At 47.0% G+C, this 70,642-nt stretch overlaps 1 protein-coding gene and 1 non-coding gene across 4 annotated transcripts; one reads left to right on the forward strand and one right to left on the reverse strand.

Moving 5' to 3' along the window:
• Positions 1-11,834: 11,834 nt before the first annotated feature.
• On the forward strand, positions 11,835-46,667 carry Rabgef1 (RAB guanine nucleotide exchange factor 1). 3 transcript variants are annotated; one of them, XM_015491391.2, is made up of 8 exons: positions 11,835-12,031; positions 14,717-14,883; positions 28,056-28,222; positions 34,780-34,861; positions 35,530-35,662; positions 36,668-36,759; positions 43,535-43,791; positions 45,795-46,667. In XM_015491391.2, exons 1-8 carry the CDS (start codon positions 11,835-11,837, stop codon positions 46,191-46,193), a joined length of 1,494 nt encoding a protein of 497 aa, XP_015346877.1. In that variant the 3' UTR covers positions 46,194-46,667. The 3 variants fall into 3 exon arrangements, with proteins under 3 accessions (XP_015346877.1, XP_015346876.2, XP_048645831.1); XM_015491390.2 differs by having other exon boundaries at positions 11,846-12,031; positions 28,053-28,222; XM_048789874.1 differs by lacking the exons at positions 11,835-12,031; positions 14,717-14,883; positions 28,056-28,222 and adding an exon at positions 33,175-33,199.
• A 22,730-nt stretch (positions 46,668-69,397) lies between these two features.
• On the reverse strand, positions 69,398-69,504 carry LOC125612436. The gene has a single exon (XR_007342798.1). It is a non-coding gene; the product is annotated as a U6 spliceosomal RNA (small nuclear RNA).
• Positions 69,505-70,642: the final 1,138 nt, after the last annotated feature.

The following is a 70,642-nucleotide window of genomic DNA, read 5'->3' on the forward strand; positions in this document are numbered from 1 at the left end:
AACATGGAGTCATTTTGTCAAGTTCCAAAAAGTCTGTGGGATTTTCATTTTTATTGTCATTTGTAGTACTGTACATTTTGGATTTGTCATTTTTTTATAACAGTTTTTTCAGACTATTATGGTATATCTTACCATTTATTCAAGTCTTCTTTATATCAATATTTTTAATGTAGAGCACACAATTTCCTGGGGCTGCATGCAGTGGCACATGCCTTTAATCCCAGTAGCTCTGGAGACTGAGGCAGGAGGATCACAATTTCAAAGCCAGCCTCAGCAACTTAGCAAGGCCCTGTATCAAAATGGGGGGGGGGGGGAAGAGCTGGGAATGAGGCTCAGTGGTAAAAGCATAAGCATTCCTGGTTAAATCCCTGGTATTGAAAAATTAATTAATTAATTCTTGGGTGTTTATAGATGCTAGAGTGAATGAGATCTCTTTATATATTCTCACTTGCTATCCGACTATTTAAAAAATCCCATAGATTTCATGTACACATGTAGTATATTTCTCATAAACATGAATTCATGACATTTAGCAATTTTAAAATTAGCTCCTCTTTGCTAATTTTTAATAGTGTTTCTTTTTTCTGGCCTTTTAGAGTCATATCCCTAGTACTGGAAAGCAAGCTCACAAGGATTGAAACTTGTGTGTGTGTGTCCCAGCTGCTGCCATGTAGTAGTAAGTTAGTGCACGGACATTTGTAGAAGGATAAGCAAACACTGCAAGAACATGGGGGCCAGTGTTAACAGTGATTGTCTTTTCAACTTTTCTGTATTTCTCTCATTTTTTACTTATATAACTGGAAAAAAAATAAATTTAAGGAAAAAATTTTTTTTCATTTCTTAACTGAGATCAAAGGATGAGTTACTATATTGCTAGAGTTGATTGGATGTTTTCTGTAAAACCCAAATGAACTGCCCAGAGGAATGACTGTGACCATCTGGTAGTGAGCCCTGGAACAGGAAGCAGGACTCAACCTGGAAGGAAGGATGGTGGGAAGCTACAGAAACCCACTGCTTCTTTTGTTTTTGTTTTTGTTTTTTAATCAAAAGCCTGTCTATTGGAGAGTGTGCCAAACCGGAACTGGATGTGGCCTCTGTGGCCTCCTTTTTGGAAGCAGCAGTGTTGGTAATTTACTCTGGATTGTGATCCTCTGACTAGATCTACCTGCCCAGAAAATGAAGTTGACTCATCTGGTTGATCCCAGTGTTTTTTCTCTGACTTGACTTGGTCAAAGACAGAAGCAATACCATGTTTCTTTTTGAAGAAGTGGGTATGCTGTGTATCAGCTCTGAGCTGGGTGTCCTGACTGTCTGCTCTTCCCCACCACAGCTGAGCTGACACCACCACTGCACAGCCTTTCAAACGGTGGCATGCACTTTTGCTGGTAGCCTTGTTATCTTTGTTTTCCATACTTTGAAGCAACAGAGTGATTGAGTAGTATGATCACTGGTCCAAATATTGGTATCTACCATTTATTTATCTATCTATCTATTTATTGTGGTGCTGGGGATTGAATCCAGGTCCTTGTACATGTGAGGCAAGCACTGTACTAACTGAGCTATATCCCCAGCCCACTTTATTTAAAAAAAAAAAAAAAAAAAAAGTTTTCAGTGGGATTAAAAAAAAAAAAGTGTAAGTTTAGGATAATTGCAGATTCATTGGAAGTTGCAAAGATCAGAGAGAGTTCCTGTGTACTCTTTGACCTAGTTTCCCCCTAGGGATCAAATCTTACATAACTGTAATATAGTACCAAAACCTAGAAGTTGAACCTTGTGCAATGGATGTATAGTTTCTTGCACATTTTTTCACATGCAGATTCTGTAGCTACCACCATTGTCAAGATACAGAACTGTTTCAATACTGCAAAGACCCCTTTTGCCATCATACCCCATGGTGTTGTTGCCCCCAGACTGAAGTTCTCACAGATTCTTCCGTTCCTGGCTGTGGTTTGTTGCAGCGAGAGGATTCAAAGGACCGACAATGAGCAGTGTGCACTGAGCAGTCTGGAGGATGCCCATTACGAGATTCATAATCTCCCCCAGTGGAGGCACCCAGGGCTTGTGCACTTTCCACTGGGGAAGCTCAAGTCCACTTTTATTAGAGGTTATGCCTTTTAGTACAGATAATAGACTCTACTGGAACTAGCTTAAGAAAAAATGAAATGGTAAGGGTTTAGAATTAGGGACTGAAACCACTCAGGGCCTGTGAAGTCATTTCCTTCTGCCATTTTTTTCTGTTTCTTGGCATGTGTCTCTTCACTCTGCAGACCAGCTGTACTGTTTCTCAGTTGTTTAGTGGAAGATGGTCATACTACACAACACTCCCATCACTCAGGAGAATAGCTGCCACTTAGTCACACTCCTAAAACTCCAAGGGAATAACTACCCTAGTTTGACTCAAGTGTCCACTTCTGTTGTAATAAGCTGTGGCCCTGAAGTGCGGGCTGGGTGCCTCACACAGACATGCCTGCTGGTGGCTTATCTTTGTAGATAAGAGAACAGTTTCCTGGTAAAAGGGAGGTTGTTGGCACATGTGCTAAGCAGATTCCCCCAGATGTGTCCATTTTAGTGACATAGACCTGTGCCATGGTATATGTAGTTGTCAATGGACCTTTTTTAAAATGCAGTGCTGAAGATCGAATCCAGTGCCTCACACGTGCTAGGCAAGTGCTCTATCAGTGAGCTACAACCCCAGCCTAAATTTTAAAACTTAACGGTATAAGGGAAAAGTAGATACTACCTCTGCCCATTCTTCTTGGAAGGGAAAAATGGGACCACAGGATGACAGTGGTGAGATTTGCTCAGACTTTCAAAATGCTTTGATGGAACTGAAGACTTAGTATCCTAAGTTTAAGTTTTAGTGATATCTCTGCAACTTACTACTTTAGGGGTTGGATAAGCCATGACTTTTCAGTGTCAGTGTCTTCATCAGTTATCATATAGGATAAAGTGGATTTTTTTTGAGGGTCATGAATCCAGGGCCTTGTGCATGCTAGGCAAGAGCTCTAGCCTTGAGCTACATACCCATTCCTTTTAATTTATATTTACTGTGAGACAAGGGTCTCTCTAGGTTGCTCAGGCTGACCTCTAACTTGCCATTCTCCTCTCTCAGCCTCCAGAGTACCTGGGATTATAGACCTCCACCAACCACCATACTTGACAAAGTAAATGGTCTTTTAAGTTTCTTCAGCTTAACCTAGTTCTCTATTCCATTTTCTTTCTTTCTGCCTCAACTTAATCTATATGTGGCTTGTGTGTTAGGTCTAAATCCTGTCCTTGGAGAGCTTTAACCTCCCAAATATTTGTAAACTTGAATATTCCCCTTAATGAAAGGAAAAGAAAGGTGTGTGGGAGAATCTTGTGAAAATTGAAGGGAGATCAGTAGAACAGAGAGAAGGGAAGGAGAAATACTGGGGAATGTTATTGCCAAATTATATTATTAAATTGTGCATGTGTATGAATATGTAGCAACAAATCTCACCACTGTGTACATTTGTAATGCACCGATAAAAAGTGTGTGAGGGAAAAATCACTGGTGCATTGTGTAGAGCATGCATATATCAGTAGAACTGTTATCAATAAAACTGTTCAAATAAAATCTAGAAAAAGTTCTCCCTAAAGTTCTCTGTTGTGCCGGGCACATTGGCCCATGCCTGTCATCCCAGCGTCTTGGGAGGCTGAAGCAGGAGGATCGTGAGTTTAAAGCCAGCCTCAGCAAAAGTGAGGTGGTAAGCAACTCTTTGAGACCCTGTGAGTTCTATCCCCAGTACCAAAAAAACAAACAAACAAAAAAAAACTCCTTTGCTCTGCCATGTCTCATTAGCTAATTTACAGATCCTACCTCCAGAGTGGGTTACCATTCCTCCATTTCCACGCCTAATTGTATTACCTCTCTTGGTTACAGTTGCTTATTAATCAGCATCCCTGTTTCCTGTTCGATACATCTCCTCAATCCAGAAATAGCCAGCCAAGGTTTTTAAAAAATTATAGTATAAAATAGATTTGGGGGGACATATACAGTCTATCAAATTTTAAAGAATGTTCTTTTTTAAAATATTGTTTTAGTTGTGAGTGGACCTTTATTTTATTTACTTATACACGGTGCCAAGAATCGAACCTGGTGCCTCACACATACTAAGCAAGTGCTCTTCCACTGGGCTACCACCATAGTCCAGTCTCCTATCAATTTTAAAGTACAGATTTATGTAAACACCTCCACGATAGTTCCATCATCCCAAAAGACTTTTTGTACAGATTAGTCACATCTTCCTCCGATCTGAGTTCCTAAATGGAGTTGTAAAGTATGCAAACTATTTTTCTTTTTAGTAGAAGAGATTGAACCCAGGGGAGCTCTACCACTGAGTCACATCCTCAGTTCTTTTTTAATTAATTAATTAATTAATTTTTGAGACAGAGTCTCACTACATTGCTGAGGTTCTTGCTAACTTGCTGAGGTGGTCCTTGAACTTGTGATCCTCCTGCCTCAGCCTCCGAGTCTCTGGAATTACAAGCAGGTGCCACCAAGTCCATCAGTATATAAATTTTTAAAACTGGCTGCTATGGTCTGAATTTTTTTTCATTTTTAAAATTTTAATTGAAAACAATTTTTTTGTAGTTGTACACAATATCTTTCTTTCTTTCTTTTCTTTCTTTTCTTTCACTGAGGATTGAACCCAAGGTCTTGCAGGTGCGAGGTGAGCGCTCTACCGCTGAGCCATAACTCCAGCCCCTTAATTTGTTATATATGACAGCAGAATGCATTACAATTCACATTACACATATAGAGCACACTTTTTCATGTCTATGGTTGTACACAAAGTAGAGTCACACCGTTCGTGGCTTCTACATGTACTTCGGGTAATGATGTCCATCTCATTCCAGTGTCTCTCCTACCCCCAGGCCCCCTCCCTCCCTCCTCCTCCCTCCCCTTTTCCCCTTTGCCCTATCTAGAGTTGATCTAATCCTCCCATGCCCCACCATTATGAATCAGCATCCTTAAATCAGAGAAAACATTCAGAGTCCTAATCATCAAGGTGGTAGTAGGAGGTCTTTGAGAGAGAATTAGTTTTCAAGGGCCAAATCCTCAGAATTAGGTTACCTTTGTGAGACCCCTAAGAGGTAGCCCGTGTCCGTCTGCTATGCAGGGGCACAGCCAGAAGCTCCTTCAGTGAGCAGACAATGAATGTGCGGTGTAGCATCGTGACCTCGGCCTTCCTGGCTTCTACTGTAGAAGTAAGTTCAGTTAGTTATGAGCTCCCAGTTAGTGGTGTTTGTTATAGCAGTCCAAGTCTCAGTGTAAAGCCTTGAGATTCTTTCAAATTGTTGTTCTTCATTTTATGAGCAGCATTCTATTGTATGGATGTTCACAGTTTATCTATTGAAGGATATTTTGGTTTCTTCTATTTTTTGTGATCATAAATAATGCTACTATAAACATTTATGCACAAAATTTTACTTTTATTTATTTTCTTGAAGAAATAGTAATGGGATTGCTTAGTCTTATGATAAGTGCATGTTTTCCATAGTAGCTATAATATTTTACCTCCACTAGGAATGTGTGAAAGTTCTAGTAGCTCTTTATCTGTGTCACCACTTGGTATTGTCAGTATTTTTTGTTTTAGCTATTCTAATAGGTGTGAGCGAGACCTTGATTTTTACTTTTTAAATTATTTTTTGTGTTCTGTGTACCGGACCTAGGGCCTTACACTTGGCTGGGTGAGGGCTCTACCACTCCCCAGCCCCATGATAGGTTTAATTTATTTCTCTGATCACTCATAATGTTGAGTATCTGCCGCCCATATTGTAAAGAACAAGGAAGGGCTGGAGTTTATCCCTGCTTAGCAGGAAGGGGTTGGCCTGCCAGTGTCGAGATGCTGGGAGAGACTGCTGGTCAGGGACAGAGGGCTTTATCACCCACAGGACGTCAGAACCAGCTTCTGTGTACAGACCCTTGTGGGCAGTGTCACAGCTATGCAGCCTTAGGGAACCCCCATCTCATAATGCAGGGCAGACGGACCCTCAGACTCTGGCCTGAAGACCCTGCGCTTGCTGTGCTGCGAGCAAGCGCCCTCTGCCCTGGAAGGAGATGCCTGGGTCTTGTAGGGAGGCTGGAGGAGAAGCTCTGTATAAAGGCCTCTCTCACAGAAATGCAGCAGGAAGGACACCAACATGTGTATTTATTTGGTAAAGTGTCTATTTAAGTCTTTTTTGCTCATTTTTTAATTTAGTGGCTTGTTTTCTTTTAATTGGAATTTGAGGGTTTTTTTCCTTTTGGTGGTGCTGGGGATGGAATCCAGAGCCTCCACATGCTAGGCAAGCCCTACCAGTGACTTGTATCCTCAGCCTAGGTTTGTTGTTGTTGTTTAACATGTTCTGAATATGGAAGTTCTTTGTCAGATCTGTGACTTTTCTCCCAATTTGTACCCTATCTTCATTTTTCTTGGCAGCGTCATTCATATAGCAATAGAGTGTTGTTTTGCTGTCAGGTTTGGGAGGTAAACTCTGGATCGTTGCTCTAAAACCCTGCAGTACTGTTTCCATCTAGTTCATACATGTGCTGGTCTGAGACCTTTCTGCTTGGTCTTTGTGTGACTTCCAGTTTTGAAGTCTTGATATTGAATAGCATCAGATCCATAAAGTAGCTTAGGGCTGAGCCCAGAAATTGCTTTCTTGAATTCTTTGTCTCTGCAGTTTCTCATGTACTTTTTTTTTTTTAACTGTTTTTGTAGCTGTAGATGGACTTCATGCCTTCATTTTATTTGCTTATTTTTGTATGTGGTTCTGAGGATCCAGCCCAGTGACTCACATGTGCTGGCAAGCGCTCTGCCACTCAGCCCCAGCCCCAGCCCACTCGTGTACTTTTTAACTCCCTATGGGCTCATCTTTTTTCCCCACTCTGTCCATAAAACTGTGAATTTAATTATCCCACTCTTCCATGGACCTCTGCATCTGTCTGCACTTCTGGGCCTAAGCAGTGGAAAGACAGTATGTGAAAATCCATGTTCTCCTTCCCCAGGGCTAGGCTCCTGCAGCAGCCGCTCACCTGCGGAAGACATGCCACAGGACTGTGTGGCTCTGTGGCTCACGAGGGGGACTGACAATAAAATGGAAAGCTCTCCTTATTTTCTCTGAATGTTTGGCTTTCTCATGCTTTGAACGAGACTTGGAGGCTCTCTCCAACCCCACTCCCTATTTTTGAGTTGGTTCAGTGATTCTGGAGAGGAAATTGGTATCTTATCAAGGTCTGGTGAATCTTTTTTTTTTTTTTTTTTAATAGATGGATGCAATACCTTTATTTTTATGTGGTGCTGAGGATCGAACCCAGGGCCTCATACATGCTAGGCAAGCACTCTACCACTGAGCCACAACCCCAGCCACTGGTGAAACTTGGTCTTTATCCCCAATTCATCTCCTTTTTGCTTTTGAGCAAACCCTACAGGTTTTCTAGCTGGTCTAAGTCTGTGAAATCTCTCTCTCTCTCTCTCTCTCTCTCTCTCTCTCTCTCTCTCTGTCTCTGTAGGCACTGATGTCCATGTTCAGTTTTCTCCCCTATTCATTTGATGCCTGTTTCTTCTCGAGGTCACCCCTGAGTCTGCATACCTTAATGTGTAGCCAGTGTTTGTTGTTAGTGCAGACAAACATTGAGCTTGTGCTCAAACATCTCTAGCCAGGAAGGCTTCCAGTCTGACGAGCAGAGCTGTATGTACACAGAGGAGATGAGGAAGAGCCCAGGAAAAATGGGCCGAGGGCCTCAAGTTTGAGTACATTCCTGGGCTCACATACAAGTCATGAGCAGAGGGCGTTTTACTCCTCTTCACAGTTGTCTTTGATTAGAGGCTTCTTGGTCCTCACTTCATCGTGCTGGAAGATGAATTCCATGTGTAGTTAGCGTCCCATCACTGTGACAGAATGCCCCAGACAGACAGCTTGTAAGAAGGAAAGGCTTATTTGGGCTTACAGGTTTGGATGTTTCAGTTCAGGGTCAGCTGGCCTGTGGCAAGGTAGTACATCCTGGCAGAAGGGTGTGGCTGCCGGGAGCAACAAAGGGGGGCAGCCAGGGTCCCAGAGGCACACTTCAAAGGCACACTCCTAATGACCTCAGTCCTTCACCCAGTCTCTACCAACTGAAGGTTTTGCCACCTCTCAGTAGTGCCACAGGCACATGGGCCCTTGAGACATTCAAGATTTATATTTCAGCATCTGTCTTAAAATAGAGTGATCCTCATGCTTTCCTCTTTGCGGGAGACAGTAGGTCCAGGCTCTTCAGCCTGGGTTTGGAAGCCCGCGGTCTGGCTGCACTGCTGACCCTCTGTTCACCTCCTGCTTAGGCCACATCACTCGTGTCCCACTTGGCTTTCCTGTCTCTGAGCTCTGTGTGAAAGATGTCCTTCTGTCAGGATGTCCTGTCACTTACGTCACCTCTCCAAGACCTGCCAGGGTTCAGTTCAGGCTCTTCAAGGTCTGCCTCAGCCCCCAAGTGCTGTTCTCCTGAGGTCGAAGTGACCTCAGGGTCTTTTCTGCCTGCCTGTGACCTTGAGCTTGGGAGAGCAGGATCAGGGCCAGCAGGTGACTCTGCTGTGTGCAGGGTCGGTGCGAGGTGAGGGAGCCGGAGCGCTGGTGGAGCTGGGCTCTGGAGCTCCACTTGCACCTGTTAGTGCAGGGAAAGGGACGGCCACAGGGTCTCGGTGGGAACGGGAGTTGTCGGGGAGCAGTTTACCACGCAAGTGTGAGGCTCCGCACAAACAAGTCAGAACATGGTGTGGTAGGGAAAAGCACTGCGTTTGGAACTTCAGATTTCAAATTATAACCCCAGCACGAGTGATCCTAGATAAGCACCTGACCCCATAAGCTTTGTTTCCTCAACTTCAAAATGGGAATGCTGTTTCCTTCGTTTTTTTTGTTTTTTAAGTACATGACACAAGTAGGTTTTCTACAACTATTTCTCTTCTTTCTGAAGATCAGTTTTATTTCTTCCTGTGTGTCTGAGGAGGAAAAATGGCCCCCATCTTTAGGAATTCTTCAGTGGTCCCTGCTCACCCCCCGATACTGCTCACGTGGTAACAGCAAGAAAAAAATAGGGACTGATAAAATGAATCAATAAAACAGCATTGGTAAGATCCAGTTGATTTCCAAAGGAGAGTGCTATGTGTTATGTATTTGGGAAATAGTAGCTAGGCACATGGCACACGCCTGTAATCCCAGCTACTAGGGAGGCTGAGGCAGGAGGATTGTGAGTTCAAAGACTGCCTCAGCAACTTAGTGAGGCCATAAGCAACTCAGCAAGACTCTGTTTCAAAATAAAATGTAAAAAGGGCTGGGGACGTGGCTCAGTGGTTAAGCACCCTGAGTTCAATCCCTGGTACCAAAAAAAGAGAAGGGTGGAGTGGGGGATTATCTTTGCAAAACCCAGATTATTTTGTTGACAGTCTAATAAGGAAAATCATATCTGAAAATTTCATCATCAATTCAAGGTACATTTAAATTTTTTTTTTCTGTATCATCCAAACAACTTTCTACCTTTGTAATCATCAGTCCCAAGGTCTGTGTCAGATCCTAAAGGGAAGCTTGTTGGTCATCCATAGGAAGGCTGAGAGCGAAGCAGCTTGTTCCCACGTGCCATCCAGAGTGCACATCGGTGTTCCGCTCCATACCAGGCTGCGAGCGAGAGCCCCCCAGGGTGCCTTTCACCTAAGCCTGCGGAAGATAGAGGAAACAGTTTTTTCTAACAAACTGAAATGTGTTCTTGGAAAAAAACTGAAGAAATTTGTGGGAGAAATTCTAGGCTGAGGCCCTAATATCCATGATTTGTTTGGGGTGTGATTGAAGTTTGTGCCCAGGGACGCGAGTTTGAACAAACGGACGGTATAGCACGGGAATTTGGAATCTTACCTGGGTCTGAACCCCTTCCCTCCTGCTTGTTGTTGGTAGCGTCTGTGTACTTCTGAAAATTTCTCATAGCCTCGGTCTCTCAGCGATAACATGGCGATAATGTCTACCTTGGCTTTTGTGAGGGTCAGTGAGTAACTGCTGCCACCATACTGGGCATGTGGTGAGAGGTGGCTAGAGTGGGCTCTGGTGCTCACCCGAGGCTGCCTTCTTTTTAACTCACGCTCTTCTCTGGCGTGCTGGGCAACTTCAGCCAGGCAGTGTTCACGCTGAGGAGTGACAGGAGGCATGCTGTGCCAAGGGTGCTGTCAGTAGGTGCGGAGTGGGGGGGCGGGGGGGACTGCGCTTTGTCCCTCAGAGTCGAAGCATACAAGTTTCTTTTGTTAGCAGCTGACGGTGATCTATCAGTTCTTTCCTTTAAAAGATCATTTGCAGTGGGTTTTTCTTGTGAAGAACAGTGAGATTCCCTCTCACTGGGTTTCCGCCTGCAGTGTGGCTCACACTGCGCGCGCACCCCATGATGCAGGTCTCTGAACCCTTCCTGCAGCAGGACTGAGTGCCCGCCTTGCCTTGCCGCCTCCCAGCCTGCAGCCACCGCTGCGCTCTCTGAGACCTCATGTATGTAGGTGGCCTTTGTACCGGTCACTTGATTTAGCACTACACCCTCCAGGTTCGCCCAGCTCTGGCACAGGGCGAGGTCTCCTCCTGGGCTGCGTGGTGCTGCCCTGTGTGTTCTGTCACCTGGCGTCCCCCAGGTGCTGCTGCTCCTGACTGCTGTGGGTGTGAGCCCCCTGCAACTCCTGGGGTCTGTCTTCTAGTCCTTCCAGATAGCCTGGGAGCGGGATTGCTGAGCTGCCTGGTGGTCTTCAGAGCTGGGTCTTGCTGTGTTGCCCAGCCTGGCCACAACCGCCTGGGCGCAGGTGTCCTCCTCCCGCAGCCTGCCAAGTAGCTGGGCTCAGGCGCTTGCCCCTGCGCCCAGCCTGGCCTCCATGTTCTGAGGAAGGACCCGCTGTTTTCTGCAGAGGCCTTGCACTTGGAATCCCCCAGCAGTGCACACACACGCCAGTTCTCCATGTTCTCACCACACTGGTCTCCTGAGGGCTGTTGAGGGTGTTTGTCCTAAAAGGTGAGGTGTGAGGTGTCACCAGTGCTTAGTGATGGTAACTTAGGTTTGTTGGACCATTTCTGTCTTTGGAGAACTTTTTATTTGGCTCCTTTGCCCATTTTAAGATCTGGTATTTGGTTGGTTATGGAGCTATGGGAGACAGCTTAATCCCTTGTCAGACGCCTGCCTTGCAGACCTCTCCTCTTCCCAGCTCTAAGTTACCTTTTTACTTGTTTATAGTTTTCTTTGGCGTGCAGAAGTCCCTCCCACTTTTTTTTGTTCCGATAATGGGGCTTTACCCCAGAGGTGCTTAACCACTGAGCTACATCACCAGTCCTTTTTTAATGTTTTATTTTGAGACAGGGTCTCACTAAGTTGCTTAGGGCCTTGCTAGGTTGCTGAGGCTGGCCTCGAACTTGGCGATGCTCCTGCCTCAGCTTCTTGAGCTGCTGGAATTACACTGCACCCAGCCAAAAGTTTTGGACAGTCTCTCTTGTCTGTTTTGCTTTTGATGTCTTATCTAAGAAAGCATTACCACGTCCAGTTTCAGGTGGATTTCCCTGTATTTTCTTCCAGGAGTTCTATAGTTTCTGGTCTTAGGTTTAGATCTTTTATCTAGTCCTAAAGTGTTGTTTATACTTTGGGCGGGGAATGAGATCATATGTTCGGGAATTTGCTGTATTTAGCTTTTCTTTTTTCCCCAGTCCCTTTCTTCCTTTCCTCTTTTCCTTCCTTCCCTTCTTCCTTCCCATATAGCTTGAAGATCATGGACTCACCCACATTCATAAATGCTTTTAGTTATAGGATGACCATGAATTCCTCTTTACACTTTCTCATTTGTTCCATGGTTGGCAGGAAGAAGATGAGCCTCAAGTCGGAGCGCCGAGGAATTCATGTGGACCAGTCGGAACTCCTGTGCAAGAAGGGATGTGGCTATTACGGCAACCCTGCCTGGCAGGGCTTCTGCTCCAAGTGCTGGAGGGAGGAGTACCACCGAGCCCGGCAGAAGCAGATCCAGGAGGATTGGGAGCTGGCTGAACGGTAGGATGCCACCTATGGTGGGTTAATGGGGACAGAAGTGGGTACCAAGTCCTGTCATTGTCCAGATAGCATTTCTCTCTTGTTTTGAGCTATGTCAGCAAGTCAGCATGATGGTGGGAGAAAGGGTACTTTTCCCTTCTTTTTCTCAGCTGATGTTGAACACACTTTGTGTTGGTGTTCACTTGTGACTGTTTTGTCTTGGGGGTCATGGTTCTCACCTGGACACCCTCGCACAGGGCATGGCCTGAGCATCCTTCCCTCCCTCTTCTGGTGCATCCAGTGTGGCGTGGCAGCAGACTTCTCAATGTGTGCACCTGGGCCTTGCCTTGTGGGAATCAGGCTTTTCCTTAGGTGGGGTTTGTTAGTCTCAGGTAGTTGGTATTGTCTAGAAATATGGTGATAGTGAAAAATAAAAGGTGGAATAGCTGGTGAGCTGTCATTGAGCAGGCACAGCGGCCCAGGCCTGCAATCCGCTGCTCAGGATCCGGGGTAGGCATCAACCTGGGCAATGTAGCCAGACCCTGTCTCCAAAAAAGGAAGAAAAAACTTTAGCTGGCTATAGTGGTGCACACCTATAATCTCAATGGTTCAGGAGGCTGAGGCAGGAGGACTGCAAGTTTGAGGCCAGGCTCATCAACTTAGTGAGGGCCTGAGCAAGTCAGTGAGACCCTGTCTCAAAAAAGAACTGGGCTATGGCTCAGTGCTTAAGCACCTCTGGGTTAAATCCCTAGTACCCAAAAAGAAAAAGGTAAAAAGGCTTAAAGGATGTTAATCCCATGCCAGAGCATCCTGGAAACTGTAAAACCGTCTCCACGGAAGAAGGTCCAACCAAACTGACAGCCATTGCTGTCAGTTTGTCACCTGACAACCAGTCTTGTTAAGCAGCTGCGACATCGGCTTCTGGTGATCAAGAAGAATACAGCACCTCCTGCTCCCAGTGGTTGTGGTCAGAGAAAAAGCAGAGATGCAGAACATTCATGGTCACCTTGGGTGTCCTGTTGAACTGGAGCTCTTGGGATCTGATCCCGTTTCACAGGGAAAGTAGAGGCCACTGGGCATGAATCTCCCCAGATTTCCCCCTTTCTACCTCAAAACATACTAATGTCTTTAAGTTGGCTTCTGTCTCAGAAAAAGATGAGTTCCTCTTCTGTCCTAGGACACCTTCCACCTGTGACTGCCATTTCTGTTTCTTGACTGCACACAGTTGTGACCTGGCTTGAGATTTCCTGAGCTATGTTCCCCAGACTTACACTGGCGTCAGGGTCTTCGAGAGGGCTGGAGGAGGCAGTGCTGGCCAGACCCCTCTGGAGACTGATGACAGGAGGAGGGCACTGGAAAGTGCCAGTCTCCAGGGTCCTGGTGACACTGACACCGCTGTCTGGGGACCTACACTGAGAACCACTGTCCTGCAGCACAGAGGTCTTCAGATGCAGCTGACCTCTCGCCAGATCCGTTGCCCTTCTCTTCCCTCTCCAGCTCCCAGCATTTCCTCCCGACCTTCCTGGGTGGATCCTTATCCAGCAGCTCGGAAGTCCTCCTTGACCCCTCCTGGGCTGCCCTTGCCGCCTGCAGCTGCTTGAGCATGTTCTATATGCTCTAGCCCAGAAAAGTCTTTTTCGAATTTTATCTTTTGAACTCCTATTTTCCAGATCTTTATTTTCTTTGATTTCAACCTTTGTAATATGTTTTTTTTAATGTTTTTATGGGTTCCTTTTGACATATTCATAAATGTATATAACATAATTTTTTTTGAGACGGGTTCTCGCCCAACATGGCCTCAAACTTGTGACCTTCTTGCCTCCTGAGTAACTGGCTTTTTTGAGGAAGAGGCCTCACTTGGGACTGAATCCAGGGGCACTTTACCACTGAGCTACAGGCCTAGCTCTCTTTATTTTTATTATGAGACAGGGTCTTGCTAGGTTGGCAGACTGGCCTGGCAGACTGGCCTCGAACTTGTGATCCTCCTGCTTCTCCTGCCTGAGCCTCCCAGGTTGCTAATATTATAGACATGCAGCAGTATGGCCAGCTGTAATACCCTCTTAATATTGTCTCTGTCTCTAATTTCTCTACCTCTCAAGTTGAACTGGGATACCTGCATTTCTTTCTGATAATAACTGATAATAACTTTTGGGTTTATAGTCTTTCTCGGTTCTCTGCCACATAATGAACCCAGAAAATAGCCTTCTGAACTCACTCTGAAACAAGCCACATGGGCCTCTCGGAGTGTCCTCCATGGCCTCCGCTCATCCTTCAGAACCTGCCCCAAATGTCCCATGGTTTAGCCTCCTCAGATGCCTGCAGCGTCTTTAGTTGTCCTGTCCTGGGTTCTTGTGGCCCTTGTGGCTTCGCTCTAGTTTAGGAAGCGTCCCATTCCATGGCAGTGATGCACTTACCTCTTCCTCTGTTCCAGTCTTGAACTCATTAGGGGAAAGGACCGGGCTTTGTTTCACGGGACCCTAATGCAGTTGCTGAATGAACACCACCCAGAGAGGAGGTCCCATCTGGAGTTTGTAGACGTGTATAGAACAGTTTTGTGCTGTAGCCTTCCATCAGAGACCTCAGAAGGACTATGTGTGTAGCCTGTGTTACAGATTGTCTGGATCCTCCTTGATTAGTTGAGTGATGACCTACAGATATGAGGAAAATTGGAGAATACAACATCCGTAACCCTCTCTTGAATTTCAGACTCCAGCGGGAGGAGGAAGAGGCCTTTGCCAGCAGTCAGAGCAGCCAGGGGGCCCCGTCCCTCACGTTTTCCAAATTTGAAGAGAAGAAGACCAATGAGAAGACCCGCAAGGTTACCACAGTGAAGAAATTCTTCAGTGCTTCTTCCAGAGTTGGATCAAAAAAGGGTAATTTTCTGATGCTTTCTTTCTTCTGTATCTGAGGAAGATGCAGAATGGATCTGTGATGCGTGTGGGCTCAGCTTTCTGTTTTTTATAAGCTTTTGAGAATCCGAGCCCAGATTTGAAACCAAAGTTACATTTGAGGGTCAGACTGTATGTGAAAGTAGTCCTTTCTCTGCCCAGAGGACGCAGTGTTCAGAGACACTTCTTTATGCCGCAGGAGAACAGGGGTTGAAATGTGGAGTTCTGTTTATAAAACCCTCTCCCTCCAGGGGACGTCTCTTAGGTAGTTACACTTTCTGTGTCTTTATTTGTTGGATCCTTGTTTGTTTTCCTTGATATCATGCCTTGGTGTCCGTAGCTTATTAGAAATGGCTGTTTTAAGGCTCAGAATTCATCTGAGAGAGGCTCTCTCCAAGAGCTTCTCTGAGGGATAGCTTATATCTCAAGGAAAGACATGAGGAACAAATAGGAAAAGTCTCACTTTCGGCCCTTAGGGTGCATGAAAGTAACGCATGTCAGGTGTTTTCTCGTGTATTGATTTATATATAGATGTCTGTATTCATCTTACTTTTTTTCCTTTTTGACACTAGGGATTAAACCCATGGGTACTTAACCATTGAGCCACATCCCTAGCCCTTTTTATTTTTTATTTAGAGACAAGATCTCACTAAGTTGCTGAGGCTGGCTTTGAACTCGAGATCCTCCTGCCTCAGCCTCCCGAGCTACTGGGATTACACGTATGCATCATTGCCCCGGCCTATCCTACTTCTTACGCTGTCTAACCAACAGGAGGATGTTACTAAAGTCACATTTGTTCTGCCAGGGAGTAGACTAGTTGAAGTGGCCTAGTGTGAAACAGGAGAGTCTGTTGCTAGGGCCCAGTCTTGAACCCTGGATGTGAGTGATCGAGGTCCCAGTACATTTGGAGTGGTGAGAGACCAGGAATCAGCACTGAGGCTTGCAGAGGAGTTGTTCTCTCAGCACTCCCTCTCGGTTCTCCAGTGCCACCCTGAGTACTTGGTCTTCCTAAAGGTAGGGTGATGAAAGAATAGCACCCCAAGGGCCTTTGCTGGCCTTCCAGATGTGAGGGGTGTTGCTGCTTTCTTTATCAAAGGGAAAGGTGGCCTGTAGCCAGAAATGCAGATCTTGCTGAGGCTGAGGCAGGTGGACGCAAGTTCAAAGTCTCTGTAATAGCAGGTCCTGTCTCAAACAGCAATAAATACCCACAAAGAAATGTGCACCTTTAATCTTTTTGTTCACATGATTATCATAGAGTTGTTTCCTGGTTGGCTGCCGGTTGTAGCAATTTTCTCTCTAGTTGGTAAGAAGGGAAATAATCAGTACCTGCTACAGGTTAGTAAGAGTGCGTCTGGCTCATGGCTTATTTATTTATTTGCAGAAGGTGTAATTGGGTGATTAAAAGCGTGGGCTTTGGAGTCACTCTTGGTGTTTGTCTGGCTTTGGCTTTTTTGTGTGACCTTAGACAGACTAATCTCTTTGAGTCCTAACTGTGCTGAGGGACAAATAATACTTATCAGAGCATGTGATGAGGATTAAGTGAGTCGATGTGTAAGAGCTTAGCACAGAGCCTGACACACTAAGTCTCCAATATGTGTTAGCTATTTTAAAATGCAGGTTGTTTTTCTTTTGGAATAATCTGGTGTTAAGAAGTTCAAGGGCATCAACCAAAGCCATTCCCTCCTGTTTAACTTAAATTCTGTTTCCTGCTGTGGGAAAGTCTCGTTAACTTTATAAATTTATGACATATAGTGAAATGGCATGTATTAATTACAACAGACAAAATAGTGGAAAAAAGTCATAAAATCATTTGCTCAAACTGCCTCTTTTTACAAATGGCATTATGAAAGTCCCTGAAGACTAATTTAACAAGGTTGTATAATGAATTGATATATCAAAACTTAGATATCCTAACTCCTGGTTCAAGTTTTTCCCATCATATCCCTTTACCTCAAACATGTATGTATCTTAGAAACCCAGTCTGTTCATTCACACATATACAAACAAAAAATTTTAAACATACACATACATGTATATACATTAAATGAGATTCCTTTTACTTTAGTACATAATAGTCAAGTATTTCTCCTGATTCTCCTTGGGGGTTTTTAAAAAAATTATGCCCTAAAAGCCTGTGAACAAAGGGCACAGTGGTGCATGCCTGTAATCCCAGCATCTTTGGAGGCTGAGGTGGGAGCATTGCAAGTTCAAAGCCAGCCTCAGTCATTTAGAGAGGCCCTGAGCAACTTAGCAAGACCCTGTCTCAGGGGGCTGGGGATGTGGCTCAAGCGGTAGCGCGCTCGCCTGGCATGCGTGCGGCCCAGGTTCGATCCTCAGCACCACATACAAACAATGATGTTGTGTCCGCCAAAAACTGAAAAATAAATATTAAAAAAAATTCTCTGTCTAAAAAAAAAAAAAGAAAAAAAGACCCTGTCTCAGAATAAAATATATAAAGATGTGGCTCAGTGGTTAAGCTGCTGGGTTCACTCCTCAATGCCAATGTATACATACACACTCTTTAAATGTTTATTATTTATTTATTTGTTTTTAGTTCTAGTTGGATACAATATCTTTATTTATTTTTATGTGGTTCTGAGGATCAAACCCACGGCCTCGCACATGCTAGGTGAGTGCTCTACCACTGAGCCACAATCCCAGCCCCCACTTTTTTTTTTTTTTTTAATTAAAAAAGGAAAGCCTCTGAACACGGTGAATTGTTCTATGGAAAGAAGATTCGTGATTCAGCACAGAGCCTGTATTTCTGAGAGAAATGATTCCAGGAAGCTTGTATGCGAATAGCTTTAGTCTCTTTCTTCTAAGAACGTTTTCTGTCTTTGTTTATAAAGGGGAGGGTTTCTGCTGAATGTATTCATCAGCAGAAGTGCTCCTGTCTTGTTACCTGGGGGGTGGTGACGGCAGTTCTGGCCATTGGCACACATCTGCTACAGGGAATCCTGTCCATTTTGCCTGTCTTCCTTCCTTCCTCCGTTCCTCCCCACCATCCATTTCTTTCACCAGTGATTGAACCAGAGACGTTTAAGCACTAAGCCGCACATCCAGCCCTTTTTATTTATTATTTTTATTTTTTGGTGGTTCTGGGGATTGAACCCAGAGCCTTGTGCATGTGAGGCAAGCACTGTACCAACTGAGCTCTATCCCTAGCCCTGCCTTTTTATTTTTGGTAGAGGTCTTGCTAAGTTGCTTAGGGCCTCACTAAGTTGCTAAGGTTTGCTATGAACTTGTGATCCTCCTGCCTCAGCCTCCTGAGTTGCTAGGATTGCAGACATGGACCACCATGCCTGATCCATGTTCCTTCTTTAATATGCTTGGTCTTATCTTATTTCATTATCATGAAGGTAATCTGTAACCCTAGTGGCAGTGTTAACAGACTTCTTGACTATCAGGGAGTGATGGCTGGGAATCCTCTGGGCTAGCTCTTTACCTGTCAGTTTACGTCCATGCCTTTCTAGCCTCTCTAGGAAAGCACTGCTACTCACAGGCCGGGAGTTTCTTTCTTTTTGTATGTTAGATTTGTACTTTAGATTTTTAGCTCATCAGTTTTTCTGCTTTGTTTTTGGATGTAGAATTTTCTGATGGTAAATTCTTTGTTAGTAAAAAGAACACTGCTAGGCATGGTGGTGCACACCTGTTATCCCAGCCAAGACAGGAGAATTGCAAGCTGGAGGTTAGCCTGCAATTTAGTGAGACCCTGTCTCCTACAAGGGTTGGGGGCTGCTGGGGATGTGACTCAGTGGTAGCACACCTCTGGGTTTAGCCTTAGCAAGAAGAAAAACATAGGATGCTCTTGGGTCCTTGTTTCACAGATTACGCGAGTTTGATAGGTGAGCTTCCTGATTTAGCCTGATGGGTTGTCTGTCCGTGTGTGGGGGGAGGGCTAGCCTAAGCCAAGTTCAACTTCAGCTTACTGAGTCAGGACTAGAAATCAACATTCCTGCCCTCAGAGTTTGGTTGTAGACAGAGCACAAATACCCTTCTGAGGGGTTTGAAGAGTATTTTAATATCTTGTCAGAGTTGAGCCCCCTTCAGAGAAAATGGCCCTCAAGGCTTAGTCTACTCGTGGCTGGTCAGTCCCCAGTATCTGGTGTGTGAACTAAGCTTGTGCAGGAGTCAGATAGGCTGCCATGTCAGGGTGCTTGCTTAGAAGTTTCAGATGCCCTTTTTTTTCTTGAGCTCACATGAATGTAGTCCCTGAGCAGAATCCAGAAGGCCTGATCTAAAGACAATGCTGTAGGAGGAATATCTTTTCTTTTTTAAAAAATTGAAATATCAGTCTATCCACTGAGACCTTAGATTCTAAATGCTTTTTTTCAGTAGGGTGTGCCAGGGCTTCTTGGAGAAATGACTCACCTGGAGCTGGATCCGGGAAGAACTTTGGGAACCCGTCAAAAGTTAGCTTGAAAGCATGCTTACTGCCCACTGGCCAGACCTGGTATAGTTTGAGCATCAAAATAATTCAGGACAAGAAACAGAGCAAAATTCAGTGAATAAGTTAATAACCTGCAAGTCTGTTCCACAAATAAAGTAGAAAAGTAGCTGCACAGGAAAGTCATCGGAAGCGCGGTCTAGGCGAATGTCCTCAGAGGCGCTATCCGAGGGTGTGGGGGTTTGCTGAAGAGGAGTTTTGGAGCATGGTCTCAGATGAACTCCTCACCAGGTGTTCATTAATTCCAAATAGAGAAGCAGTGACTGTGAAACTGGGGAGGATGGGCCTCATGTGCCTCCAGGTGGACACTCAAGACCAGCACAACCCTTACAAAATACACAAGCTGAAAATCTGTAACCTGATCACAGCTGTGGAGAAGCAGCAGAGAGACCCACGTCGAGGGCATTTGATGAAATAACTGGCCTGTCCTCTTAAAAAATGTCACATTATAAAAAAAACTGAAAAGAAGGGGCTGGAGTTGTGGCTCAGTGGTAAAGCGCTTGCCTCGCCCTTGTGAGGTACTGGGTTCTATCCTCAGCACCGCATAAAAATAAATAAATAAAAGTATTGTGTCCATCTTAAAAAAAAAAAAAAACTGATAAGAAAGTTGGGGAGGGCTGGGGATGTGGCTCAAGTGGTAGCGCGCTCGCCTGGCATGCGTGCGGCCCGGGTTCGATCCTCAGCACCACATACAAAACAAAGATGTTGTGTCCACCGAAAAATAAATAAATAAATATTTAAAAAAAAAAAAAAAAAAGAAAGTTGGGGAACGTTTCCAAGGAACGTCTTCAGGTAGCCTGAAGATAGGTAAGCACCAAGTGCAACCTGTGTCTTTGATTGGATCCTATGTCAGAGAGAAAAAAGCCCAAGACTTGTTTTGAGAACAGTCAACAAACCCGGAGCATGGATTTTAAATGAATGTGACTTTTCCCTGAATTTGATAATTATGCTGTAGTTATGTAGTTAATATTCCTAACTACAGTATAGTTATGACAGTAGTAAGTATACTGTAGTGAAGAATATTCTTGTTAGGAAATATGCTCCTAAGAGATAGAGATCATGTTTTATGGAAATCTAGTCTGAAAGGGTTTGGAAAAAATAGTGCACACAGGCATTGAGATTACTTCAGAATGAAACTTAAAAGGAACAGAACTGCAACTATCCTACAGGGAGGGAGGGAGTCACAGTGCCCTCTCAGGGTGGCTGCTCTCAGGACCAGGGCCTTCAGGCTGATGAAACCCAGGCAGCTCGTGAGTCCCAGTGCTGAATTTGGAACCAGTTTAATTCTTGATTGTTTTCAGGTCTGTCTTCAGTAACTCTGCTTGGTTGCATTTTCCTTTTTTATTCTGAGTGTTGTTTATCTTGTAAAACCACCTTTTATAATATATGACATAAAATGTCCACTTCTTCCTTGGCACCCAGGGGCTGGGTTCCACACCCTCTTGGGTGTACCCCAACCTGCCTGTGTTCAAGGACCTTAGATAGAATGGCATGGTGTTTGCATGTAACCTAGGAATATCCTCCTGTATATGTACATCATCTCTAGCTTATTTATAAAACCTAACAGAATGTAAGTGACTTGAAAATGGTCATTACTATATTGTTTAAGGAATAACTACAAGAGAAAGAAGTCGGTGGGCATCTACTTCAGTCATCACCGCCCCCAACTGCTTTCTCTCTGAGGATTAAGGACCTGTGCCTATGGAGGGACAGTTGTATTTGGAACATAAATCTTCATTGCCTAGGTAGGACTAAGAGGTTTTTTGTTGTTGTTTTGTTTCTTTCTGACACCAAATATGTGATGTCTTTAATTCTCTGACATCAGTTGGTATCTGACAGTTTGATCCTGTTCTTTGAACTAACTACCCAGAATTAGCATGGACTCCACAGATTAAGGAGTCAGTCTCACAAGACTGCCCCACTTTAGCACCAGTACCCACCTGGTGAGGGTTGTACCTGTATTTCTCACCTGACAGATAGGAGGCAGAGAGTGGTCCCTACAGCCTTCTTCCTCAGATTTGATCGTTTGTTATAATGACTCACGAATCTCGGGAAAACACTTCTGTTTGCCAGTTTAGTATAAAGGATACAACTCAGAAACCACCAAAGGAAGATTTGCATAGGGCAAGGTCATGGCAGGGTCTCTATTCCAGGCGTACCATTTTCCTTGCACATTGGTGTGTTCACCAGCCTGGAATCTGCCTGAATTTTGTCATTTAAGGCACCTTTTCTTTTTTGAGATACTGAGGATTGAACCCAAGGCTTTGTACATGCTAGGCACTCTATCCCCAAACCTTAAAAAAAAAATTTTTTTTAAGACCTGGTCTTGCTCGACTGGCTTTGAACTTGTGATCCTCCTGGCTCAGCTTCCTGAGTTTTGGGAATACAGGTGTGTGTCATGCATCTTGCCTTGTTTATATTATAAGGATTTTTATAGACGTAGCTCGATTGGCTTGTTAATTGGCCATTGGTGATTTAAAGTCTCTAGCCCCAAGGATTGGGAGGGATGTTACACTTGTACACCTTTAAGGGGACTGCAGATTAGCACAACTACTTTGGAAAGCCACTCGGGAGGTTCCTCAAAAAGCCAGGGGAATGGATGGGGCTGGGGATATGGCTCAAGTAGTAGCGTGCTCGCCTGGCATGCATGAGGCACTGGGTTCGAACCTCAGCACCACATAAAAATAAAAGAAAGATATTGTGTCCACCTAAAGCTAAAAAAATAAATATTAAAAAAAAAAAAAAGCCAGGAGTGGATCCACCATATGACCCAGCTGTTCCACTATTAAATCAGCATGCCCTATCGGTACAGTCACATCAGTATTTAGAGTAGCACAGTTCACAGTAGCCAAGCTATGGAACCAGCTCGATGTCCATCAACAGATGAATAGATAAAGAAAATGTATATATACCCAATGGAGTTTTACTCAGCCTAAAGTAAATGAAATCATGGCATTAGCTGGTAAATGGATGGAACTAGAGAACGTTGGCCTCAGTGAAACAAGAGATTCTCGAACGCCAAGGGCTGCATGTTTTCTCTCATATGTGGAAGCTGGAGAGAGAAAAGGGGATCTCCTGAAACAGAAGGGAGGACAGTAGAAGAGAAGCAAGGGACCAGTGGGAGGGAGGAGGGAAGGAAAGGGGAAGAACTAGGGGTTGAAATCGACAGATTATGCTGTGTGCATGTATGAATACGTCACAGTGCATTCTGATTTTATATGTAACTACAGTGCACTAATTTTACAAAATCAATGGAAGCCCAATAAAGGACAGGGAGGAGTGGGGAGAGGGAGGACGGGAGGGAGAGGGTAAGTAGTAGGGGTTGAAATGGAACAGAGTATGTTTTATGCATTTATGAATATGTTAGAATGAACCCCACTGTTACATGAACGACTGATAAGGCACTAATAAAAAAGTGAGATCTCTAGCCCTTTTCCCCTCATCCTGAAGCTGTTTAGGGGCCCACAAGAGTCCTTTCATTAGCATGAATTCATATGACTGAAAGGTGCTCACTGTGACTAACAAATGATAGTCCTGTCACTCATAAACTATGTTATACTACAGACCTTTTTGTCCATGTCATATAACAATAGTCAGAGGAACTATAATATTCTCCTGAGTTGTCCTCTTTCTGTACAAGGTCCCAGAAATGTGTGGAGTTTAAAGCACATTTTTATTTATTATTTAACCAGGAATTGAGCCCAGGGGCACTTTACCACTGAGCCACATCCCCAGCCCTCTTTTTATTTTTCATCTTGAGACAGTGTTTTGCTAAATTGTTTAGAGCCTCACTAAATTGCTGAGTCTGGCCTCAAACCTGTGATTCTCCTGAGCTGCTGGGATTACAGGCATGTACCATCATGCCCAGCCTAAGTACATTTTTTTTTTTTAAGATTTTAGTTGTTAATGGATATAATTTCTGTGTGGTGCTGAGGATCGAACCCAGGCCTCACACATGTTAGGCAAGCACTCTACCACTGAGCCACAACCCCAGCCCCTAAGTCCATTTTTAAGAGATATAAAATATGGGGCTGGGGATTTAGCTCAGTTGGTAGAGTGCTTGCCTCACATGCACAAGGCCCTGGATTCGATCCCCAGCACCACAAAACAACAACAAAACCATGTAAGTTATCTTTTCACTAGACTAGAAGTGCTGTTGACCAACTTTACTACTGGTTATGCTCTTTTTTTTTTAACAGTGACATTCCAGGCTGTCTACATTGTTTCAAAACTATTCTTGAAATAAACTTTAAGTGAGGGTTTTGCTTTTACAGGGTTACTTTGTATAGAAAAGATTTAGGTACTCAGTTGATACTCTTTGCTTGGTTTTATTTTTATTTTGTTTTTGAGACAGCTAGACTGGCTAGAGGTGCCCATTGCCACACCTGGTGTGTTGGTTGACTTAAGTAGGAATAAACACACATTGTAGTAATTAGTGAGTAATGAGTGAGTTGCCAGCATGGTGGCCACACCTGTGATTCTAGTGGCTTGGGAGGCTGGAGGCATGAGGATCACAAGTTCAAAACCAGCCTCAGCAATTTAGCCAAATTCTGTCTCAAGAATAACAAGGGCTGGGATGTAACTCAGTGAATAGTGTTCCTGGGTTCAATCCCTAGTACCAAAACAAAAAACCAAGAAACTTTATGTAATGTGGCCATGTAGAACTCAGGCTTGGGGATAGAGCAAGTCTGGATTCAAACCCCCGCTCTTCCCCCACTGACTCACTCACTGCTTTGGGTACTTGGGTACTTAGGTGACCTAATCTCTCTGGCCTCAGTGCATTGGGGTGTAATGAAGGAAGTGAAGACAGCGCCTGCCTAACCCCGAGGATAGTAGTTGGGAAGTAGGGATCCTGAGAGGGCTTCTCTCTGGGCTGGGTGGTGGCTGGGCATAGTGCTCACTGTGACTCACCCGCTGGCTGTCCTGCTGGGAAGGCTTTGAAACTGGTGTTTGCAGTGGGGCCTGGAGTGCTGCCTAAGCCTGGTTGACTGGGTGTACTTGAAATGCAAGCTTCCTTTCTTCATTCACAGCACGCGATGGTTTTAAGTTGAGGGGCCAGTGTTGCCACTTGGGCCCTGGCCAGAGCTGAAAGCTGTGACGTGGGCAAAGTTGTTCTTTTGCGTCTAACCTTCTTCTTCCCTTCTTTGATCTCACACACCAAATACCCTTCGTTGTTCAAAACTACCTCACCTGTTCCCTGCCGTGACCTGTGCCTCTAACCAGATTTCTCTTCTGTTAGTAGGATTGACTTTTAGGATAGAGAAACAGCCACATGTCAATTTTAGTAATTTATAAAGAGTTAACAGAATTAATCTTTTTTTTTTTTTGGTGCCAGTGATCACCAGGACCTTACTCTACCCTGAATCCCTGCATTTATATTTTAAAAGAGGTGTTTTTTTGTTTGTATGTTTTGTTTTTTAACAAACAAATGCCTTCTTTTGGGAAGGCATTTCCCAGAGGGGAGTATGCACAAGTAAGACAGTGAAGCCAGTGGTTGGGTCTCTGCACCTTGCCTGGCTTTGGAGTTAGTGCAGAGCTGAGTTCCACTCCAGCCCCTGCTGTGTAAGCAGCAGCAGCAGCAGCAGCAGCAGCAGCAGCATGGTTCAGTCCCTGCACACCAGGAGCCTCAGCTGCTCACTTGTGGACACCACTGGGAACCCCCAATGGACGAGAAGTGCTGGTGCTCAGCACACAGTAGCCTTCACCCTGGGTAAGCCATTGTCAGGGCAGGTAGAGGGCTCTGTGGCTGGCACTGTGGTCAGATTCAAGTGCTCAGTTCCCCATGGTTTTCTTGCTCTTATTCCTGCTCCGTCGCTTAGGCAGCATGTTGGGATCTCCAGTCTTAATTTGGATTTGCTTGCCCTCCCCTTCACTTTGCCAGGTTTTGCTTTGGATTTTGAAGCTATGTTATTCAGTGCATACATACATTTAGGGTTGCTGCATGGTGAAGAATTAACCCCTTTCTCACCACGAAACGCCTCTTTATTCTTAGTGTTGTGGTCCAGGTTCTGAGATTGATTTTTGTCTGATATTGATAAAGTCACTTAAGCTGGTTTGATCATTTGGATGTTTTGTCTTTTTTCCCTTCTTCAGTTTCAAACATATGGGTATCTTTAAAGTGACAGCATACAGTGGAATTTTATTCTGTTTTTTTTCTATATGGGGGATTGAGCCAAGGGGCACTTAACCACTGAGCCATACCCTCAGCTCTTTCTATGTTGTTATTTTGAGACAGCCAAAGTTTAAGCTTAAGAATGTTTTACAGTAAGATCTTATAATAATTTTAATTAGCATATTTGTTACCCTGAGTGAAATTGCACATCTTGCCTGTGTTAAGATCCACCTAGCTGGGCATAGTGGCTCACACTTTCAAGCCTAGCTGTTTAGGAGGCTAAGGCAAGAGGATTGCAAGGTCAAGACCAGCCTGGGCAATTTAGTGAGACCCTGTCCAAAAAAAATCCATCTGTGATTCCTTTCTGTGCACAACTGTCTTGGAATTCTTTCTCCTGTTGGACTACTGGATTTATTTATCTTTGTCTCTTTCTAGAAGTCCTTCAGGAGAGTAGCCTTTAGTCTGTAATGTTGCTTGCAAATATTTTTTTCAGTTTTCTCTGACTTTTGACTTACAGTGTTCTTTGCCATACATACACTGGGTTTTTTGGTGGAGGGCAGGGGCCGGGGATTGAACTTGGGGGCGCTAAACCACTGAGCCACATCCCCAGCCTTTTTTGTATTTTATTTTAGAGACTGGGTCTGCCTGAGTTGCTTAGGGCCTTGCTAAGTTGCTGAGGCTGGCATGAACTCATGATCCTCCTGCTTCAGCCTCCTAAGCCACTGGGATTACAGGCATGTGCCACCATGCCCAACTCTTACGCTGGGTTTTTTGTGCTTCTTTTCTTACTGGGGATCGAACCCAGGGGTGCTCTATCATGGAGCTACATCCCCAGCACCTCCTTCCCCTTTATTTTTTAAGCTTGGGACACAGTTTCTCAAATTGCCCTGGCTGGCCTCAAATTTGCAATTCTACTGCCTCTTGTATAGCTAGGATTATAGGGTGCATCACCATACCCATCTCTTTTTTCCTGAATAATGTAATTGAATTCTTTTCTTTTAGAATTTCTGAATTTTGAGTCATATGATACACTTGATAATCTAAATATAGACAAATACTTGACTTGGAGGAAGAACTAACTATAAAATACAGTGCTGTTGTGCTACCTACTCATAGTTCAGTGGGTGGGAGGAATACTTTTGCTTTAGTTTCAACATCATTGTAGTCAGTAAATACTACTCAGCTTAATAACCAATGATGTAATAGTAAGTGGTGGACTCTTCAGTTTGCCATAGTTAGTAGTATATTTTTTTGGATAATTGTCTTGTCTCATCAGAATAAACCAGTCACCCTAACAGGAATTGTGCTTTCATTCTCTTAAAATTTTATTACAACCACATCATTAAAATGTACCAAGAGTTTAAGTACTAAAGTTCAAAAAGCAAGGTGAGAAGTTACTCTAAGAATATGTGTATGTAAGAGGCTGGTTTACCTTTCTTTTGTTGTTTTGGTACTGGGGATTGAATCCAGGGGCATTTTACCACTGAGTCACATCCCCACTCCTTTTTTATTTTGACACAGGTCTCACTATGTTGCTTAGGGCCTTGCTAAGTTGCTGAGGTTGGCCTTGCACTTGTGATCCTCTGGCCTCTACCTCCCAAGCTGCTGGGATTACAGGCGTGCACCACCACACCTGGCTTACTGACCTTTGTTTTTGTGTATGAATGGAGATTGTGGGAGTATGAGAGACTTGCATTCCTTGCAGATTTTGAGTTGAAAGTGCTGCTCAAGCTTAGGCAGTTCAGGTGAGCTAGACCAGGTGTAGCTCACACCTTCTAAAAGCACTTGCTTTCTGTTCTGCAACTTGTTTCTGTTCTGTGGAGTCCCATTCTCCTTTAAGTGTAGTGTGCACCCGGTTATCAGACAGTGTGCTCGATTCCCTCACCTCTTTGATGTGTGTGTTTTTCATGCTGCTTTGAGTGCCTTGTTTCACTTTGATCAATGAGACTTGAAAACTGAATGGTAGGTAAAATAGTTTTGTTTCCACATAAAGAAGTCAGCCTTTGCCTTTTTCCAAGTACAGTGGGATTTGAAAATCTGTTTTCCATGTCATCTAATATTTCTGTGCTTCTACTATTGGTTACTTTCCTTGTTGACTAGGCAGTCTTTTTTTTTAAATTTTAATATTTATTTATTTAGTTATTTAGTTTTCGGCGGACACAACATCTTTGTTTGTATGTGGTGCTGAGGATCCAACCCGGGCCGCATGCATTCCAGGAGAGTGCGCTACTACCGCTTGAGCCACATCCCCAGCCCAGACTAGGCAGTCTTTGAGAAAGCCGTTTAAGATAGTGGCACATTTTCAGTGTTGATGGATAAATACATAGATCAGTTCATACTGTATTTTGGTTAAGAAAATCCTATACAGCAATTTTTAGTATCTTTTAGATCATGTCACTTTGTTTACTTTTACTTCCTGTTCATAAAATAGTTTTCTGCTTACTTTAAGGAAAGTTGTCAAATCTTTCAACATAAAATGATTTAAATTTGAGTTTAACTTTGATTAAACATAATCTAAATAATCTTAAAGTTAGATACTTAAAGATTCCATGCATAGATCTTCTGTGTGATGAAATTTGCTGTTTATTTTCCTAGCAGAAATTCAGGAAGCAAAGGCTCCCAGTCCTTCCATAAACCGGCAGACCAGCATTGAAACAGACCGAGTGTCTAAGGAATTCATCGAATTTCTCAAGACCTTCCACAAGACTGGACAAGAGATCTATAAACAGACCAAGATGTTCTTGGAAGGAATGCATTACAAAAGGGTAGGTTGAGAGTACTCACTGCTGTCAGAGGCTTAGTTTCAGGAAAAGTCATTGAGATAATATTAGAGTATAATCTTGTGATTTTACCCTGAGAAAATCAAGACCAATTGTTGACCTAAAAAAAGCCTCAAAACCAAGTTAAAACCTGGCTCTGGGCAAGTACTTTTCCACTGCAGCTCAATGAAGTTTAGATCATCTGACTTTGAAGCCACTTGAATTATGTGCTTGAGTAATAGCCCTGGTAGCTTGTTACCTCGTAGGGAGGATAAACTGCAAGCAGCCAGACACCTTCACTCTCTCTAATAATGACTAGACTGGTAGGTCTAGGCAGTGACATTGTTTGTTTTGTCTTCTGTATTTGTGTTTTTAGTTTTCCTCCTCTTGTTCAGGTAGGGAAAGATAGAATTTAAACACTGAAGGGGGGACTTCAGCACTGTCTAGTCTCAGTCCCTGTGTTTCATAGATGAGGGAGCTGAGAGCCGTAGAGGAGGGAGGGACCTGTTCAAGACTACCGAGCTAAATTTTTACCAGAGTAGGAACTGGAGCTGTGACTTCCACACCTGTCTCTTGAGCCCCTGATTTCTAAACCATAATTTCAATTGCAGAATTCATAAGACTACCCATGAAGGAATTTATTTTGTAAACAGGGGTTAATTCTACTTTAACATTCTTTAACCTTGTCAAAATTAAATCTAAATATCTCTTCTGTGACCTGAAGAGATCTTAAGAGAAAGGAAAAAGGGAATTTTAAAAACAGCAGAATGGGGCTGGGGATGTGGCTCAAGCGGTAGCGCGCTCGCCTGGCATGCGTGCGGCCCAGGTTCGATCCTCAGCACCACATACAAACAAAGATGTTGTGCCTGCCGAAAACTAAAATAAATAAATAAATAAATAAATATTTAAAAAAAAAATTTAAAAAAATTAAAAAAAAAAAAAAAAAAAGCAGAATGTTGAACTGATTCACGGTTTTCAAACATCACTATACCAATAAGCAGTAGACTTCTTTTTTTTTCCCTCCCAGCTGGGGATTGAACTCAGGCCTCATGCATGCCAGGCTTTACCACTGAGCCACATCCTCAGCCATTTTTATTTATTTTGAGACAGGGTCTTACTAAGTTTCCCAGAGTGGCTTTGAACTTTCTGAACTTGTGATCCTTCTGCCTCAGTCTCCCTAATAACTGGGATTACAGGTGTATCCAGCTTGTCAAAATATTTTTTTAAATGTCAAATTCAGTTTGTAAAGGAAAAAGCTTTCTTTCTTGCTCTTTAGGAATATAATGACATTGTAAGTAAGCAGCCCTCTTTTCCTTTTTAGGTATTTTGAGCAAATAATTACATTTGGAGTTCAGGCATGGAGGCAAGCTGTTGTTGTGTTTGTTTGTTTGTTTGTTTGTTTAATGTTAGAAGCAATGATAGGCTTCCTTAATGAAGAACTCAGAGTTCATTTGACATACAGCTCTCCTTTTCTAGCAGAATTAAAAACTGAAATTTTATACTTTATTCTTTAGCCCATGGTCTATGACACATATAGCATACATACTGTTTCATACTATATTTAAGAAAGCTACTCAATTGGGTTTGTTTTACTTTTGCTCAGAAGTGTGCTTTTTTGACTTTTTATTCAGTGTACTAAAATCAACAGGTGTAGGTACCACCATGCATAGCTCTTTTCAGAGCATTATTAATTGGTATCAGAGACCTGGGTATGGTCTCAGTTTCCTCCTGTTTTAAGAGCTGCTATGCAGCCCAGTCTTCATTTCTGCACTGTGTCTCATGGTTATGTGGGCAAAGCCTAAGCAGGCATCTTAGGAATCTTCGGCATGTGACACAAGGCTTGGCACACACCCGGTAGTGAGCAGATGTGGTGGTGGTGGTGTTTGGTACTGGGGATCAAACCTGGGGCATTTCACCATTGAGCCACATCTGCAGCCCCCGCCCCCTTTTTTTTTTTTTAATTTGAGACAGGGTTTCCCTAAGTTGCTTAGGACCTCACTAATTTGCTGAGGCTGGGTTCAAAATTGTGATCTTGCCCCAGCCTTCTGAGACACTGGAATCACAAGTGAGCGCCCATACCCAGCAGAACAGGTTTGTTTGTTTGTGGGGTTTTTTTTTTTTTTTCTTTTTGGAGCACTGAGGATTAAACTCGGGTACTCAACCACTGAGCCGCATCCCCAGCCCTATTTTGTATTTTATTTAGAGATGGGGTCTCACTGAGTTACTTAGCGCCTCTCTTTATTTAGCTGAGGCTAGCTTAGAACTCCTGATCCTCCTCCCTCACTCTCCCGAGTCACTGGGATTACAGGCATGTGCCACCGTGCCCAGCGGTTTATTTATTTGTTTGTTTATTTAAATATGGTGCCGAGGATCAAACCCAGTGCCTCACATGTGCCAATCAAGTGCTTTACCACTGAGCCACAACCCCAGCCCAAAGTATTTTCTTGATTAAAAAAAGTTTATTATAACCTCTACAGATGACATATATGAGTTTATTTATAGCCAGGTACTACCTAGCTGCTAAAAATGATTAACCTAGCTCTTCTCTGGGAATGTGAGATGAACAACATACCTGAACAGTTCTGGCCAGTAATTGAACTTGAATAAAACAGAACAAAAACAGTTTGTACTCTCTCATTTGTCTGGATGTAGAAATACTTAAAATAATGAACCTGGTGTGACTGCCTTTTTCAGCATATGAGGACTGCATACATGGTATACTTGAAATGAGTATGCTTAATTTTTAAATTTTATTTAAAAGGATTAGACCTCTGGTGTGCTTATTTTCCTGAAAAATCATTGAAGGCAGCAGAAATAAGCAATTAAAAAATATGAGGCTGAGGATATACAGATATATAGAGTGACTACCTCGTTGTGTAAGAGGTGGGTTCAATCCCTAGCTATGGGGGAGGAAAAAAAATTAAAACCTAAATAGATTAAATAGATTAACAGCAGTACAAAAGAGATTTAATGAAGGCAGGAGATGTAATTTAGTGGTAGAGCACTTACCTAGCATGCATGAGGCCATGGGTTCAATCCCCAGCACCATAAAGGAAAGAAAAGAAAAAAGTTAACCCGAACAATAGGAGATCTAAATTCTAATAATGGGAGTCTCACATGAAATACATAGAAAACTTGATTAAAGAAATGGTCAGTTGCATGTTTTCAAAACTGAAGGTGAAAAAAAAAGTTAAACAGTACCTTTCAGTATTAATATTGAAAGAGATATGCCCATTTCTGTTTTAAACTATAAAGAAAAATGTTTTTACGAAAAATAATTGATTTTGTACATAGTCATTATAGAAAGGTAATTCCAGGTAATAGTTAGCAAATACTTGAGGAAAAGGGTTTATTTTTATATTGCTGGACTATTTTTTGTGGAAAAACCTTTTGGAATTTTGTAGCGGTTAAAAGAATTTATGAGCACAAACCTGTCCCGTAGGTCTTGTGACAAGTACTGTGAAGGTGCAATCACCTTACTTGCAGCCTGACTACTGAGCCAGCCGTGGTTTCATGGATTCTGGTAGAAGACATGAATCTCCTGGGTCAGAGATAAAAGGCCAGTTTATTACTGATAGCAATAGCCAAATTATCAGCATTTGCACTAATTCCTTCAGTATCAAGTCCTACGGGCAATGCAATGATGACAGGTAATGCTAGTAGTCACAGTTGCATTAGAGAAGAGGAACCTTGAACTTAGATTCTGAATCTTTCACATGGACAGTGAGTCAGCCGGATCTTTGCTCTAAAAGGAATCATTGTCTTTATTGTATTGGGACAGTAAACAATCTACCCTTTCCTCTTTCTCTGCCTCCTAGTACTCTATATAAATACCCTTGAAAAGAGTGCAATGTCAAGGCCCTCATTGCCTCTGTTGTACGGAAGAGATGAGGGTTATTTCCCAGTGTCTTCACAGTATTACAAAGGGGGATGATAATAACGGATCACATTTACTCCTTCAGAGAAGGTTGAGCTAACCACATGCCCGGCTCTGATACTGGCCTGAGGTATAATGGTGAACAAAGCCCTCTTAGCCATGAGTTTTAGTAGGGGGGTTGGGGGTGGGAATAAGCAACAATCAGATCTATTAGAAAAAAGTTTTCTGAATTATAACATAAAATTTTAGTGACTGTGCAAAACCGGGGATGGTGATCCATTATCACCAGTACAACAGGACACTTAGGTCTTGAAAAGGTCAAAGTGTTTCCAGTTAACTGAGTCGAATAATAATCCTATGAATGACTACAGTTTGTTCATAGTTAAGCTGGGCATGGTGGCAAGCACCTGCATTCCCAGCTGCTCAGGGGGCTGAGGCAGGGGAATCTGCCCAGGAGTTCACAGCCAGCTTGGGCAACATAATGAGACCCTGTCTCAGAAGAGAAAAAAGTGAGAGAGTTACATGTCCTTCTTGTTTACGGTGATAATAGAATAGCAGAATGCTGGCCTTTTATTTTCCCCTTTAGACAGAAGGCTCTGGGAGCATTTTATTAACCTTTTTATATCATCGTTGGGCAGTTTTACTATTTATGTATTAAGTTTCTTTCTAAGTGGATAAAAATATGATTTTCAGAAAATTTTAGGGGGAAATAATCTTTGGGAAAACAGAATGATAGAAGTATAAAATTTTTGTGAAGAGGAGGGAAGAAAAATTCGTGGAAAGGAGGCTTCTAAAATCTAGCAGCCTTTGAGATGTATTCTAAAATGAAAGTTATCACAACCAGATGAGATTTTGGTAAAAATCAGTGATACCAGAAGCAGTGTGAGTTCTTCAGGAGCAAATTTTACAACAAGTGGAGAGAAGGGGAGACAGAGCCCCATCTTGCTACCAGCTGCTGAAAGACCCAGCTTACGTATAGACTGTTCTAGATGCGAGTTTCCTGTGGAGGCTAAGCGGGAACATCTCAGAGGAAAGGAATGAGATTTATCACAGCTGTGGAGAGAAGCTGAGCTGAGCTGCTGGCGATGTTTCAGTGGCCAGGGGAGGTGAGTGGGAATAACTTGTAAAGTGGAGCTCGAGGAGAGTGGGGGTGCTCAGTGCTGCGTTGTGTGCGAACCCACCAAGGCGGGAGGCCAAGATTTCCTGCTGAGGATTGATTCTAAGCCAGCCAGGGCTCCTCTGTGGATGACCAATGTAGACAGCATGGGACTGCAGGCAGAGTGACCCCAAAGTGCCATGGGGCTTACCGACCTGGAAGGCTGTGCTTTCTAGGGGAACTGAGGGGACTGGTGAGAGTGAGGCCAGTCTGCACAGAGAACAGTGTAGTAGTGTAGAGAGGTGGAAAGCCAGGAACAGGGCCTCGAACAGCAGGGCAGTTAGGACTCAGCGGGGTGGTTTGGGCCGAGGGCACACCATGGACACTGAGAGAGTCGGTGTCCAGATCCTGAGCCGGGACCACCAGTTCAATGCTAGTATCTGAAATAAATTGAAAAGTGGGAAAGAGCAAAAGTTGGGGAATAGCTGAGTGCAGATGGGTGGTGAGGAAGACCCTTTTCACATCAGCTTAAAGTTGACATTGACATTGGAGAAGGTGAACAGTAAACACACACAGTGTACCTGTATAATCACTAAAACCAAATAAAATCACAGAGCCCCACGTTATAGGGGTGTGGTGAAGTCAGTGACTGCACTCGGCTAATGGCAGTGCACATTGGGTTTCTGAGGATTGGCTCCAGCAGTAGATACTTGGAGCTATCAAGGTGATTTAATGCCACTTTTGGAATAGTTACAAAAAAAATAACTCAAAAGATAACAGTCTCAAAAAAATTGTACATAGGCCGGGCTCAATGGTGTACAGCTGTAATCCCAGCACCTTGGGAGGCTGAGGCAGGAGGATTGACAGCTATAATCCCAGCACCTTGGGAGGCTGAGGCAGGAGGATTGGGAGTTCAAAGTCAGCCTCAGCAAAAGCAAGGCACTAAGCAACTAAATAATATATTTAGACTCTGGCTCTAAATAAATAGAAATATTTATAAATAAAATACAAAATAGGACTGGGGATGTGACTCAGTGGTCAAGAGTTCCCCTGAGTTCAATCCCTGGTCCCTGTCCACCTCAGCAAAAAAGAAAAATTGTTCATAGCTACTATACATAACAGTAAAAAAATGGAAGCAGGGGGCTGGGGTTGTAGCTCAGTGGTAGAACAATCACCTAGCATATGTGAAGCACTGGGTTCAATTCTCAGTACCACATTTTAATAAAAATAAAATAAAGTTCCAACAACAACAACAAAATATTTTAAAAAGGGAAGGGGGAAGCAGGCCAAATGCACAGTGATAGAGCATGGTTAAACAAATTGGCTACGCCATCAAAGATGATTAAGTAGATTAGATGGATGAAAATGTACATAAGTTATGTTAAGAATATGTATATAGAGTGAAAAAAGGTCATGACATCATAAAATATGAATGGGTAGGTTATTGTCCCTTGCAAATGAATGTAATTTGTAAGTACTTTTCAGATGAGCACCAGTGCAAGGAGTTGGTTTGGAAATCTCTCACGGTTGAGAGCTCTGCTTGGGGGCTTTGTCCAGCTGCCAAGCAGCCTTTTCCTCCCTCTGTTTCAGGATCTGAGCATTGAGGAGCAGTCAGAGTGTACTCAGGATTTTTACCAGAATGTGGCAGAAAGAATGCAGACCCGTGGAAAAGGTAACTGTGCTAGCCAGCCATTGAGGGTTGCTGGTGTTAGCACAGGCTGCTGCCCACCTCCTAACAGTGCCCTCCTCCTCTACCAGCCTGGCTGGTTGGCCACAGCCTCCAGTGAACCACTGCATGACGTCGTGGCCACTGGCTCATGCTTGGCAGTGCCTTCCAAGACAACCAGAGCAGTGGAGCGTTGTCTGAATAGGTGTTGCCATCTCTGTTGTGGGTGAAGGGGAAGTGGATTGAAGCCCTTTGTCCATTGGAAAGCTTTTCTAAACGAATCCCCATTTAGAGTCACCATTTTGGTGAGTCATTGTTCATGATGATGATATGTCCTTAAGGGAATTCGGGCAACCAAAAAAAACATGAGAATCATGGACTTGGGATTTTAAATATTCTTCTGAAATTTGACCTGCTTTGCTGTTGTACCTTAGGATGTACTCAGCACACACGCCTATCCGAGAACCTGCCCCACATGTACCTCGGGATCTCAGTGGTGTTATAGTAACCCTCCGAGAGATGAAAGGAAGCTGGCCAGTGTCCCTGGGTCTTGGGAATTCAAGTGCTTGGCTGATGACCGTGCTGAGGTTATGTAGCAGATAGTGTGAAGACGTTCTCTTAATTTAAAATGTCCGCCCTTCTCTTGAGCTTTTTGTATCCACCGTGTGTTTCAGTCCCTCCAGAAAGAGTTGAGAAGATAATGGATCAGATTGAAAAGTACATCATGACGCGCCTCTATAAACACGTGTTCTGCCCAGAAACCACAGACGATGAGAAGAAGGACCTCGCCATTCAGAAGAGGATCAGGTACTCATCTTGCTTTCTTCTGTTTGGAAGAACACGTTGTCCGAAAGTAAGGCACCTGCGCTTCAGCCCTCAGGAGACTGGGAAAGCCACACTGCCTGCCCGTGCCTGAGCACAGGACAGCTGTGGCCCCAGAGGAAGGGCCTGGGGTAGTCTTGCTCGTATGTCAGACTCCAGCAGTTTCAGATTTGTGTTTGAAATTGATTCACATCACCAAGATTTCCAGGGAACAGGACTGGTTTTGTGTTTCTGTGCATTCTTGTCTGGCAGGGGCCGTGAATACCCCCTCAGGGTGGCGGTGTCACCTTCCTTCGCACCTCTGTGCCCACTGTTCAGCCGTTCCTGCAGTCACTCCTTTCCCAATCTCAGGACCAGTGGAGTGAGCCACAGTGCTCTGCAGTCCACTGGCGGTGGCACGCTTGGGGACAGGCCTCCTAGGTGTGGGAATGGTTCCAGGGCTGGGCCCTAATATGTATGGAGGAGAGGGCCCTGGGAATCCCAAACAAGGGCCACACAAGGGACTGGTAGCTCTTTACCCAGAGGTAAGCAGTCGGTTCTGGGCCAGGGGAAGGTGGAGTCCATGGTGGGAGCCAGATGTAGCGAGTGGCTGCTAGACTGAGGTGCGGGCGAGCATTAGCCACACAAGTAGAGAGGTCCACAGCAGTCTTGGTAGGGACTTGGGGAGTGTAAAGGACATTGAGGATGCAGAGCAGCAGTTGTTCTCAGATCTACATGTAGAGTGCTTTCCAGTCTCAGTAGTAAACACTCCTTTCACCCAGTGTAATGGTCTCGTGCTCTTCCTGTGACAGGCGTGGAAGAGACACCTCGTTTTAGCATTCTCTTTACTCGGTTAGGTCAGTTGAGCTCCTGATGCATGCAGAGGTGTTGCTCTTGGGCCCAGGATGGCCTGATTGCTCAGCCATGCCCCTTTCCTGTAGCTGAAGGGAGGGCAAGACAAAAGACCATCTCCCATTCTTGGAACTCTCTTGACTGTCTCTCTCTTTGTAGAGCCCTGCACTGGGTTACACCTCAGATGCTTTGTGTCCCTGTCAATGAAGAAATTCCAGAAGTGTCTGACATGGTGGTGAAAGCGATCACAGGTCAGTGAAACAGGCTGTTGGTGGGTGCTCCCTGGTGGCTTGACATTGCTGTCAGTCCAGTTTTCAGTGAGCAAAAGTCAGGAAAGTGTTTGCAAGAGTGTTTTCTGAATTTTATGCATTCAGAATAGCAGATAAACTCCTCTTCCCCTTCATTTTTAGAGATCAGAGTCTTATTGTTTGAGCATTGAACTAGGGGCAAATAGAGCTAAAATGAATTTCTTAAGACTGAGTTGCATTTGTGTATTCAAAATAATTTTGAATGCAAGCAGGGAATTGGTGAGGCACAGTAATCCTTGAGCTGGAGAACATTAAGAAGGTGCCTCTGGTTGGTCATTAACCTGAGGGAGAGGTATGCTTGGAATGATTCCCTGGTTTGATCAGGAAGAAAAACAAAGTGCCCCAGATGGATGTGGCCCTATCATTCTGTGCAGGTGCAGGCATCTGATGCCGTGTCTGTCCATTATTCAGAGGAGTAACCACTCCTGCTAGGAGGTGGTGCAGGATGGCACAAGTTCAGCATAGTCGTTAAGAGGCCTTGGCCAGCCTCCCCTCCACCAGGGAGGGAGTCAGAAGGCTCCTCCCCTGGCTGCTGCTGCTGCTGCTGCTGCTGCTGAAGTCCTGCTGGGGAGCAGAGGGGGTCCCTAGGTGCTGCAGTGCCAGAGGCAGGCCACCAGCAGGCTGCTCCAGGAGAGCCACCGGGAGAGATGGTGGTTTCACGAGGGCTGTGAAGAGGGAGTTCCCACATACTAGGTTCCCATGGGAACCTGCTTGTCTCCGTGCCTCTGTGCATGGGTCTCTCCAGATGTTCTCTGCCTCCTCAGGCTCTGCACCCTTCAGCTCCTGTAGCTAGGTCGGCTACTCTCATTTTTGTGCAGGTTCTGAGGACTAAGTGTATCTGGTCTAGCTAAATACTGTTGTCTTCATTATGCCAGGCTTTCTCACTAGGCTTTCACAGGTCCCAGTACTGAAAGCTCGGTCCTTGTCCCCGATGCCCATCAACAGTAAGGTCAAGGTTTTGAAAGGGATAAATTCCATTGCTCTGCCAGCAAAGGAGAAAGGCACTGGACTTAGGTCTCAGAGGCTGCCATTCTAGCTCTGGGGACAGATACTGTCAGAGGATGTGGCCAATGTTTACTTCATCCTTAAGAGGGCTGTTGTCCCACCTCCAGGTTTGCAGTCTCTTTGTTCAAATGGGCAGTAACTTGAAAGGCTGAGAGCTCGGCTGGGCATAGGAGGAGTGCTATTCCCTGGTGTTGTGGAGGGAGGGGGAAAGGGAGGGGGAGTGGAGTGGACCTCTGCTACTGCGCAGTCATCCAGCCCTACCCTCTGCTCAGGGACCCCGTAGGAGATCAGAGGTGGGCTTGGACTTGGTGTTTGGTTTTTCCAGAGACTAAAAACCACAGGGCAGACCTTGTGAAACCAAAAATCACAAGTGGAAAACTGTTGTTTGCTTAAAAATAGAACTAAAAAAGAGTATTGCAGGATGTCCAGAGTTGAACAGCCTTTGTAAGGCCATACTTTCTCAAGGCAGCTGAGATAGGGTTCAAGAGATCTTTTGATAGTAGGAATTCAAAAACAAACCTTCAAAAAGCCTTCTTGGTCTTTCTCTCCCATCTTGGTCCCCATGTCTTGTCACTTTCTAATCTAAAATTGTCTGCCTGAGTACAAGAGTCACCAGAGTGGACACTAGCTGTAAACAGTAAAATTAGGAGTATTGGCTGGATTTCCCCAGGTCACCCCGTGTGCTCAGAGTTGGCCCTGTGAGTCTTGTTTGTTAACACACTAGTTGATGTCTGTCTCTAGAGGAAGGTAGATGGGGAAGGGTTCTCCTGGTCCCAGCCTTGGCACTGGGGCTCCTGGAAAGGGCTTCTCTTGGCACTGTGGGCTTCTGAAAAGGGCTTCCCTACTGTGATGAAAGGCTTTGAGACCCTTCAGAGGACAGTATGCTAGAGGAGCTGGTCATAGGGCCAGAAGCAGCTCACATGTGCAGATGTGCAGCAAAGTCAAGCATTCAGAAACAGCCTCGGGAGGATGGGCCCTGAAGCTGCAGGGAGAGATGGCCAGTGTACCCCTGTGTTTTTTCTCTGATAGCTAGAGGAAAGAAAGTTTAAAACCACTAATGTGAAAAACCAAAAACCAAAAAAGTTTTGAAATCTTAATTCTACAAATTTGATCTTAAAACTCCTTGAGAGATGCTCCAACAATAGTTTTATCTTTTAATCAAATTCAAGGAGAAAAATCTTATTCATTGAAAAACTTTTCCCAAGGGAACCACTGGATCTTGAAGCCTGGCCACGGCTGACCAGGTCTGAACCACCCGTTTCCCAGTGCAGTGGTCCTGAGGCCCGACTTGGCAGCTGTGGTGTCCTGGGCCGTGGACTTGCACCTAAGTAGGGAATGTCCACGGGGGCCTTGGCTGGTGCCCAGGGTTCATGTGAGGCTTCCGGTGTAAGGAGGCAGGGGCAGTGAATGCAGCTGTCCAGGGGATGGTGGGGCAGGCAGGAGATGCAGCCAGTCCCTCCGCACGGTGTGGTTCGTACACTTCTGGGCAGGGGACCCATTTTCAGGGCAGAGAGGTAACAGCTGTAAGGTCTGCTGCAGAGCTGCAGAAATGGGGAGAATCATCCAGGCCAGTCAAACACTCTTCAGGAGTCCCTTTTCTTTCTCTCACTCTTCTCCCTCCCTCGCTCCCACCCTTTCTTCCTTACCTCTTGCAGTGGGGTCTCGCTGGGTTGCCCAGGATGGTCTGGAATTCTGGGCTCAAGTGAACATTCTGCCTCAGTCTCCCGAGTAGCTGGACTACAGGCGTACCACCTTTCCCAGCTTCAGGATTTCTTAAAAGAAGAATGTGTCCCCCCAGGGAGGAGAGGGAGGATCCCATCATCAGCTTCTCTTAGCTCCAAGAGTTTGGGTACAAGGAGATGTCAGTGCCTTTGGTCAGTGTCTAAAGTCCCTGTTCTGATTAAGCGGCTGCTCTTACGACCTCTGCCTGACCTGGAGCCATCTGCCTAGAACACTAGTTCTCAGCTGGGCACCTCTGCCTGACCTGGAGCTATCTGCCTAGAGCACTGGTTCTCAGCTGGGTACCACTGCCCCCAGGGAACATTTGGCATCATCTGGGAGAGAAAAAAAAGTCATTTTTTTCCTGGTGCTGTGGATCAAGCCCAGGGCCTCAAGCATGCTAAGCAGGCACTCTACCCCATCCCCATCTGGAGACTATTTGAATGCCTGCCACATCTACAGAGGAGCTGGTGGCTCTGGAGGATGAGGTCAGGGGTGCTCTGAACATCCTCGGGACAGTCCCCTACAGCTAGGTAGGTGCTAGAGTGAGAAAACATGACCCAGAGGTCTCTCCTGTGCTGCTGTCAGAACTCCACGAAAGATCAACCTGGATGTTGGGGTGGGCTAAGGTAGGCATACTCAGCCCTACTGGTTGCCAGTAAAAGCCCTGGACAGAGACCCAGTGCAGTCATTCAACAGCTTGAGTGTCAGTCACAGTAAGCAGTAAGGGCGGGAAATCATGACTCCAGGTAAAACAAAGGCAGCTGTGAGTTTCTTGCTTTTCGCTTTTTCCTCCCATTTCATCCAGTGAAGGGCCGTGTGAATCAGGGGGCTGCAAGCTGGAGTTGGGTTCCAGAAGGACTCAATTGGGGGCAGAGGAGCAGCACCTGGGAATCGTCCTTGTCCCATCCCCCTCCTGCTTCCCTCCTGCTTCCCTCCTGCTTCCCTCCTGCTTCCCTCCCGCTTCCCTCCCGCTTCCCTCCCCTCCCCTCCCCTCCCTCTGCCTGCCAGTTCTGCCCAACAGTGGCAGCCAGACACTTCACTTGTTACTCACTTTGGAAAGGAAAGACTAATGAGCAAGAGGTTGAAAGTTTGATAAAGTTAAGACTGGGATGGAGCTCAGGGGAAGGGTGTGCAAGGCCCTGGGTTTGATCTCTTTGAAAAGGTTTAAAATAGAGTCTCAAAATCAACAGTAAAAGGTAGAAGGCTAAATAAGATAAATGAAAACAGTAACGATGGAGCTGGGCACAGGGTGTTCCCTGCGGTTTCAGCAGCTCTGGAGGCCGAGCAGGGGTTGCAGGTTTGAGGCCAGCCTGTAGGATTAGTAGGACCCTGTCTCAAAAAATTTTAGGAGAAAAAAGTAGTAAAACTGGTAAAGAAAAAAGGAGGTGCAGCGACTTACTCCAAAGTAGGGGTTGGGGGAGATTGGGACATAGCAGTGATAATTATAAGCCAGAATTGAAAAAGCCTGACCACACATGTGCGTTATGTAATTCACACACCCCAAAATGTGAGTGTGGCCAGTAAACACATTAGGCAGTTAAAACAAGGCCCCTACACTGTCTGGCACATCTGACCCCACACCTTGTCTTCCCAGCTGGGGTCCTGGGAGGCCCCCAGAGAGCAGGACCCAGCGCACACCACCGTCTGTCACTGCAAGTATGTGTGGTCAGGTTGAGCTACCTCCCCGCCTTTCCTTCCCCGAGGCCCAGCTGAATCAGATGTGTGCACATTGACGTACATTCTCTTCCTTGTGTTATTTGGGCCATATTGACAGTTATACTTAGACCATCCTTCAGCCGGGCGCATGGCCCATGCCTGTGATTCCAGTGACTTGGGAGGCTGAGGCAGGAGGATCACAAGTTTGAGGCCAGCTTTGGTAACTTAGCAAGACCCTGTCTTAAAATAAAGAGGGCTGGGGATGTGGCTCAGTGGTAGAGCACCCACTCCTGGGTTCATTCCCTGGTAACAAAAAAATGTAAAGATAAAGAAAAAAAACATCCTTCATAATCTCTTCTCCTGCATGTGTGTGAGAGTCAGACCGACACTGAGGATCAAACCCAGGGGCTCTCTTCCACTGAGCCACATCCCCACCCTTTGGTTTTCTGATTTGTTTTTTTATTAGACCATTACAGTTACGCATGATATTTGGGCTCCTTTTGACAACATTGTACATGCACAGAATTTGGTTTCAATCCCGCTCCCCTCCCTTTTCTTCCTCTCCTCACTCCCCCTGTTTTTGATCTTCCTTTCACACCTTCATTTACCCATTTTTTATTGGTACTTTACGTGTACATAAAAGTGGTATTTCCTTTGGAGCTTTTATGTGTGTATATAACACGATTCTATTAGATTCTGTTAGAGACAGGGTGTCACTACGTGCTCAGGTTCTTAATAGGTTGCCAAGGCTGGCCTGAACCTTGGGACCCTCCTGCCTCCTGAGTCCCTGGATTGCAGGCGTGAGCCGCCCTGCCCAGCTGTCCTGCTCTTGTGCACTTCTAAGAGCCCATTAGTGTGGGGCATGTGGCTCACCCCAGTGATCATTGAAATTCAGGAGGCTGAGGTGGGAGGATTGCAAGTTCAAGGCCAGCCTAAGCAATTTAGGGAGATGCTTGTCCCAAAACAACAACAACAAAAAAAAAGAATTGGGGGATATGGCTCAGTGGGGTCAGTCCCTAGAACTGCAAAAAGAACCCCCTCGTTGGATTTGGTGGTAGTCACAGGCAGTGAAGTAGTTTTCTGAGAGAAATGAAGAATTATTTTGAGGTAAATTTATACCCCTGCTTTATCCCTTCTGCCCGCAAGTGGGTTGTCAGTGTCCTGCAGCTTCTGTGGACACCTTAGCTGATGGAGATCCCAGCCACGGGGACTAGCTTCTATGGGCCTAAGCGGGCTGCATTCTGAGAGCCACATGAGGGGCTTGGTGTGGTAGCCATGTTGCTTGCTTGATTAATTGATTGATTGATTTTGAGGATGGACACAATATCTTTGTTTTATTTATTTATTTATTTTTATATGTGGTGCTGAGGATAGAACCCAGTGGCTCACGAAGCATGTGAGGCGAGCACCAGCCATTGAGCCCCAGCTCCAGCCCCATGCCATGTTGCTTTTTACTTTATTTTTAACATGTTAACTGTACACGTTAGTGGGGTTTGACGTATGGCCACACATGCAATGATCCCATCAGGGTCATTTCCTAAGTGCTTGTGAGCTGTGGCTGCCCCTCTGCTGTGGAACCCTGGATGGAGTCCCCACTGTCCAGCTGTGTTGTCCCTGTGACCAGCTTCCTCCTTCCCCCTAGGAGTCACTACTGTGCTTTCAGGTCAGCTTTAGCACAAAGTGGGCACCTTGAGACCTTGAGATGGAGTCTGAGATGCACAGAGAAACAGGCAGTGGGGAGGCTTCTTTAAACCATCTTCCTCTCAGTCTCCCACTGTGACTAGAAGCCAGCGGTAGACGAGGGCACGTTGTGTAGCTTCTCTCTCTTTTTTATTTGTGTATGTATCATATGTGTATTTTAGTTGTAGGTGGACACAGTGCCTTTATTTATCTTTATGTGGTGCTGAGGATGGAACCCAGTGCCTCTCCTGTGCCAGGCAAGCGCTCCGCCCTGAGCCCCAGCCCCAGCCCCAGCTCCCGTGTGCAGTCTCTCAGACCTCTGTTCCTCGCCCTGGGTGCTCTGAGCTCCAGGCGAAGCCTGTGGAAGCACTTGTGCTGCCTGGTGGGGCGCCTGCTCTGTGGGCGAACCCCAGTCACATTCATGTGCTGAGGGTGCAACCCAGTGCCTTACATGTGCCAGACAAGCGCTCCACCACTGAGCCCCACCCAGCCCTATCCTGTTGCGCTCTTGGGCTCTGGGTTTTTCATGCTAGGTGACCACTGGGGTGGGAGTCAGTGAGAACACCTGTGTAACCTGACAGATAAGGACAGTTACCCTCTTGCTTCTTGGGTGTGACTATTTTCCCACGCATAGCACTGTCTCTCTGCCCTGTAGACATCATTGAAATGGATTCGAAGCGTGTGCCTCGGGATAAGTTGGCCTGCATCACCAGGTGCAGCAAGCACATCTTCAACGCCATCAAGGTCACCAAGAGGGAGCCCGCTTCTGCAGATGACTTCTTGCCCACGCTCATCTACATCGTGCTGAAGGGCAACCCCCCACGCCTGCAGTCCAACATCCAGTACATCACCCGCTTCTGCAACCCCAGTCGGCTGATGACCGGGGAGGATGGCTACTATTTCACCAACCTGGTGAGGGCTGCGCTCAGTGTTGTGCAGGAGACCAGGAAGGGGGTGCTCCAAGGCCGTGCGGGTCACTCACAGGCCTACGGCTGGTCCTTGCTCACAAGGGAGGAGTAGGCATGGCTAGGGTGCTCACTTTGTGCCACAGAGCCCTTGTGACCCAGAGTGAGTGACTCTACTGCAAACAGAGGGCACAGCCCCACCTCTATAGGCATCACCAGGGTCCTGCGTGGGCTGGGAGTCACTGCACTGGGCTGTTTCCACCCTGAGAGAGTCCAGTCTTCAACAGTAATCCGATTGATTGATTGATTGATTTTGAAGGAAAGGGGAGAAAGGAAAGAGACTTTGTGTGTGTGTGTGTGTGTGTGTGGTGCTGAAGATTGAACCCAGGGCCTTGTGCATGCAAGGCAGGCAGGCCACCAATTGAGCTGAATACCCAGCCCTGTATCCCCCTTTTTTTTTTTTTTTTGGTACCATGAATTGAATTCAGGGTCACACCACCACTGAACCACATGCCCAACCCTATTTTTAGAGACAGGGTCTCACTGAGTTGTTTAGCGCCTTGGCATTGCTGAGACTGGCTTTGAACTCATGATCCTCCTGCCTCAGCCTCCCAAGCCACTGGAATTACAGGTGTGTACCACTGCACCTGGCTCCTATAATCCATTTTTAAAACGCTTGAAACAGTAGAATGAAATTCACCAAATTATACTGTGTACATACATGAATTCTACCCTTATGTGTATCTATAAAGTACTAATTTTAAACAAAAACTGTAAATATTAAACAGAAGGAAAACCAGTAGAGAGGAGGAACAGGGAGGGAAAGGGGAAGCACCGGGGACTGAGTGGAGCGAATTCTGTCCCATGCGTGTGTGACTGTGTCGGGTGACCCTGTTCCTGTGTGTGCCTGTAGCGCACCAGAGCAAGCCCCAGGAAGCGATGGGGGTCACTTGGCCTGCTCTGCTTCCCCCGGCATCCTGATGCCGCCTTTATCTGGAGTTGGTTTTGTCCCTTGGCTCCTGCCACCCACTTCCCCTTGTCCCTGTGTGGCCTTGGTGTTTCCCCCTTGTGTTCCTCCCTGGCGTCTGTCCTCCACTGTCCACTGTGCTGTCTTGCCTGGTCACAGAGTTCTGCCCGTCTTGGGCTCACACGATTTGCTGAGAGCTGAGACTCTCTCTCTTCAGTGGCCTTTTCTTTCCTGCCCTGTGTCCATTCACACTCCAGGAGTGTCAGGATCTCCTTGGGTTCCCTCCCCGGGCAGTAGGGGAGTGGCCACACAGAAGACAGTTGTGAGGGTGGCACATACTCCTTAGAGGGATGACTTGCTCTACTTGTTCTGAGCAGTAGTGTAGGTGGGTGGGTTTCTCAGAAGATGTTCTGAGAGTCATCTGTTTCTCTCTGTTTTGTCGTACATACCTTTCTTGTGAAAATAGCTTTTTCCCTACTTCTTTTTATTGGCGCATTATAATTGTATTGAAAATAGCTTTTTAAAAAATATGCATCTAGTATATGTCCCTTGTAGAAAATTTTAGTCAGTATGAGAAAGCGGCAGGCCTCTCCTAACTGGGCCTTCTGTGCTGGCCGTGGCTGCCCAGTTGCTCCCCCCTGCAGAGCCAGGAATGTTAGAGTGCCAGCAACTCCCCCAGGGTCACACACCACTGCTCTTCAGGGACAGAGGTGACAGCTGACCACTGATGTTAATACCTCTCCAAGGACCAGAGGTCTATGTGTATCAGGACTTCCAGGATCCATAGGCACCAGCTGCCCCTGCCTGGCCAGAGCTCTGCAGGGAGTGGCTGGTGGATCCCTGCGAGCTGCACACAGGCCTGGACCTCCTGGGAGAATGAAGGAAATATGGTTGGTGGTTTTTGAAGCTGACCTATATGGAGGTTCACTAGTCTGTGTGTTTACTTTTGCTTCCATTTTAACTTCTCTGTGACAAGGTTTTAAAAATCTGAATACTTACAGCTTGTCTAATCTGACTGTAATACCGTCCTCCTCTTCCTGCAGTGCTGTGCTGTGGCTTTCATTGAGAAATTAGATGCCCAGTCTTTGAATCTGAGTCAGGAGGATTTTGATCGCTACATGTCCGGCCAGACCTCTCCCAGGAAGCAAGAGCCCGAGGGCTGGTCTCCTGATGCCTGCTTAGGTGTGAAGCAGATGTATAAGAACTTGGATCTCCTGTCTCAGTTGAATGAAAGACAGGAAAGAATCATGAATGAAGCCAAGAAACTTGAAAAAGACTTAATAGATTGGACAGATGGAATTGCAAAAGAAGTTCAAGACATTGTGGAGAAATATCCACTGGAAATTAAGCCCCAAAGTCAACCATTAGCAGCTATTGACTCTGAAAATGTTGAAAATGACAAACTCCCCCCACCATTGCAGCCTCAGGTTTATGCCGGATGAGGACCTGACGTGGGAGTGTTGCTCTAGGCCTGCAGCCTTCAAGCGGGGGTCTGGAGTTCGACTCCATTGCTTATAGATGCCAGAGTATTTTTAAGGTACAGTTCGTGGGGGTGGTTTGTTTGTTTTGTTTTGTTTTTCCAGGTAGGAGAAGCTTAGTTAATAATAAAGTACTATTTATTTGAGTTATTGAAACAGATTCATTTAAGGTTTATGTGGAAACTTTGCCTACACCTTCTTTTCCTCCATGATTTTCTGTGGGCCTCCTCCTCAGTTCGCTGTGGTCTGGTTTTGGGGAGTAATTGCCTTCTAAAGGGTGAAACAAGCAAATGCTGTCAAGTTGTGTTTAAGAGAGTCCTCTGTTACCACTGTCCCACGGTTTGAAGGAGTTTGTAATTGTAAAGACAGAAGAAATGTTGATAAGTAAATATGTAAAATTGTAAATATGTATAAAAAAAAGAACGGGTGTCTGCTGCATGTGGCATTTCATGTGTTTTTTTAATTTAGTTTAAAATGAGCTCTGTGGGATATTTGTCTTTAGCACCATCTTATTTGGTTTGCCCACCCAGAGGAACCCCGGAGCCTTTCTGTGTGCCCCTTGTACTGTGGACTTCATCTTGGACAGTGAGGTCAGTGTAGCCGAGGCTGTGACACCAGTGAGGTGACACCAGTTGTCCTGAGTCACGGCCACTTGCTGGTTGTCTAGATTGTTGGACATGAGCTGGCCCTGCTGGCACCTGCCCCTGTTCAGCCAGCAAGTCTGGCTGGCCCTGGTCGGGGTGTGCCGGGGGAGGTGGGTGTGACGAGAGCTGGGGGGAGCCCTCAGCAGGGCTGCGCGTGGTGATGGTGCCCCTCTGCCTCCTTTGGAAGGGGCTCTCTGCAGTGCTGACAGGCCCTGGCCTGAGAATGTGGCCTAGGGCTGCCTGTGCTTTGGGGGTGTTCAGCAGCGCTCCGGCCCTCCGTGCCCACTAGCAGCAGCAGTCCCTCAGGGCTGTGGAAAACTGCCCACTGATCCCATTGAGAACCACAGGCCTCTCTTGAGCAGGGGAAGCCACCTGGTGGTCCTCGCCATGGGGCGCTGGCTGCCTGCAGTGTGCAGCCTTCATCCCTGACCAGTGATGTCTGTAGGTGTCAGGGTGCTTGTGAGATGGTGAATGGCCCCAGGGCACCATCCTGAACAGCGTCCCCCACAAGCAATCAGGTAAGGCCCCTGCTCTCCCAGTACCTCTGAGAGCTCACTGCAGGTCTGCAGGCTGGTGATTCAGGAATAAAACAGGGTGAATGTGAACTCTTCACCCTTTAACTGTACACATAGAACCTGTCCCACTCGACACAGCTCCTGTCCTCAAGTGTACCGAAGACATGAAGCAATCGAGCCTCCCAGTCACCAGCTCTCAGGGACGGTAACAAGTCCATCTGTGCTGGTGAGAATCTCCCTGAGTAACGTGGCCCACAGGTTTTGGTGGATCGCTTTCCCATTTTTCCTTTTTGTTTCGTATGTACTTTCTAGGTGCTAATAGAGGTGTACAGAGTCTTAATTCTCCAGGAAATACAGTTGACGGGGTTGTACATGATGATCTTTAAATAAAATATGCAAATCAGCCTCCCACACAAGCTGATCTACTTGGGTTTCTCACAGCTCATTAAAGTAGCGTGGAGAGTCCCCATGGTCCAGCTCTGCAGGTGGGACTCGGCCGTGTGCAGGAGGCGTGGGTTGTCTGGAGTGGCACCACAGCGCCAGGGTTTCCGCTCTCCACAGGGAAATGTGGTGTGTCATGTCCTGTAGCTGTCGTGACTGGAAGAGCCTTCTATAAAGAAGTTCTTCTCCATGGGTGTTCACGGTCCGTCCCTCTTCCATATAGGTCGACTTTGGCTCGGTATTAGGAAGACATACATTATTACTGACGTTTTCAGGTGACGAAGATGTCCTTTTTGAGCTATAGTCAACCTTTATCATCCTTAAAAATGGTACATTAGAGAAGTTTTCCAGCTAAAACTCAGAATGAGACAGGAATATCTGCTATTTCAGTTGACATTGTGGAAGTTCTGAGGCAGGATAAAAGAAATGCAAAAGAAAGGAGACAAAGGGCAGAGAGACACGTGAACCCGAAAGCCTCGAGCCAATGCACCCCCTTCCTCCAGGCCTCTCACTCCCACACTTCTGGGAAATCTGTAAATGTGGAGTCCCTGGAAGTTCACCCACTTGTGAAAGTCACCTTGTGCACCGTTGGTCAGCCTGTGCCGTGAACAGATGAAGCAATGGCGGGACACTGGCTTAAGAACCCTGTTGTCCAGGGACTTTGAAGCGTTGCCTGCTGATCAGGTCTCAAAGACCACGTGAGCCCGAAGAACCTGAGGACACATCAGGCCCCAGGACCCTGGGCGATTACCAGACCAGGGCACCGCACTCTGCCGCCAGGCCCCTTGTCCCTCAGCGCACATCGCCTGCCCTCCTCAGGTGGTCTCTGCCTCTGCTGAGTGTCCGTAAGCCCACTTCTGTGCACTTTGACCAGGACCTCACTTGCCCCAAGCTGAGTTCCCTCTCCAGCCCTCCTCGGACCCCTGCTGCTGACAGCTCTACCCAAGGTCAAGTCTTCAAACAGAAATGAAGGGAAGGTGGTGGAGGGATGAGAAGTCGGCAGGTGGGGAGGACCTGTGCTGCAGAGCTGAGAGGCTCGCCTTTGGTTTTGGGATTTTTGTACCATTTTACAACCTCCCATGAATTGATTGGCATGAAGGTGGCCAAGGAATTCCAAGTTGTTGCAGAAAACGATATTCTTCCTGCATCAAAGTGTTCTCTACATGATAAATTTAAAGGGAAAAACTATTAGAACTCTTTAGATAGAGGGCTCTCCAAATTAAAAGGATTTAGTCAGCCATTATGTAACAAGAACTTTGAGGCTGCTTTTGCTGAAAACACGGGACTCTTCCCTTGGGTCTGCAAAATGTGGAAAGAAATTTACATTTCTCCCTCTGTTTGCTTCTGTCTCCTCTGTGCTGAGCCAGTCAGCTTGGATTCCAGGAGCAGCTGGTCTGGCCAGAAACATCTTGTAATGAGTAGAAACTGCCCGGCTCCTCCCACCTGCCACAGCCACCTTCTCATCCCCAGACAGTGGTCAGCCAGACTGCAGTAGTCGGGAGGCTCCTGTCAGTACCCCAAGGACAAGACTGAGGACGTGGTTCTTCCTAATGTGGCCATAATGACCGAAGTTTCTTTTCTGCTTTCACTGTTATTTTTCCCATTTGGTAAAGGACAAGTTCCAGATGTGACTAGGACCCTGGTATTGGGGCTCCAACCTAGGACGAGTACAATTAGATACTAGCTAGAAAGGACCAGGTCTTCTGACACATTCTTGCAATTAGCAGCTACAAGCTAGGTAGCATCTAAGTGTCTGCCAAACCTACAGTCAGGAGCTGTTGGTGATGACAGTTTGGAAGGGAAAGCATGAGCTGTTTACTCTGAACTTGTGCTGGCCACTGATGAGGGTCCCAGGGCAGCTAGAAGCAGGAAGGGCCATGGGTTCGTACAGTCACTGAAGAGAAGTGCTTGTTTCTGGATTGGGGAAGTAAACAGGAAGGTTTTTGAGTCGAGATGTGCAGTCACAATGTGGATAGCTTCTCTCCTCCCTCAATTCTCTAGCCTCTAGTTGAATTCAGGATAGCTCAGACTCCTTCTGTGTCACTTTCTGATGGAGAGACGCAGGGTCAGGAGCAGTGGCACCACCTGTGATGCATTCTTGTCAAGAACAATCAATTGCCATCTAACCAAGTTCTCCTCCCTGACGTCCAGTCCATGATGTCAACCGGAAATACAGCAGGTCCTTGTTTCCAACAAGACACCTGCGTCAGGCCCTGGTAGACCAGGCTACGGATCATGGAGTCATTTATACTCAAGTTCCCCATCATCAGCCTGGAACTGAGTTCTCATCTGCCTCCTGAGGAATCAGGATGCAGGGGCCCATGGCTCCCAGCCAGTGTCCTTCCTGCCCTTAATCATCACCGCTCTTGACCCTTAGGAAGACTGCCCTGAAATAACCCTGAAATAAATTTTCTATTACTCTGTCTCCCTAGACCTGCAGCTTACAAGAAAGTAAATTCAAAACGACTAATCTTTTTTTTTTTTATCAGAATTCTCTTTTTTTAATACCTCTATTTTATTTACTTTGTGTGGTGCTGAGAATGGAACCCAGTGCCTCACACGTGCAAGGCAAGTGCTCTACCGATGAGCCCCAGCCCTGACTCATCTTGTTAGTGGTTATTTTGCTTTTTACAGCCCTTCTCTGTCTGTAGAACCCACCTCTTCTGCTCAGCAGCCTGTCGGAACTCTGATTCTATCTCGTGGAGTATTGCATACGATTCTAAGGTCACAAAGCCACTGAAATGTTGGGGGCTTTTTTTTTTTTTTTAACCAGGGATTGAACTCAGGGGCACTTGACCACTAAGCCACATCCCCAGCCCTGTTTTGTATTTATCTAGAGACAGGGTCGCACTGAGTTACTTAGCACCTTGCCTTTGCTGAGGCTGATTTCAAACTCATGATCCTCTAAAGCCACTGGGATTACAAATGTGGACCACCATGCCCAGCTTAAAATCTTAAAGTTTGTTGCAATTTTGACAACATATATGGAAGAGAAAAAAAAAGAAACAGAAAAGAATAAAAAATATGGGACATTTTCTGTGATAATTGAGACAGGAGAATTGCAAGTTCAAAGCCAGCCTCAAAATGAGACCCTGTCTCAAAAAAAGAAAGAAAGAAAAAAAAAAGGACTGGGGATGTGGCTCAGTGGCTAAGGACTGCAGGGTTCAATCCCTGGAACAACAACAACAACAAAAAAAAAACTTTTAGCCAGCCTAGATGTCCATCAGTGGATTAATGTATTTAAAAAAAAATGTGGCTGGGGCTGGGGCTCAGTGGTAGAGCGCCTCCCTAGTATGTGTGAGGCACTGGGTTGGATTCTCAGCACCACATATAAATAAATAAAAATAAAGTTCTATCAATAACTAAAAAAAATAAAATTTAAAAAAAATGTGGTATAGGGCTGGGGTTGTGGCTCAGTGGCAAAGTGCTTGCCTGGCATGTGTGTGGTCCTGGGTTCCGTCCCCAGCACCAAAGTTTTTTTAAAATGTATTCAATTTTGCGATAGGAGATGGTTCTCATTCAGCAGTGGTTCCACTTAGGATTTTCAACTTTACAATGGTGGGAAAGTGATATATGTTCTGTAGAAATGTCAAGTTTTGAACTTTGATCTTTCCCTGGGCTCTCTCCATGCTGGGCAGTGGCCCCCAGAACTGTTCCCAGCTGGCCACCCATCCCAGGGCACAGAGTCAGGCGGGTGCTGTGTTGCCAGGCTGGGGTGCTCAGGAGGTCGGGTGTCTTCTGTGCGTCCTTGACCTACGATGTTTTCCTCTTACAGTGGGTTGGCTCATCAGGAGGTTACCCAGCATAAGTCAAGAAGAGTCTCTATCAGCACAAACAGGTGGAAACAAAATGTAAAACACAATGCCACTGGGGCAGGGGCTTGGCTCAGGCAGAGCGCTTCTCAGCCCGCGTGGGGCACTGATCCCCAGCAGCACATAAAGACAAATAAGTAAAATAAAGGTACTGTGTCCATCTACAACTAAGAATTGAAAAAATACAATCCATTTACAAATGCTTGACATTAAATATTCGGGTATAAATACTACTGGACATTTATGCTCACAGCTGCACCAGCTGCCAATGATGAAGCCAAGGAAGAGCTGGACAAGCGGAGGGGCGCACTGGGTTCATGTATTGGATGATTCTCCCTGAACTGACCTTTAGATTTAATAAAATTCCAGCAAGATTTCCTTTGGTAGTTCTTGATGAGCATATTCTAAAATTCATGGGGGAAGGCAGAGGAACCAGAGAAACTAGAATTGCCTAAGCAATTTGGAAAAAAAGGGAGGGGGGGCAGGGGACATAGATCAGTGCTGAGCATGTGTGTGGCCTTGGGTTCAACCCCTGGCACTGCAGAAATACCGAATGGAAGGAGGAAGGGGTGGGGGAGAAAGGGAGGAGGACTCCTCAACTTGAGGTCCTTCACTGGGGGGGCGGCTGGGGCTCAGTGGTAGAGCACTCGCCTGGCAGGGGTGAGGCTCAGGTCTCACTCTCCAACCCTGCAGGGAAAACAAAAGCAGGATTCAGTTACAGCAATTGAGAGGGCCCTGCAGTAGCATAGGGGATGGATGGACACACCTTAGGACCGGTACAAAAGCAGCGCAATGGAAGGGTAGACGCTCAGCAAACGGTGCTGCAGAAATTAGACATCAGTAGGCCCAAGAAAGAGACTCCTCCTAGGAGCACTTTGACTTCTATGATTCCTGCAGAGAGACAGTCTTGGGACTCTAGGACCAGGTCAAAGGGTCTTAGACTTGACGCCAGAAGCATGATACATAAAGGGGAAGAAAACAATGAAAAATCACTTAATCAAAATCAAAGACGTTGTTCTTTGAAAGACCCTGTTGATGGAGTGAATGACGGGAGAGAGAGAGAGAGAGAGTATCCGCAAAGCACATATCCAACCAAGGGCTAATATCCACGCTGTATGAAGAGCTCTGTCAACTCCCCCGTTAGAAAGAATCAAAATGCTACTGTCATGTATAACAAAAAATAGAAATAGTTTTTTAAAATAAGTAAATAAATGTGTTGAATTTATATTTTAAAAAATTAGAAAATGAGCAAAAGATTTGAACATGGAAGAGCATACGTGAGAGCGCTTAGTGGGGAAAGTACAGTCTTCTCACAAATGGTGCTGGGAAGACTGGACAGCCACGTGCAGAACCTATGGTGTTGGACCCTCATCTCACACTGTGTGACACCAACTCAAAATGGGTCAAAGATCTGAAACAAAACTGTGAGACCCAGAAGAAAACATGGAAAAGTGTGCTTGATGTTGGGTGTGACTGCTGTTTTTTGGGATATGACACCAAAAACACAGGCAAAAAAATAGAAGTCAAAATTTAAAACTTTTGCAGGACATGGTGGTGCATGCCTGTCATTCCAGCAACTTGGGAGGCTAAGGCAGAGGCTGGCAAGTCAGAGGCCAGCCTCAGCAACTTAGTGAGGCCCTATCTCAAATCAATTAGTAAAAAGAGGACTGGGGCTGTAGCTCAGTAACAGAGCGCTTGCCTCTGTGGGGCACTGGGTTCGATCCTTAGCATCATATAAAAATGAACAGGCATTCTGTCTATCCACAACTACAAGAAAATTTTCTAAATTCAAGGGGCTGGAGGTGTGTGGCTCAGTGGTAGAGCACTTTCCTAGCATGTGGGAGGCCCTGGTTTGATTCCCAGCAAAACACACACACACACACACACACACACACACACACACACGGTAAATGGATTGCTCTGTGGGAGGTTCCCATGGCTCAGCCACGGCTTCCTGGCTGGGCCCAGGCTGAAGCCTCCCCTGGTTGCCTGCTGCTACCTACAGGTCATAGGCTGGGGCACCTGTGGGGATGTGATACTCATGTGGCACCCTTGGGATGGCAGGCAGGTGGCACAAAGCACTGCAGAGAATAAACCAGTGAGACCCCACCTCTGAGGAGGAGGCCCAGTGCCTGTCTTCACCTGCAGGCGTCCTGGGAGGGGGAGGCCATCTGCTCTGCCCAGTCCTGGGCTTCTCTGCAGAGGGCACTTGTAGCTGGAGGAGCAGAAGGAGACACTTCTCCCTGAGAGTCAGGGGCCATGTCTCTGCTGTGCTTAATTGAAAAACCCGACCTTCACCCAGATCCAAAAACTCAAAATGGCAAAAGACCTCAAAAATATTAGAAATGGTGACTCCAAATCCAAGTCTTGCTGCAGTGGTTTCCAGGAGACTAGATGAAGCCACAAAGTGATCCCCTTCCAACCACTCTCCTCCGAGGCCCCAAGATGTCTAGTGGGCAAAGCTGAAAGCCTGGGCATTGGTCCCCTGAAGACCCCTGCCAGACTTAACGGCCACAGAGCAACCCAGACCTGGCAACACTGCAGAGTCACCAGCCACGGTCAGTAGGAACAGTGTCAACGTCCTACCTGTGGGAAAGGGACTCAACCCAGGAGGATCAGCCAGAACCCTCAGGGACTTCTAACGGATCAAAGGGAAACGCAGTGAAGGGAAGACCACAAGCTCAAACCAAGACAGTGCTCAACTGCAAGCCCTGTTCTCACAGGAAAGGGGTGGCCAGTGTAGCCTCTGCAGCCCATAAGCCAGGACCAAAGGCTGTGATCTAGCTGCTGGTGAATGGACGACAGAAAAGCAAGACAGGGCTGGGAGTGTGGCTGGGTGGTAGGGCACAGGAGAGGCCTGTCCCACCCCAGCACTGCAAAAGAAAACCAGGATGAGGCCCAGCAGGACAAAGCCCACCGAGACGAGGCCCACCGGGATGAGGCCCACCGGAACAGAGCCCACCAGGTGAACCGCCACATGCTGTGCTGCGTCTGAAGTTCCCCAGCTCCTTGGCTAAGGCAGAGGAGAGAGCAGGTTGGTCACCATGGGGAAGAGTCCCAGGGATCTTCCCAGGGGTCTTCCTCTCCTCTCGCCTTCTCTACTCTGTTGGACACAGGTATCTGTCTCATCAACATGACGGTACAGAGAGCCCAAGCCAAGTGCCAGAGGGTCTGTGGCGGTTCACAGGGTACTTGGATGTCCTCATCAAGGACCCACCTTCACCAGCAAGAGTGTCACAGGAAGAAACATCCCCCTGGGCCCTCACCTAGGAAGTTTCTCAGAGTAGCCACAGGAGGAGGCCAGACCATCCCTGGACGCCTCTCTTCTGACGGCAGTGTTGCTCTGGAAAGGAAGCACGTCCATTGTCCCCAGAGGAGTTAAGTTCTTCCTCAAGTTCACCAGTCACAGGGGGCCTCAGGGGAGGGAGGGATGGGGAAATGCATGGAAGGAGGGGCCCAGCGGGCAGGAGCCTGTGGAGAGCTGCCTTCAGCCATGCTGCCCGCTGCCTGGCTCTGAAGTGGCCAGAACAGCCCTGAGCGCGGGTACAGTCCAGGGCAGGCGCAGGAGCTTCGGGAGACAGGGCGAGCTGGAGGGAGGTGTTCTGGCTACACAGTGGAAACATGGCGGACCGTGAGAACGCTCAGGGGTCGAAAATTTCTGAAGACAATGTGAATTTCTGAAACTATATCCTGTCTGTCTACTGCCAGAACTAAATTCCTGTCTTCAAAGATATTTGGCTTAAAAGACAAAACCCTTAACAGAGTTTAGGAGATTGCTGCAGTTTTCTAAATGAAAAAAAAATGGACAAAACTGTGTAATATGAAGCAAACTCACAAGATAAAGACGAGTAAAAACCTCTGGCTCTCATAGTCCTTTTGAGGAAAAGATGTCATGAGATTTCATTTGGTCTCTGTTTATGGAGCCTCAGATTACCAACTTTATGTCTAGAACTTTATTTTTTAAGGTTCTAATTGAACTATCTTAGGAATTTTTAGCATATTTTATGTTTTCAGTAGTCATAAAGTATTAGATCAAAAGTGTTTGTTGCACTATGCAATGAAAGTGATGAAGGGAAAGTCACACTCTGTTCAGTGATGGCACTGCTACTGTGCCGCAGTCTGGCTGGGCACAAATCACGAGCCACTGAAGCAGGAACAAACTTTATTTCTGAACTCCACCAGCACACTCCACACACGCTCCCCGGGAATTCTCTCGAACCCCATGTGGCTCGTCCAGGAACCAGCAACTGGAAATATCCCTCCTCCGGCACTTCCCCAACCAATTGGAACTCTCCGGGAATCCCCGCAAGAGCTCAACTGGAACTCAACGGGAACTCCGGGAGAACTCGCTGGCATCACCTCTCAACCACTACTTGTGGCAAAAATGCCGTGCGTCATCCCGACTCGGCTGTGGCCCTCAACACTACTGTAAATGGCCTTGGGCGGGGCTGGGGTTGTGGCTTAGTGGTCAGGCCCATGCACAAGGCCTTCAGTGTGATCTCTAGCACTCTGGAGTAGTAATGATAGTGATCATCTTAGGTGATGGATTGTAAATTATAAAAGATGAATACAAAGTTGTGTCTAGTGCTTGAGCAATTAAATTCCATTTTTTACACACTAATGGACATTTAACATCTTATTTTCATTTAATGCGAACCTTGTTTGGGTTATGTACTGAAATTAACATATTTTGGTTCTGAAAAACACTGTTTTTTTTTTTTAAGAGAATTTTAATATTTATTTTTAGTTCTCGGCGGACACAACATCTTTGTTTGTATGTGGTGCTGAGGATCGAACCTGGGCCGCACGCATGCCAGGCGAGCGCGCTACCACTTGAGCCACATCCCCAGCCCCGAAAAACACTGTTTTTACATCCTGGTTTTCTTGGATTTATTTTTCCATCAGCAAAAACATTTCTGTTTTAAAAATTTTTTAATGTTATTATATTTTTTATACCTTTATTTTATTTATTTATTTATTTATTTATATGCAATGCTGGGGATTGAACTGAGTGCCTCACAGATGCTAGGCAAGCGCTCTACCACTGAGCCACAGCCACAGCCCCCCATCAGCAAAATTTTTTTTAAACATTGACACCTTTTCCAGTTAAGCAACGTTTAAGTAAAGTCCAGATCCTTTTATTTAGGATGGATCTATTTAATCCTTGTCCCAGGAAGATTGTCGGCATGCACTTAAGATGTTAGTTGTCTTCTTGTGTGATCGTATATCACATGTACATATACTAGATGCTTAATCAGGGCTAATGCCATCTAAGAAATGTTCTCATAAAATAAACAAAAAGATAAATGACAAACTACATTTGTCAGATAAAGGATTTCTAACCTTTACATAGAAAAAACTTTCAAATAAATAACAAAAAAAAAAATCACATGTGAGGCACTGAGTTCCATCCTCAGCACCACATAAAAATAAATAAATAAAATAAAGGTATTGTGTCCAACTATAACTGAAAAGCATTTTAGGGCTGAGTGCAGTGGCGCACACCTTTAATCCCAGCAGCTCAGGAGGCTGAGGCAGAAGGATCAGGAGTTCAAAGCCAGCTTCAACAATAGCCAGGCGCTAAACAACTCAGTGAGGCCCTGTCTCTAAATAAAATAGGGCTGAGGGTATGGCTCAGTGGTCAGGTATCCCTGAGTTCAATCTCTGGTACCCACCCCCAAAAATTTTAGGGCTGGGGTTGTGGCTCAGTGGTAGAGCCTTGCCTCATATGTGTGAGGCACTGGGTTCAATTCTTAGCACCACATATAAATAAATGAATAAAATAAACGTCCATCAACAACTCAAAACAAATTTTTTTTTAAATATTTATTTTTTAGTTGTAACTGGACACGATATCTTTATTTTATTTATTTATTTATATGTGGTGCTGAGGATCAAACCCAGCGGCTCGCATGTGTAAGGCAAACGCTCTACTATTGAGCCACAACCCCAGCCCTAAAAGAATTTTTTAAAGTTCACCAAGGACATGGAAAACAATTCAGTCTTTAGACAACAATAGGAAAAATACTCAGTCTCATTAATACTCAAAGAAATGTAAAATAACTGAATAGCAAAGTACAGTTTTCCTCTTTGGCAAGGATGAGAGTATAGGTTCACACTGTTGTGACTGTGAGCATACAGAACAGTGCCCTTCATTGAAGGGAGCATGGACCGTGACAGTCACAGGGGTAGGTAGCATGTCAAGGGCCTGAGACCACTTTCCTCACGCTGGGGCGTGGCTCAGTGGCAGAGCCTTGTCGGCACACACGAGGCCCTGGGTTCAACCCCACCCTCACACAAATAATAACAATGGAGGAAACTGCCCTATAAAGGTTCAGCATGGTCCCAGGACTGTTTTAAAGTCCCTCAGCACCCACGGGAACAAAGAAAGGGAAGAAGCAGGGCAAAAGCCTGTAGCAGGAGTTACCATTGGGTTTGGGGGACTACAGGTGGCTTTAATTTTCCTTTTAAATATCTTCTAAAATTTCCTAAATTTATATAATATCATGGTTGTCTTATAATCAGAATATGGAAAAGAAATATTCTAAAGGTATGAAGACAAATTTACCCAAACCATGGCACAACACAGACTTTCAAAAGGGCATATTAGGGCCGGGTGCAGTGGCCCATGCCTGGGATCCAGCGGCTCAGGAGGCTGAGGCAGGAGGATCCAGAGTTCAAAGCAACCTCAGCAAAATCGAGGTGCTAAGCAGCAGCTCAGTGAGACCCTGTCTCTAAATAAAATACAAAATAGGGCTGGGGACGAGGCTCAGTGCCCAAGGGCCCCTGAGTTCAGTCCCTGGTGCCCCCCCCCCACCAAAAAAAAGCACATATTAGAAGTTTAAGGGCTCTGCTGCCTCTGCATGGGTTTCCCGTGCAACCACCCAAACAGAATGCTCCTTACAGGGTAGAATCGCCCTCTGGGAAGGTTCTGAAGCCTGCCCTCTTTAAAGAAATAATGAGTTCTCTGCAGGGAAAGCTCTGGTGTGGACTTCCTCTGTGGAGCGCCCACTGGGTGGTGTCACCAGAGGAGTTGATCGCTCACTTAATGAAAAGTCCAGGAAGCTGAAAGGACAGCCTTTGGATCCTGGTGCCCGCCCGAGGCTGGTAAGCTTCTTACATAGAGGACACTCGCCCGAGAAGGCCAGTGGTCAGGCTGAGCCTGAACTTCTGACAGCACCTGCTATTGGGGGGGGGCAAGGGCCATGGGCAGGGGTTCTGGTCATCATCTCTAGATTTGAAAAGTCAGAGGACTGAGTGGATATGACAGCTATCGTAAGTGGGAAATTCTCTTATCAGTATGTAAATAATAGCACCTCATCCTGAAATCCCAGTCCTTGGGTGTCCAGTGAGCTGGTGGAGGGGACTGGACGAGGTGGTCTGCTCAAGGTTCCTCTGAAACCACACTGACTGTGGACGTTAGAGTGGAGCTCAGGATTGGCGTGAAGGCAATGTGGAGAGACAGGACACACAGACGACGCTGGACTCCCCAGTGGCGTGCTCACAACCCAGCAGCAGTGGAGGCTGTAAAGACAGGGAGAGGTGTAGCTTGAGATTCAGGTGACCCCAGAGACAAAGGAAGGGAGGCAGGAAGGGCGCTGGCACCTGCTGGGCGTGACCATTACGGAGCCCTTCAACGTGAGGCTAAGGAAGCATCTGAGCTCATCCCACTTCCGCACTCACTGATATAGAGATGGGGCCTCACTAAGTTGCTGAGGCTGGCCTTGAATTTATGGTCCTCCTGCCTCTGCCTCCTGAGCCACTAGGATTACAGGCATTCGCCACCAGGTCTGGCTTCCCCTTTGTAGCAAACCTTGTCTAACAGGGATGATAGTAGGTGGCCTTCATCGAGTGCTTGATTCACACCAGGGACTGTGCTAAGACCTTCACAGGGTACAGACCCTGCCAGGTCCCTAGCTCTGTTTTACATGAATGCTCCTCATGGTCCCAGAGATCTGAGGCAGGAGAGAACGGCAGGTCCCAGGGGTGCAGCCCAGTGGTGACACGCCTGCATGAGGCCCTGGGTCCAACTCCAGCACCCAAAGCCAAACCAAACCAAAGCAAAGCAAAAGTTGGCTGACGTTGGCCTAGTGTGTCAGAGGGGTGGTTGTTTCTCCTAAAGTTTCATTTTGAAAAGTGACAAGAGCACTGAAGGCAGCACCCACATGCCATCAGCATACACCCTAAGAACAGGGACATCCTCCTACGTAACTATGGAAATCCAACCTTCCTGCAATGAGCAGACCGTTCTGAGTTTTTCAGGATTTCCCAATATTGCCTTTCATTGCTTGTTGCCTCAGTGGTCTGGTCTCCACACTCACCTTGGATGTGGAACTGCCTGTCTGTTTCCCACGATGCTGCTGCTTCTGGGTTGGTAGTACTGATGCATCAGCCTCGCAGAGCATCCTGCATCCCGGGTTCGTTGGACCACTTCCTTGTGATTAGGCTCAGGTTGCCAGTGGCCGGGGCAGGCACACCAGAGTGATGTGTCCTCAGCCTGACCCATCAGCCGTTTTATCATCACTACTTTAACTTTTGGTGCTGGGGTTGGAACCCCGAGCCTCCCTGTAGCCCTGAGCTGTACTCCACCCCAGTGGCCATTTCTGACACGCAAACCGCCCAGAGGGAGGGAGACAGGTGTCACTTGCTAGATTCCAAAGACAGGTCTCAGAACAGCCACACTGAGCCACCTATGGCTGTTTCAGGACACGGGCGGCAGTGGCCATGATGTTAGGTAAGGCCAGCATGGCTGTCCCAGGCCTGCAGAAGCCCAGTGCCTTCACCTCCTTCTCTCTCAGTCAAAACCCGTGGATCTGATGACCAGGGGGTGGCTTTCCTCACGTAAAGGCCCGGTCCAGCTCTTGCCTCCCCTAAAGCTCTCCTGCTCTGGGTGCCAGCGTCTGTCCAGCACAGGGATACCACTGCGTGAGCTCGCTCAGGAGAGGAGTTTCAAACCCCGCGGCGTCGGGTCCCCCAAGTGGAGGCTCTCTGAGCTGCAGCCCCTCTGAACAGAGCATGTGGGCATCGCCACGGTGCTTCTCATGACCACACACGCTGAGGGCCTGGCCTGGCCTGGCCTTGCCCTCTTGGGAGTGTGGACCCGGTTCCTCGCCTTGCTCAGCGAGCCAGGTATCCCTTGTCCATCCACCACCTTAGGCTTCCAACCCACAATGAGGGGAAGAGCTATCTTTACACCTTCTGTTTCACACCTTCTGTTCACAGTGACCACGTGATCAGGTTGTTCTAACCGGAGCTCTGCCTTGCCCAGTTAGTGCTCCTGCAGCTTGCTGCCCTGCTGAGCCTCCATGGAGGCAGGCCCCATGAAGGGCAGACCTCAGCAGAGCCACGCTGGTCCTGCTCCCAGGGCGTAGTCAGACCTCCCGCTGGCTCATCCACAGTGCAGCTCAGCCCCGCCCCAGCCAGCATGGACGCGGGCAGTTTAGTGGTCAAACACGCACAAGATAAAATCTACCAAAGGGTACGATTTGGCACCTCCAGGTCACTGTACAGCCAGCTCTGCTATCTATTTCCAGAACTTGGTCCTCACCCCAAACTGCCACTCATCTCCGGTGACCGCTGCTCCCCTTTCCTTTGGTGTGGGTGCCTCGTCTAGGCACCTTGGGAAGGGGGACCTGTACGGTATTTGGTGTCTTTTCAATTCAGCGTGTTCCCAGGATTCACCCATGGTGTGACATACACAGCCCCGTGTTCCCATGACGGAGACCTGTCCTAGCAAAATGTCCTCACGAGATTCCATCCTTGTGCAGACGTCAGAGTCGGCCTGGGCTGCAGTGGCTGTGAGGGCTGCAGGCGACGAGGTCTTAGGGCCCTGGATGCAGTCCCTCCCGCCATGCAGATGGTGGCTGAAGGACATTCCATCGAGCACACATGCTGTGTCTCCCACTCTCCTGCTGGCAGCCAGTGGGTGGTTCTACCTGTTGGCACCATGAACAGCGCTGCTGTGAACGCTGGTGTAGACGTGAATGGACAAGTCTCTGCTTTAATTCTATTTTTTTTGGGGGGGGGGGCACCAGGGATTGCACTCAGGGGCACTCGACCACTGAGCCACACTCCCAGCCTATTTGTATTTTATTTAAAGACAGGGTCTCACAGAGTTGCTTAGCACCTCTCTGTTGCTGAGGCTGGCTTTGAGCTTGCGATCCTCCTGCCTCAGCCTCCCGAGCTGCTGGGATTACAGGGTTACAGCCACTGAGATCTGCCTTTTAAGTTTCCACATTTCCTAAGAGCAGTAGTCCATAAAGGGGTCCCCTCAATTACCAAGTTATCTAAGAACCCACTTAAACTAAATTGCACGTCTGTTGGCCAGAGCGGGGCTTCCTCCAGGAGTGCAGCTGACAGGCTCCTCCTGTGGCCTGAAGGCCACCCACAGGACAGCTGGAAACTGCGTTCTGTGCTGAACGTGGCCTTCCATGCTGGTGTGTTCTCTGGAGCCCTCAGGGGATGGGCTGAAAGGCCCGGCTGCTGGTTTTGAGTGTGGTGGTCCCCACTCAAGCCCCACGCTAAGACTGGTGCCACAGTGCTGCGTGGTCAGGACTGGGCCTAGGGTCAGGGGTGCTGCCTGCAGCGTTCCCCTCTGCTCCACATTACACCACTGTCCGGTTGCCTTTCACGGTGCAGGGTGGACCCAGGCCCCCGGGTGTGCTTGACCAGTGCTCAGCCAGTGCTCTACTGCAGGCCGCACCCAGCCCCACCTCCCTGTGGTCAGCAGGGCGCAAGCCCTCTGAACCCTGTCCTTCAAGGTTGTAAGGGGGTTTCGTTGCACAGGAAGATGGTGATAGGTGGGGTGGGCAGCGGCTTCTCTGCTGCACTCCTTCTGTTCAGGTAGTGGGAAAGGCCTCTCCCGGAGAAGGCGGGTCTCCTGACTTACTATGGGACAAGGTGGGTCAGCCCCAAGACAGAAGGTGGGGAGTCAGCTTGTCTGTGACTGCCATGGGGAGAGAAATTCTGGGCTTCACGTCCTGCCTAGGGGACAGAGTCAGGAACTGTGGCGGGAAACCGAGACCACGCGTGGCAATGAAGTGGGAGGCGCTGGTGGGAGCAGCACCCTCTTAATGAAGCTGCGCATTCCCTGGGGGGTCCGCGCCTTGGGGGTGGGGTGGGGTGGGGTGGTCCGCACCTTCTCGGACTGGTTTTGCTGCTGCAGGAGCAGGTTCCACACAGCGAGGCCAGGTCTGCTGTGTACCACAGGGGAGCCGCGCGAGGCCCTGGCCGGAAGCCCAGCGGGTGCTGTCGCTATTCTGGGACCTTTCAGCTTCCAGAGCCTCGAACCAAAACAAGCCTCTCTCCTGTGAGAATCATGGTCTGGGATGTTCTGCCAGGGCAACTCGTAAGCACCACCATTGAGGACAAGCAACCGGGACGGAGGCAGCCTCCGCGGACCAGCTCTGCCTTCTATTCAGCAGCCGAGTCAGTCAGAGGGTCACTTTCTGGGTAGAAAATGGCCCTGATTACAGGAGGAATCTGTGCTTATGTAGGTCACACAGGGGGACCACTGGACCATGCAAGACCTGGACACAACACATCAGCGAGGATGGCAGGTCTAGCGCTCAGCATTCAGTGCTTATCTCTTTCCCTCCAGGGCCCGCTGCACTGTCCCTGGGAAAGGATTTATTTGGGGCATCGATGTTTCAGGTCCTTCCCAGAGACTGCCATTCTAGGCTGGATGGATATATCCTTCCCAGGGATTGTCCTGCCCTGGGGAGGGACGTGCTGGGAAAAGACCAGTGTTACCAGTGTGTTGCCTCCTCCGTCCCCACCCCCTCCTCCCAGGCCGCCCTGTTTCCAAATCCCTCAAACAGAAAATGGGAGAAGGTGGGGTCCATTCAGCAGCAGCAGCCGGCAGGTCCCTGAGCAGCTCAGCTGCAGGTCCCAGGAGGGAGGAGGCCACTCTTCAAGAGCATGGGGCCATGTGCTCTCCTGGCTGCTGTTCCCTTGGGCACTTCTCTCACGATCTCGGGACACTTCCTGACATCACCCTTAATGAGAGAGTATTTCAGATCTTATTTATTTATTTATTTTGGTGAGAAAAGTTGCCTTTAATTTACAATGTAGTAAATGTTGGAGGTAAAAAGCTACAGATAGAGCTTAGAAAGGCCTATTACACAACTGTACAAATCTCTGTACAAAGCTCACCTCACTTCCCACCTTGGCCTCCTCCTTTGACCAGCCGGGTCTAATCTTGAAGCTCTGAACCACCAGAGCTCTCAGATGGGAGGGCAAGTGCTGTGCTCGGGTGACAAGAAAAGTACCTGCCACACTGCAAGTTGAAGCTGTGGACCTGTGCCTCTGGCTCCACCACAGACAAAGGGGATTCAGCATGACCTCATCCCAACAGGAAGGACCAAACTGCAAAGCCCAACCCTGGACCTCAGACCATCCTGGGATTCATGGCATCCCTCTGCCACTTGCGAACTTGCACAGACAGTAAACGTAATTCAGGCCACGGGGACCCCTGGGGCTGGTGAGGCTATGGGAGCTCTGGGTCCCACCTGGGGTATGTGACCTCACACAAGAAGGATCCTAAGAGGAAGGAAGAGGCGGTCAAAGGCCTGGGCAGAGCCAGGGCAGTCCGCCTTCTGTCCAGGGAAGGTTTTCCGAGTGCAGGCGGGTAGGGGTCTGTTAGCCCACCCTGTCTCAGTGCTACCTGGAAGGACTCCGAGGCATTCCCAAAGAGGACCCTGCACACCTGGAACGTTTTTCCCCCTAGTTCATTAGTGCCCGTCACCTGCCACCCCACTCCTACTGGATGCCACCCTCCACCGTGACCAGCACCTCGGCTCAGTGGGAGGGTGTGGGCTTCTCGCCAGCCACACCTCTGACACATCTTCTTGGGCTCACTTATAGCCCAAGGCCATAGACTGCCACTTGGTGTGGGGTTACGTTAGCTGTGATGGCACAGTGGGAGTCCAGTCCACCTCAGAGGCGGGCAAGGGCCCGGTATATCGTGGCAAGCCACCATGAGTGCTATCCTGCGAATGCCCCCGGCTAGGAGCCTGTGTCACCAAGTGTGGGGGCAGTGTAGAGTCCTCCACTGAAGCAGAGCTCTGCATGCGCCTGCTCCCCGACTCCTCCAGGTCCAGGGAGCCAGGGCCCTCTACCCAGTGCGCTTCCCCAAAACGGCTGTTCTGGAAATGGCCAACTGAGGGACCTGCCCCTGCGGGTGGGTGACCTCATCATCCTCACTGAAAGCCGCCTATGAGTTCTTCCTTTTCCTCTTTGGTCTCTGAATGTCCAGATTCCCTCCTTGACGGTGAAGGTGGAAGTCTGCTTGCTGTGGACAGGGTTGTACTCTGTCGGGTTATCAAATTTGGCTTCTCCCTCTGGACACCCAACAGGCCCAGGAGTCCATCATCCTCTCCAGTCCTCTTCATCTCCTTCACAGCTGATGGCAATGTCTGAGGCCTCACGCACAGTGTGTGCCCTCATGGAAGCCCCAGATGACACTGTGGAATTGGTGGGATTTTGTTGTGGCCTGTGAGGCTCCGCCAAATGTGACCTAAGAAAGCGCCAGGTGTAGTGTTACGATCTCTCAGGAAAACTAACTCTGGGTGTTTGTGATGGGCAGGGGTTTCTCCCAAATAAGGAATTCTTCTCAGTGTGAGTTTCTCAGCTAGTTCATCTGCTCTGAACACATCCAGAGGTAAACCAGAGGGGTTACCACCAGGTCAGGCAGTCGACTAGGGGAGGCTGGAGCTGGAGCTGGTGGCTATGCCATCTTGCGTCTCTCCCCTCCCATCTGGAGGCCCTAACTCAGGTCTTAATATAATTCTGTGTCCTTCAGGTACCGGGGCAGGTAAGTGCCCAGTAACAGGACAGTGACTGTTTATCAATAAGAGCACAGCAGAGAGCAGAGTGCAGTGATCTTGTAGTCCAGGAGCTCGGAGGTCGTCACTGAAGAGCCACTAAGGCTTTTGCTGGAAACGCCAGGTGGGAGGAAGAGGCAGCCATGTGATGAGATTTCAGCGGTAGGATTGTAGGGTGCTGATGGAGCAGGCTGGGCTGAGCCGAAGGTGTGCTGCTGTTGTGTCAATCGAAGACTCCACGTGCACGCTAGCTGTGGTGGCCTGCGCCTGTGGTCCCAGCTGCACGGGAGGCTGAGTCGGGAGGTTCACTTCAGCCCAGGAGTTCAAGCCCAGCGTGAGCAAGAGGGAGTGAGAGTAGGAGAGGTCTCGTGTGTCGAGGCCAATGATAGGACCCAACCGTGGGACCCCGCTTGGTTTGCTAGGCACGGAGCCTCCTGTTCGGCCGGGTGTGGAAAAGCCCTAACAACTGACTCCTTGTCCCAGGGCTCTGAGTGTGGTGTCTTCTAGGTCACTCCAAACCCCAAACTGTGATGAATTTCTCCCACGTTACAGTCTGCACGGGCCTGGAGTTTTGCCGTTAATCAACCACCCCTGATCAATTACGTGATCTATGACCTTAATGAAGTTGCTTTTAATGTGGCCTGTTTCACAGATGGTCATATCACCAATTTAGCATATTAGAACAACGCTCAGTTGTATGAGCTCTAGGTCCCACATTACCAGACTTGGGACAAGGTCCATGAGAGTTCAAAGGTCTCTCAAGAGGTGTAGTATAGGTGGATGTTGTAGACTGTTCCATGTCACTGCAAATTATGAGGAGAAGAATCCATTAGCCAGGTCAGGTGTGGCACACCAGCCACGCTCGGTCAGCTGCATGAGTTGGACATTCTGCTGCCCACGGGGGCTCCTGAGGCTGTTGGAGTGCTGTTCATCGAGGCCTTTGAAGTCGACCCCAAATCCCCATGATCTGCTAGTATTACTCCTGGTCCTCACTGGGTATCTTGAGCAAGTGTGTGGGCATCTCGTGTTTCCCAATTAGAGCAACAATTTTTCATTGTTCTCCAAGTATCTGATATAATTTCCAATTTGCTATTTTGAACTGGCTTAGGTGACTTGAAAGACTCCCATTCCGCATGTCCGTTCCTTCGCCCTAGACGTGCCTGTCATTCATTATTCACCTTACCCAGCAGGGGGAGACCTTTCCTCAGACATGATCCATACCCCTTGTGCATTCAGGTAGGAGACACCACCCCAGCACAAAGTTTACGGATCACATATTCTAGCTTGTTCGTGGACTTTAAATAATTCCTTTCACATCAGCATCTGCATAGTCCCTAAATTAATTCCTTTGCCTGTGAGCAGGCCTTGGCAGTGCTGCGTGCTGTGTCCTTGAACACAGTAACTTGACTTTCTTCTCCACCCTGACCATTTGGTGCATACCCGAATGGCCGTGGCCCCTCTGGCACTGGGGTCAAGAGATCCTGACCTTCCTGTCAATCCTTACACTCTATTTCTGCCTTGATCTTGTTTTATAAATATGAAAAGTCACTTAACGTTTTTTGTTTGTTTGTTTGTTTGTTTTTAAGCAATCTCAGTATTCCAGCAGACCTGCAAGTGCAGGGAGGTACTGCTGCCTTACCTAAGCAGGTGTTTGGTTACCTGATCTGTAGACTCTCGGGTAACTTTTCTTTTTGAAATTTGTTCTGAGCCTTGGGATTTTACATCGTAGAGACTCTGAGGAGAGTTAAGACAGCCTCTATTCCTGTGAAATCCTATCCAGGTTTGTGTAGCACTCTGTCAGTTGCCTGCCTTGTGGGGGGGGTGCGGTGGTGCTGCTGGTCCATGCTACTCGGGAGGCTGAGGCAGGAGGATTGCTCAAGTCCAGGAAGTGAGACTCTGAACCGGGCATGGTGGCACACGCCTGTAATCCCAGTGGCTCCGGAGGCTGAGGCAGGAGGATTGCAAGTTCATTGCCAGCCTCGGCAACTCAGTGACATCCTGTCTCTAACAAAATATAAAAAAGGGCTGGGAGTGTGGCTTGGTGGTTAAGTGTCCCAGGTTCAATCCTGGTACAAAAAAAAAGTGAGATCCTGACTCACAAATAAGTAAATAAAATAAAACTAATAAAGATCACCACATGAGGGGCTGGGGCTGTAGCTCAGTGGTAGAGCACTTGCCTGGCATGTTTGAGGCACTGGGTTCGATTCTCAGCACCGCATATAAATAAATAAAATAAAGGTCCATCAACAACTAAAAAAATTAAAAAAATAAAAATAAAAAAAGATCACCACATGATGAAAGCCTAAAACTGATTTCCTGTTTTGATTTTCTTTCTTTTGTGAAATCCTGACTTAAAAAAAAAAAGAAAAGAAAAATCGGTGTCTGCAGTCCCCTCTCAGTGTGCAGAAAATGTCCCTGGGGGTGTCTGGGTATTCGCAGCCTGTGCGACCATCGCCATACTCCAGCTGTGGAGAGTTTTCATTTCCCCTCACAGAAGCCTCTTGGCAGGAATGGCTAAGGAAACTGTGGAATATATACACAGTGGAATATTCCTCAGCATTAAGAGAGAATAAAACCATGGCATCTGCAGGACATGGATGGAGTTGGAGAATATCATGCTAAGTGAAGTCAGCCCATCCCAAAAAACCAAAGGCTGAGTGTTCTCTCTGATAGGAGGGTGCTGATCCATAATGGGGGGGCATGGGAGGAGGGAGGGACTTTGATGGGGCAAGAGGGAGGCAGGGAAGAGGAGGGGGAAGGGGTAGGAAAGATGGCGAAATGAGGCGGACATCATTACCCTAGGCACACATGATTGCACAAATGGGTGACCTTACATCATGCACAACCAGAGAACTGAAGTCGTGCTCCATTTGTGTTCAGTGAGCCGAAATGCCTGCTGCTGTCCAGTACAGCTGGTTAGAACGACAAACCTCTTTTCTTCCTTCCGCTGGCCGCCTCCCCGTTGACACTTGCTTCTCCCTCTCTTTCTGAGCATGTTACACAAATGCCATCACATGATACCGATCTTTTGTTGACTGCCTTCTTTTCTCCTCCCCTCCCTTTTCCCTTCCTTGAGACAAGATCTTATGGCGTTGCCTGGGGGGTCTTGAACTGGGGGCTCAGTGATCCTCCCACCTCAGCCTCCGGAGTCCTTGGGACTCCTGGCCTGCCACGCCCACCATAAACCATAAAGCTTTCTTCCTTCCTTTCTTTCTCTCTTTCTTCTCCCCAGGTAATGAGGATGGAACCAGGGGCTCACACAGCTGGGCAGGTGCTCAACCACTGAGCCACAGCCCAGCCCTGACTCTGTAGTGCTTGAGTGCGGGAATGTAGAAGTGGGAATCCCAACATGGTAGTCGCGGGGCTTCGGCTGTCTCTTCTAATTTGCGGCTGGCCTCGCCTGCTTTTGGAATTGTGGCACTCAGCTGAGGCACAGTCTTTGCTCTCACCTCAGGGCCCGCTCCACAGCCGCCAGTCTCTTTCAAACCCACTTCCTGGCATTCGACCTCCAGCTCATGTCCATGTTCACCACTGGCCAGGGGTCCTCCCCCTTGTGGAGAGCGCTGGGCTGTGGGCACTATAGACTTAATCTGAGTGGGACAGGGTCTTGCTAGCTTAACCAGGCTGGCCTCAGACGTGGTCCTCCTGCCCTGGGCTGGAAAATTCTTGGCCATCACTTCTTCTGGATCCAAATCTTACCTGATCATTCCATCCTGAAGTAGAAAATGGTGAACTGAAGAACTGTTCAGGGCTGGGGACGCAGCTCAGTTGGAGAGTGCTTGCCTCACATGCACAAGGCCCTGGCTCAATCCTGAGCCTGGTGCAAAGTTAGGACGGTGCGCACTATTTTCAGCCCAAGTCTGGGCGACTGCCCGATTAAACTCTAAAGTGACTTACCACCTAACCTTTAAAAATTATTCTATATATATATTTTTTAATATGGAGCGCTTCACGAATTTGCATGTCATCCTTGCACAGGGGCCATGCTAATCTTCTCTGTATGGTTCCAGTTTTAGTAAATGTACTGCTGAAGCAAGCACACTCACAAAAAATCAATCTATTTTTATTTAATACTCTTTTATTTTATTCTATTATTTTGTATGTATATATTTATTTACTTAGAGATGGGCTCTCCTTATGTTGCCCAAGCTGGTCTCAACCTTGTGGCTCAAGTGAGCCCCCCTCAGCCCCCTGGGACTACAGATGCCTGTAACTACAATCAGTTTTACTCCCTTCATTTGGTTTTGCAGGGCTGGGGATGGAATCCACTGCTTCACACATGCCAGACAGGCACTGTACCACTGATCTATATCCTGAGCCCTTTTTATTTTCTTTTGAGACAGGGTCTTGCTCCGTTTCCCAGGCTGCCCTGGAACCTGTGGGCCTCCGGCCTTGGCCTCCTCAGTGGGTAGCCCACAGTTGTGCACCAGCTGACCAGCTTCATTCTTTAAGTTCTTTCCCTCTCTTGGGGGTGGGTGCTGGAAGTCGCACTCAGGACCTTGTGCATGCTAGGCGCGTGCTGTATGGCTGAGCCACATCCTGTGTTGCCCCCTTTTTAAGTTTGCAAGACCCCATGCCCACCCTTGAGGTGACACTGCCAGCTTCCCCATCTCTCTATAGCTTCCCACGTGCTGGCAGCAAGATTGCCCTTCCTCGTGTGGCTACAATAGACCTTTCTGTTAAGCCATCCAATAATCTGGGGGCTTCTGCTTGAATCTCCCCACAGTAGCAGCCAACAGAGGATGTGGGGTGGGCCCCTAGTTTCCCGCCACCCTGCAGTGTGCAAAGCCAGAAGCTGCTCCTTGGTCCCAAGCTCTCAGGACCCATTTTCATAAAGGTCTAGCAAAGTGCAGCCTGTAGTGACAAAAAGACGACTCAGCTCTGCCACTGAGTCATCCCTCTCACTGCTACTTCTTCCCTTTCATTGTCATCTCACCCCACTTTATTTTTTGTTACCAGGGATTGAACCCAGGGGCACTTAACCACTGAGCCACAGCCCAGCCCTTTTTATATTTTATTTAGAGACAGAGTCTTGCTGAGTTTCTTATGGCCTTGCTAAGTTGCTGAGGCTGGCTTTGAACTCACACTCCTCCTGCCTCAGCCTCCCAAGCTGCTGGGATGACAGGTGTGCTGCCAGGCTCTCAGCCCATTGTAATTATCTTCTTTGTTGTAATGAGT

Source organism: Marmota marmota, unplaced genomic scaffold (genome assembly GCF_001458135.2).
Source record: "Marmota marmota marmota unplaced genomic scaffold, marMar, whole genome shotgun sequence".
Lineage (NCBI taxonomy): Eukaryota > Metazoa > Chordata > Mammalia > Rodentia > Sciuridae > Marmota > Marmota marmota.

Excerpts from the sequence above, each read along its gene's own strand:
- Rabgef1 (XM_015491391.2), top strand. The coding sequence starts at position 11,835 with ATGGTTGGCAGGAAGAAGATGAGCCTCAAGTCGGAGCGCCGAGGAATT. Across the intron at positions 28,223-34,779 it reads AAGGAATGCATTACAAAAGG|GATCTGAGCATTGAGGAGCA; the intron begins GTAGGTTGAGAG and ends CCTCTGTTTCAG. Across the intron at positions 43,792-45,794 it reads GCTACTATTTCACCAACCTG|TGCTGTGCTGTGGCTTTCAT; the intron begins GTGAGGGCTGCG and ends CTCTTCCTGCAG.